The sequence below is a fragment of the Stegostoma tigrinum genome, chromosome 14, assembly GCF_030684315.1.
Source record: "Stegostoma tigrinum isolate sSteTig4 chromosome 14, sSteTig4.hap1, whole genome shotgun sequence".
In the NCBI taxonomy this organism is placed as follows: domain Eukaryota; kingdom Metazoa; phylum Chordata; class Chondrichthyes; order Orectolobiformes; family Stegostomatidae; genus Stegostoma; species Stegostoma tigrinum.
In genome coordinates, this window is record NC_081367.1 from 25,884,825 (window position 1) to 25,956,913 (window position 72,089).

General features: G+C 39.3%; 1 protein-coding gene across 2 annotated transcripts; it reads left to right on the forward strand.

The window, feature by feature from the left end:
• Nucleotides 1–355: 355 nt before the first annotated feature.
• mfsd1 (major facilitator superfamily domain containing 1) lies at nt 356–47,701 on the forward strand. 2 transcript variants are annotated; one of them, XM_048541791.2, is made up of 17 exons: nt 356–569; nt 3,815–3,867; nt 8,607–8,719; nt 8,846–8,888; nt 9,679–9,746; nt 12,107–12,215; nt 13,602–13,704; nt 15,945–16,043; nt 18,578–18,689; nt 23,901–23,957; nt 29,599–29,755; nt 30,390–30,487; nt 33,200–33,312; nt 34,405–34,452; nt 34,536–34,596; nt 46,403–46,514; nt 47,141–47,701. In XM_048541791.2, exons 1-17 carry the CDS (start codon nt 410–412, stop codon nt 47,198–47,200), a joined length of 1,566 nt encoding a protein of 521 aa, XP_048397748.1. In that variant the 5' UTR covers nt 356–409; the 3' UTR covers nt 47,201–47,701. The 2 variants fall into 2 exon arrangements, with proteins under 2 accessions (XP_048397748.1, XP_048397749.1); XM_048541792.2 differs by lacking the exons at nt 46,403–46,514; nt 47,141–47,701 and adding an exon at nt 45,045–45,952 and having other exon boundaries at nt 359–569.
• The last annotated feature ends 24,388 nt before the right edge of the window (nt 47,702–72,089 follow it).

Genomic DNA, 72,089 nt, shown 5'->3' on the forward strand with positions numbered 1-72,089 from the left:
CTTTCTAAACTTGGTGCATAAGTGATACCAGCTGGTGTATGCTGGTATATCCACTGAATGTCAAGTTGTTCTGGGAGTGGCATATGCTAAGGGAATGCAGGAGTAGATCACTTGGTCCCTCGACCTTGCTCCACCACTTAGTAAGATCATGGCTGGTCTGATTGCAACTCAAATCCACATTTCATCTTCCCCGAATAACCTTTCACCACTTTGCTTGTAAAATTGATCAAGCTTAAAAAATATTCAAAAATTTTGCTTTCATCATCTTTTCAAGATCTATTTCTGAGGAAGGGTCACTACCCCCACAGCCCATCACGCCTCCGTCCCCCATCCCACCCCCGTCTCTAACCTTTCCAGGCGCAGGGGTGGGGTGACCCGGTGGCTGTGATCACGTGAGCGACTGTTGCCGATGGCGGAGACGGACGAGCTGTTGCCCGGGAAGGTGGAGGGCGAGCGAAGCCGGCAGTCCGATGACGCGCCAAGTCCGGGCTGTGCCTCGGCCCTCTGTGATCCCCGGCATTGGCTGCACCGCTTTGTGGTGCTGGCCGTCATCTGTCTCTTGGGTTTCGGTGAGTCTCTGATCGAACCGGTGTTTCTCTGGGCCTGGGCCTGACTTGCTGCAGCTACTCCGGAGACACGGGAGCAGTTTGACCTGGGCCAGCATTGGGTGTAAACAAAAACAAAGTTGCTGGAAAAGCTCAGCGGTTCTGGCAGCATTTGTGATGCCTCCAGACGTGCTGAGTTTTTCCAGGACTTTGTTTTTGTTCCTGATTAAGAGCATCCGCAGTTCTTCTGGTTTTCATCCACCATTGGGTGTTCCGTCATGTTGGGGAAAGCTGCAAATTGCAGCTGGGGCTCTTGCTGTTTATCTCAGTAACATCCTCACTCGTATTTTCTTCACTATGAGTCTCAAGGTATTTCATATTCTCTCAGATCCCCAAAGTTAGTTGAGAATTTTATAACGTGTGTAAGTGATAGTCCTGTGAATAGCTGTAGATGTGGATGAGTCACTTTGTGTCTGCCTTGTGACTCGAATGTGACTTCCTGCGAATCTGACATTTGTGTTGTGCATGAGAACAAAGTGTGGAGCTGGATGAACACAGCAGGCCAAGCAGCATCTCAGGAGTACAAAAGCTGACATTTCGGGTCTAGACCCTTCATCAGAAAAGTTCCTAATGAGCTTGTAGGTCAGGCAAAGAATTGTTGCATGCATTTTAGAATGCAACACCTATTTATAAGGGCATAAGACATAGGAGTAGAAGTAAGGCCATTTGGCCCATCAAGTCCACTGTAAGAGCTGACAACTCATTAGAAGATTATTTACCTTTTAAGACTTCTAGGGATTAATGTGCAGAGTTTTGGCATTTTTGGTTATAATTATGGTAGACAGGAAAACTTCATTGAAGGGATATGAGAATCTGATGTGCCTTTCTCTCATTATGGCTTTGATTATTGCAAGAAAGTGAAGTTATCTTTTGGGTTCAGTCACCTATGTGAGAGAGTTTCTGTTATTCAAGAATGCTGGTAACATCCAATCATTTTAATTAATAATGGACTTATTGGAGTGGGGAGAAAAGGAGCATGCATTTTGATTTTCCAAAGTAATGTGCAGAGGGAAAATGAAAGTTCCAGGGATATGTGGGATAAACTGTAAGATTGAGTGTGATAGTGAAAAAAAGACAATCAGTGTGGTTCAATTGGGAAACTGTGATGTTGAGCAACTGTGATTGTTTAATGTGAGCAAATACAACATTGGGGGATGGAATGTGTTAACAACCTTATTTGTGGAATAATATTTATGTTAATAGTTGTGAGGCAGTTGTAGCAGAGCCTAAGAATATATTTTAATCTCCTGAAGTGAAAATCTCAACCAGTTTTCTTTTACTGGCCCTGTACTGGATATCTTTGAGTAGAATTGTAAAGTAGCAGTGTAAGTACACTATGTTACAAGAATGGTGCAAAGTCATTCTTGGCCCAAAATAATCTTGTTAACTATGCCTTAGACCAGAGGACGATAAGAAGTAGGAGCCTTGAGCCTGCTCCACCATTCGGTAGCATTGTGGCTGATCTGATATTGCTCAAGACCATTTCCTGCCCTTTCCCTGGAACTCTTAATTCCTTTACTGATCAAGAATCTATCTCAGCCTTCAATACAATATACAGAAGAACTCTGCCCCAAGTTCTATGCTAAGAGGTTTCAAGGTACTTGACCCTCAGGAAAAACTTCCTACTCATCTCAGTCTTGCATTGACCCCCCCTCCCATCTTCTTAGAATTTATCCTTCCAAGCCCTTTAACCCTGTGTATCTCAATGAGATCACATTTCATGCTGCTAATTTCCAATAAGTGGAATAGCTATCTGTTTGAACCTTTCCTTGCTCAACAGTTCTTTACCAGATATCATCCTAGTGAACCTCTGTAGTTGCCTCCAATGAAATAATCTTTTCTTAAGCAAGATGATTAAAGCTGCTATTAGTAGTCCAGATGTGGTTTTGCTGACAGGAGGGTTGCATCACCATCACCATCCTACCTACCTACCCCAGCCCCAACCCTCCTCTCTCTATTTATTTCTGAGCTCCCTTCCCCCTCTCCCATTTCTGAAGAAGGGTCCCAGCCCAGAACGTCAGCTTACCCGCTCCTCTGGTGCTGCCTGGCCTGCTGTGTTCGTTCAGCTCCACACCTGTTACCTGTGGTTTCACTGGTTGCAGTAAGACTTCCACACTCTTGTACTGCATCCTCCTTGAAATAAGGGCCAAAATTCCATGAGCCTTCCTGAATTTCTGCCGCACCAGCGTTGTGGCTTTGTGTTTCGTGCACGAGTACACCCAAGTCCCTTTGTCTTGCAACTTTGTGCAGTTTTTCTCCATTTATGTAATACTCTTGCAAAGATTTGTAGCTCAGATTGTGGATGAAGTTGTTGGCTTGCTCGCTGAGCCAAGAGGACACAGTATGCCCTGAGACACTGGCCACACTACCCCGTATCAAGAACATATCAGAACTGACAATGAGACTCCTACAACCACTAGGAATCATAATCAAAGCTGATAATGTAAGCTCATTTTCAAATATGAATTAGTATAGCCTGCTAGCCATGTCGGAATTGAATTTACAAAATTGAGCTCAAAAACAAAGAATCTCACTAAGCTGCACTTCCCTCTCTGGCAATATGATGTATGTACTTATTCACAGAAATGCAAATTAATTATCGTGGAATTCCACAGTTTGCCTTAATTGGGGGGAGCCTTGTGAATAGTTTTCCTCTTAACTGGTATAATAGTAGACATTAAATCTTCAGTCCTTTGCCTAAATAAGACTACCAAATGTTTTATGGCTCATATCCTTTTACTCTGAATTTGTTGAGTGATTAGATTTTTTTATAGATTAGATTGGATTCCCTACAGTGTGGAAACAGGCCCTTTGGCCCAACAAGTCCACACCGTCCCTTGAAGCATCCCACCCAGACCCATCCCCCTATAATCCACACACCCCTAAACACTACGGGCAATTTATCATGGCCAATCCACCTAGTCTGCACCACTTTGGACTGTGGGAGGAAACTGGAGCACCAGGAGAAAACCCACACAGACACGTGGAGAATGTGCAAACTCCACACAGACAGTCGCCTGAGGCTGGAATCGAAGTGCTAACCACTGAGCCACCGTGCCGCCCCGTGCGTACACAGTAATACTTTGCTTAGTGTCTTTCCCGTTGGATGTACATTTAAAACTCGGTTTTGTAAACTACACATCTGACCAAGTTAAAAATAAGAGCTATAACATTGGGCGTTCGTAACAAGCATTTTCTCTTTGTTTTAGGTAGTTACTTCTGCTATGATAATCCAGCTGCTTTGCAGACCCAAGTTCTCAGTGTAAGTTGAAAATCTTAAATGTACAGCACCTGATTAACTTTTAAACAAAACTGGTAGAGTGCACTTGGTACAGTGAATGTTGCATGGTTGCTGTGTTAGCTTTATCTTGAAATTTGTGATGCTTCTGAACATTTAAGTACTTAGATGTTTTGTCACCGTTTAAGTCTTATGTTAACTTTAGTTCAACTTGTCACAATAGAACAGGTCCATATATCTGTTGTCTTGAGTACAGCGGTGATGGCTGAACCTGTATAAGACACTTCTGACAGAATGCAGTCACTTCATACGTTAGTTGTATTAGGGGATTTCAACTATTTCAATTAAGATAATCATATAAAAGGTTTAGCGGCGGCAGCTTTCTTGAGAGCTTTTTATGTCATCATACACGTGATGGAGTGTTAAATGAATACTTCACATTTATCTTTATTTGGAAGAAGGAAGATGCAAGTACAGAATTTGGGGAGATGGACTGAAGAGTTCTTGAACAAATCGATACACAATATGAGGAAACATTGGAAGTTTTAACGGATTTAAGTGTACAGTTCCTAGCTGCGGATGAGTTGTAGCCCAGGCTGTTGTGGGAGACGAGACGAGATGAGATGAGAGGAAATTAAAGGGGTGGTCATATGACAGACACCTGGTGAACAGTGATGCACAATAGTGATCAGTGCTGGGTCCTTAATTGTTTGTGATTATTCATAAATGATGTGGATAAAATATGGAGGAGATGATCAGTAAGCTTGTGAATTAGCAGAGATTGGATGAGTGGTTGGCAGTGAGGAGAGAGGTGTTAGGTTCTTGGAAGATATGAATGGATTGGTCAGAAGGGCAAATCAGAGTTTGCTGGACTTTAATCCTGATAAAATGAGGTGGTGCACTTTGGCAGAGGGAACAACATAAGGGGTACTCAATGAATGGCAAGACTCTAGGAAGCTCAGATGAACAGATTGATCTTGGGGTGCTTATCCACAAATCCCTGAAAGTGGCAGGGCAAGTAAATAGGGTAGTTAAGAGGGTATAGAGGATACCTGCCTTGATCAGTTGTGGCATATATTACTGGAGCAGGGGAGGTCCTTTTGGAGCTATACAGAACTGTGATTAGGTAACAGCTGGAGTACTGTGTGCAACTCTGGTCACTACATTATAGGAAGGAAGAGATACATTGGAAGTGTAAATGAAATTCACCCGGATGTTGCTTGGGGTTGGAACAATTCAGTTATAAGGCTGGAAAAGCTTGGGTTGTTTTCTTTGGTGCAGAGAAAGTTGAGGGGGGAGCCTGAGAGATGTAGAAGTTTGAGGGACATGCACAGGATGAAGAGAAAGCAGCTGTTCTTCTTAGGTGAAGTCTGACTAACATTTTTAAAGTGAAAGGCAGCAGGTTTAAAGGGGTTATGAGAGAAACCTTTTTCACTTGGAGTTCTAGAGCTCTGAAATGCACAGCCTGGAAGGGTAGTTGGGATGAGAAATTTCAAACCTTTCAAAAGTACTTGGATGAGCAGTTGAAGTCATAACTTTCAAGACTATGAGCTTAGTTCAGGAAGATGGGACTAATGTTGGAGTAGTATATTTTTGGTGGTGCAAGCTTGATGGTCGAAAAGCGCCTGTTCTGTGTGATTCTATAATTCAGTACACACAATAGATGTGGACAGGCACCAGAGGCTGAAGGACCATGAAAACTTCTGGATTGTAATAAAAATCTAACTAGTTTGAGTAAAGGAGCATGCGACAACTTGCCATTCTGATAAGTAGTTGAATTCAGTCCCACATATGTGATTCAGTATTAATGGCATCTGAAATGCCTAGTAAGCAAGTCAATTGTTCACTAGAGTAAACATAATATAAGATAGTGGCATTTTCAATTTGACCATTGAATAAAGTAAGCAATGACAATGTCAAATTAAGACTTCGACTGTTTCATTTTCCCAGTCAGTGAGTTTGTTCTTTGCTCTAACCTCTTTTAAAGAAAAGATAGCCTATATCTATCTTTTTCTGTTTACAGGATTAGTTAATAAGTGTTTGAGTTTCTCTGTAACCTAGCCATAAAATACCAGAATGCAGTCCTTAAATGTAGTCTTCTCGATTGGGTTGTGCTTTTTACTTAATGTTCCAGTTAAAATAATTGGCATGCTCTTTAAGAATGTATGAATTGAAATGGGAATTTTATGAAAATTTGCAATATACATTTTAGGTATTTTTTTGACCACTTTTGGGGGTGAGTACCCAATCAATATTCGAAACTTAACACCCAGACTTTCAGTGAGGTGGGTAAATACATGGGTTAAGCTTAGCATGGATGCAAGTTACATTATGGCAGAAAACACAAGCCCCAAGACTTTGCATGTTTCAAAGTAACAAAATTACTTGGAAGCCCATTGAAGTGTTACTCTGATATCAGGGGTGCATGTTTAGGTTAAGAAATGTAAGTTGATGTGAGAATTTAGTTCTTAGATAATTGAAATTCTGCTGCGCTACAGAGGGTGGCATTGTATTGTTGGAGTGCTGTAAGAAATGTTTGTCTATAAATCTGTTTTTTCTTTGGTGATAGTTTAATTTCTTCACGAAATTTGCTGCATTTCTTAAAATTGAAGTATGAATAGAAATTTCCAAGCTATAAATTGGTTAAAAATAATTATTTTGCTGGTATAACTCTGTTGGGAGGAATGTGCTGGAAATCAAACCCCACTACACCATGAGTCATGCCAGCAGTGTAAATATCTTTCTTAATCAGCAAAGCAGTCAATTCATTTCTGAGGAAGAGTCACTGGACCTGACATGTTAACTCGGATTTCTCTCCACAGGTGCTGCCAGACCTGTTGAGCTTTTCCAGCAATTTCTGTTTTTGTTTCTAACTTCCAGCATCTGCAGTTTTTTTTTCCAAGATTAGTTATTTCCTTTACTATTACCGAGCACAAAAGAGACTTTTGTTAGCTTTCTTCAGTAAAGTCAAAAACAATTCATTTATTAGAAACAAAATAGAGCTTCAAACAAAAATGGAAAATGCTGAAGAAACTCGAGCTGGTCTGATAACATCTGGGGAGAGAAATCAGATTTAATGTTTTGAGTCCAGTGACCTATTGTCAGAGAGCTGTTAGGCAAAAAACAAAGATCCTGAACATCAAGGGTTCGTTGGCAGAGCAGTGAAGGAGCCCGAGTTTGGATGGCAGGTCAGTTTGACGGGTTTTACGATTGAGCTAGCAGTTCATCTTTCAGAGATTGAGATCATCAGAGAAATTAATCCCTGGAGTTCTCTCTGATTCTCAGGAAACACTTCACAGATACTTCTTTAGGAGTTTTTCTATAAATGTTACCATTCTATGTGAGAGAGAGATAGCATTGCTTTTGCTTGTAGTCCTGTTCACAACTGAACAATTCAATTATCAATTCTCTAGCAAAACAAAATCTAGAGGCTGTTTCTAGGCAACCTTCAGTACTAGGCCCCTTCCTAAATTCATACTGTTTAATGCTGTTGCTAAATATAATCACTTTTAAAAGTTTTTCTCCCATGTCACTTTTTTTTGTAAACAACAGACAATCCTCGGTTCTTTTGACATTTGATGCGAAAAGTCACATAAATCTTTTGCAATCAGAAATGACCAATTCTTTAATTTTCTTATTCCTAAAATCCATAAACGTGTTCCCAACACATTACAAATATGCAATTAGTCAGGAATTGTAATAAGAACATAAGAACTAGCAGCAGGAGTAGGCCATCTGGCCCCTTGAGCCTACCCCACCACTTAATAAGATTATGGCTGATCTTTTTTGAGACTCAGCTCCACCCTGCCCACTTGCCCTAACCCTTAATTCCTTTTCGGTTCAAAAATTTATCTAGCCTTGCCTTAAAAACATTCAGTGAGGTAGCTTCAACCACTTCACTGGGCGAGGAATTTCACAGATTCACGACCCTTTGGGTGAGGAAGTTCTCCTGACCTCAGTCCTACATCTGCTTTCCTTTATTTTGAAGCGATGCCCTCTAGTCCTAGTTTCAAACAACCTCGCTGCCTCCATTCTATCTATTTCCTTCATAATCTTATATGTTTCTATAAGCTCTCCCCTCATTCTTCTGAATTCCAATACAAGTTGTGGATTTATATGTAAGACGGCATGCAAAAATATAGTCTTATCTTCAGTTAATTTTGTCACTTTATCTAAAATTTGAACTAGTGAGTATGACGTATCTAACTGAATTTTACTTTGATTTGCTATTCAAATTGAGTTGTTATATAGTTCCTTCGTGCAGATGGCAAGATTGATAATGAATTGTACAACATAATTTGAAAAAAAAATTGGAAATATTATTTTTAATACTGTATAATTATAATACAATATATTAATTCCCGCCCAAGCCTCACGTCCCCTTGTGACGAATGACTTGTCTTGTGACTTGCCAGTTTAAAATTAAATGATCATTAAAATATACGTCATGTTACATCAGAGATAATGGGAACTGCAGATGCTGGAGATTCCAAGATAATAAAATGTGAGGCTGGATGAACACAGCAGGCCAAGCAGCATCTCAGGAGCACAAAAGCTGACGTTTCGGGCCTAGACCCTTCATCCTCTCTGATGAAGGGTCTAGGCCCGAAACGTCAGCTTTTGTGCTCCTGAGATGCTGCTTGGCCCGTCATGTTACATCATTTCATTTTTACATAATTGTAATTGGCTGTGTTCTGTAAAGTTTCACAATTGGCTAGAGTATTTGAAAATTTGACTTTGTCTACTCTTTTCTTTCTCATTAGGATATGAAAGTTGATACTGTCAGATTCATGCAACTGTATGCGCTATATTCTTGGCCTAATGTTATCCTCTGCTTTTTTGGAGGGTTTTTACTAGACAAAGTATTTGGAATGCGGTAAGCTCATCAACAAGAAAAGATTGCACCTTTCTTTTTCATAAATTATTCACGGAATTTTTCTTTAAAGTAAACGCAATTGTGATTTGAAAGCTACATCTGTATATTGTTAAATATTTCTTACAGCTTGGGAACAATAATCTTCAGCTTGTTCGTTTGTGTTGGACAAGTGAGTAAAAATACTATTTTCCTGAAACTGTCCATAAAGTGCTTGATGGCACTAGAAATATTGCATTCATGGGTTCTTGAGAATGGCCTGTAGTGTGAGATATTCGGATTGTTTTGGTACTGGAGTTTGAGTGCGCACAAAATACAACATCTGGTTTTGGATTTCAGCCAGCGCCCTGTTTTACGGTTCCCAACTAATCCTTCGACTCTGCTATGCAGAAAAGAACTTTGAGCCTAGATATATGAGAGTTTTCTCCCAGCATTTTATATGATCCAATAATATGGGCTTCAGAGCCTACAGATTTATTTGCAATTATCTACATCTTCAAGCCAAAGTGGCATAAAACCATCCCTCGAGTCACAGTTTTCATTGTCATTTTCTTTAATTGTAGAAAGTTATGTTGGAATGTAAGTATTTTTTAATGCAGGAGGAAGCTGTTTGCCAAAGTGGCAAATTGGTGTGTCTGCATGTACGAGAAAATTTATCAGTCCTTTGGATACTGTAAGTGCACAGTTTGTCCTGAAGATTGTAATGTCTCTGATTTACATTAACCTGCACATACTTATGTTCTGATAATTTCCTGGGTGCCAGAATTTAATACAAAATGAGAAACAACTAAGCGCAGAGATCACTACCTGACTTTGTTACGAGATGTTTAGATTGATATTGAGAAGGTTGCATGTGTCAATATTACGCTGTAGATTTTTGTCATCTTTCTAAGGTATGGAAACATGAAGGAGAAGAAAAGCATATGATTGTCAGCAATTTAAATTTGTGCATTACTTTTAAGATTATCGTCGCTGCTGGAGCACTGTTGAATGCGTTTTGGCTAATGGAGCTAGGGAGATTTGTCTTTGGGTGAGTTGATTATTTTCTACTAATAAGTGTGACACAACCAACTAAATATACTCTAGATTACGTTGTCCATATTGGTTAGCAAATTTAAAAACTTTCCAATCTGATATTTTGATGTCAGCATCAATCTCTTTATTCAAAACCCGTTATTTAATACTCAAGTAGTAAGATCAGGTTATCTAAAGTTGTGAATTGAGAGATCGTAAAGTAGTGAAGTGGAATTGTTGATATTTTGTTTTGTGAATGTGTTAAAGATCACAGACGTATAGTTCCAAGTTGTCATATTAGGTTATTAGCCTGGATTTCCTCTGGCTGGTTGTTATTCCAGTGTGGATAGGAGTTGTGCATGAGAATGCATCTTAGCACAACCAGAAGGAATTCCCTGGGAATTAAATTTTCTGCTCGTCAATTCCTCTCTGCCTGGGACCCTCTGAATGTCTTCAGTTAAATTGGAAACTTTGGAAGGTTCCAATGAAAATTAAATATCAGGAAAAGTGGAACAGTTTAATACAAGATTGACACCATACTACCTCTCTCACACTGAACTGTATCTTCCTCAGGTCACTAACACACTCTAGACCCTGACATCCCTCTGGAACTGCATCATTTACATTGGCACCTTGCACTCTACTCTTCACCTCGCTGGCACCTTAGTCACACTTATGTAGTTAAAGTTTGACAGCAGCTGTCAAGACCTTTCAATGTCAGAATTTGGCAGCTGACTGTTGTGAAATGGAACGTGGTTTTTCTTCCTGTGATTGTTCTTCTGTAGTAGAGAACTGTCAGAATGGAAGTATGGCTCTGCATTTCGTAATGAGCCTTGGTTGCAATCTCCTCTTAGAAATGCAGAACTATTTTTGTCAAAACAAAGAGGAGACCTGGTGTGGCAGTCTGTGAGAGATTACCAATCCCTGGAAAATCAGCTCCATTAGCTCTGATTTGCATCTCCGATATAACTGGAACTGTAGGATTTCTGGATAAGGATGCACCATATTCTATTGAGGATATGTAAAATGGAAGTGAGAATAGGCCGTACAGCACCCTAAGCCTGCATTTCAGTTTGCTTCTCACCCGTATCTCTTGATATCCATATTGCTCAAAAGTTATTGATCTTTGTCTTAAATAAACTCAGTATCTGTGCACCCACAGCTCTTTGGTAGAGAATTCTACAAATTGGACCAGATAAGGAGGCAAAACAAAATTGTTCCCCCCATAACTTGAGATTTGATCCCTTTTTACGAGACGTCTCTCTCAAATTGCATACAATCATTGCATCTCCAAGCTATTTCTCCACTCAAACTCTCGAACTTTTAGCTTTCTCCTAAATGTGTGCCCATCGCTCCTGCAACTTTATTGAACTTCTCCAATTATATTTCTGCCATGTCACAACTGCAGAGAGGCTTTAAATAAAGTTGCAAATGTCATACCTTGATTGTGACTACAGTGCATTGTCCCTTCTTATACTTTCAACATTTCTGCCTTCCTTGACAAGTTAGTTCTCGCCACCCTCCACCATTATATTTCCTCAAGCCAGATGAGTGAGTTAGCAGTTTCTCAGTTCCGTCATTGTCTGTTAAGAGTAATCAGATAATTTTCAATAGTCGTCTCTTTCTGCTATATCTCACCATTGCCAAGGTATTTTCCTTCGCTTCAGCTGATTTCTCATCCACACGCTTTGGCACATCATTCGTCATGTTGTCAGGTTTCGTATGTGTGCAGATGGCATACAACTGTTGCTCTGGAATTTCTTTCTACCCTTTCTGTCTGACAGCTGAATGAAGTGCGATTTTTTTTTTTCTTTTTTTTTGGGAAGAATAATCATTTCGAGGACCAAAATCCTTATCTTTGTCTCCAAACAGAACTCTGTTCTCTCATTATGGGTTCCAGTCTCCGTGCCAGAGTTTCGATCCGAGCTAGATTGTACCTTGCCCCTTCTTCTTATTTGACCCTGAACTGATCTTTCAATCACATACGATTTTCGGCTTGTATACAAGTGTCCACGAGAATGTGTGTATCTTACAGTTATCCTTGTTACTGTCCTTGACCATTGATTTCAATCAAGGCTAATCTTAAAGTCTAAATTTAGATCGGGGTCAAGTTTTGGAGTGGGATTGAGCGTGCAACAACTACCAATTGAGTCAAACTGACATTTACAATTGGACGCTGGTTAATTGAGAATGTAGTATTTCGTTATGGTTTTCTTTGACTTTTCCAAACTTTTCTGATCTGAGATGGCTGTCTTCCACAATGCCATTACTGGCATGCCATCAGAAAGGCTGTCTGTTGAAAATTATCTGATAATTGAGAGTAAAATGGACCTGTAATCTAATTGCAACTTAATCTCACTTTATTGTGTTTTGCAGGATTGGCGGGGAATCACTTGCTGTTGCACAAAACACGTATGCAGTTAGCTGGTTTAAAGGCAAAGAGCTAAACCTTGTGTTTGGGTTGCAACTAAGCATGGCTAGACTGGTATGAGTAGTGCATTTGAGATCCTGAGATAAAACAAAAATTGAAAGTTTATCGTAGTTGTATTAATCTTGTTAAAACCTTCCGAAATAAGCAGCATTTCTGTAGATGATCCAGCACCATAAAGTAAAGCAGAAAGCTGACTTTTAAAACGAGACCACTCCTAGAACTGGACTGCAGCAACTTTTTTTTTACATTATTGGTAATACTAAAGTGAATTATTGTGTAAAATGTTGAACCAAACTGCTGTAATGAAGGGTGCAAATTTCACATAGGGAGAATTAGGTCAGGACTAGCAGGAGGAATGGGGAAATGGCAATACAGTAATGAAAACAGAAGTTGCTGGAAAAGCTCAGCAGGTCTGGCAGCATCTGTGAGGAAACAAATCAGTTAACGTTTCGGTTCTGGTGCCCCTTCGTCAGAATGGACAGTACATGTATCCTGAATGGCCTGCTTCCATACTGTAAGGATTCTGTGATTCTATGAAAAGAATAAGGAATGACTCATAGCCTAACACAATCCACTTCTTTGCAGGAAATGAGTGGACATGCTGAAAGAGAACAGGCCAATGTCTTGAGTCCATTTTTAACTCTTCTTTGCAAGCTGTTTTTAGTTCAGATTTTTAGCATCTGCAATACTTCACCCTTATTCGTTATTCTGTTCAGTGTGTTTGGCTGGAGAGGTGTTCATTACTCTTCTAGATCAGCCTTAGTTTGAGATCCTAATTTTCCCCAGGCTGCACTTGCATTCTGCTTCCTAATGGCTGTTGACTTCAGTGAAGATTTCTTCTGCATCACAGACATTTAATAAAGCAGCTCTTTAAAAGAGGAAATGTGAACAAGTTTCTCTGGATCATATTAAAAATCCTACAAATTACCCACACAAAATTTCAAATTTGATCATCGTTCTAAATGTGTAGAGTCTGTGTAACCAAATGTGGTTTCCCATTCACATGAAATTTGGGTGAAGGGATTAAAGAAAGAAAAATGCTAAAGTGCGATTATTTTTAAAGGTTTTTGATTAGATTCAGTGGTATTTGCTTGGATTTCATTCTCTTTAATTAACAAGCTCAAATAACTACTCAGTGCAATACTTTGTAGGACCTAATTTTATACTCTTCATTAATTCATGATTGAAGTGCAATTTTAAGAGCACCATGATTGGATATGTCATGTAAATTGTTTTGCTTTCCAGCTGAAGAATGGAATTGAGGTTGTTGAATCTATCTTTGGGGGTTACAAATTATTGCAAATCTTTTGAGTTTAAGTTTTAGACTAGCTTTTTTGACAGTTGTAAATTTTAAAAATACAGATCAATATGGCAAGCAGTGAGCATAAAGTATCTTCCATTGAAGTAAATCTGCAAAGTTTAAACTACTTTTTTCTACAGGGTAGCACTGTGAACATGAACATTATGGGGTGGATCTATGGAAAAGCAGTGAAGATGGTGGGCTCTGTGGGTCACATCACGCTTGGTATAAGTCTCATGATAGGTTTGTGTTTTTTTTAAGTGCTCCTTGAGGACTTGAATTTTGACGGATTGTGAGAAAACATGGTTTTAAGTTCTGTGGAAATACTTGTATTCTGTTTTTAAATGGAACAATGAAAGGACATTGGGATGTTCTTGTTAAAAAAAACTGGACAATCACTTAACTTCAGCTAATTGCTTGGATCCACTTCTAAGAAACCGTCTGCCTTGGTTTTATGAGATAACAAGATGCAGAGCTGGATGAACACAGCAGGCCAAGCAGCATCAGAGAAGCAGGAAAGCTGACATTTCAGGGCTCGATCCTTCTTCAGAAACCATTTCCGAAGAAGGGTCTAGGCCCAAAACATCGGCTTTCTTGCTACTCTAATGCTGCTTGGCCTGCTGTGTTCATCCCGCTCTGCACCTTATCTCAGATTCTCCGGCATTTGCAGTTCACCCTATCTCTGCCTTGGTCTTCTGATGGTTTTGATGGAAGAGTGCTTTGCTTGATTGGCTTTCAGCTGGAAAGAAAGCTGTCCATCTCATCACTCAGTTCTGAAACATTTTTGGTGTGTATCTGGTGCGAAATCTTTGCATTTGTCTTAAACATGACTGGAAGATTTCTGGATAGGTTTCTTAGTTAGAAATGATATGCATGAATATGAAGAGAAGGTGCAGAACTCATGCAGGTGCAATGAGCTGAATGGCCTCCTGTGCCATGATTCTGAGGTTTTGAGCAAGCAATATTTGACATCACCCTAGAAGTCACTGCCCATACTAAATTTTCTCTTTCGCTTAGGTATTTTGTCGAGTGAGATTCATGGTGCCTTGTCTGCTATGGTTCTGAGGAACTTTTCTCATGAGGGATTTCATTTTTCACCCCATTGAGTTTCATACAAACTGTTGTCCAGTTTTGCATTATATTTAAATAGGTTTGGTTTGTAATAAATCAATAATATTGTTAAAGAAACTTGTTTGTATCTATTTATTCCAACTCTGATATAGAGAAGGCCTATAATTAACCATAACAGAAAACTGGGAAAACCATTATTTTTGTGGCCAGTGAAATAACGGCACTAGGAAGAGTGCAGTTCTCCCATTTTGGTCATGACATTGCCAGCATGGCTACAATTGAAATTTCTCTTGACCATGGTTGGTTTGTCTCTTGTTAATATTGGCTTGGTTATATTTTCATTCTCAAACAGTCCCATTTCTGGAAGATCCACTTTGCCAACGATCTTGATTAACAGGCACAGAAGTTTAAATATATTTGGATATGGAAGGTTCAGTAAAGCTCACTGAGTAAGTTTGACTGCGGCTAAGCGCAGCAGTTTAGAAACTGTATGTGGTCTTTAGCTGAAATTTTGAGTTGAAGAATTGCAGATTGATTCCATTGATTTGCAAGATCTTCATTTTGTCTTGTATTAGTATGACTTAGCTTTGTAAGATCAGGAAGTGGCAAGAAAGTTGTTTTTCATCCTATTTGCTTACATTTGCAATCTTGTAGGACAAGTTAATACCATTAATCGGATCATTACATAAATTTTTAACATCAGGATTGACAAGGCAAAAAATTGAAAGTTAGTGGCGTTTTGATCTATGCTCAATGGACCATAAGTAGAAAATCTATTAGATACATTTTGCACCTTTTTGCCTTGCCTAATCCCATTCTTTAGAGCATCCTTCACAAAACAGGAAAATACGGCAAGGGTTTAATCATCTCCTCAGGTGTAGAAAATGCTGCAGATATAGTGAATTGTTTCAAAATGGTGGCATGTTACCTATCATTTACTTAATTCACTTGTCCCTCAGCACTTAGTTCCAACTCAAAAGGTGCGAGTACAAGCTCCATTCAGGATCTAAGTTAACCGTTCCGGTGAATGGTCAGGTGATGTATCACTGCACCTTTAGGAGAACTGATGTTCAAATTAGATATTAAATAGACTGTCTTCAATTTTGACAGCTGAAGTGAATATTAAATATCTCTCACCATTAGTTGAGGGAAGGACATTCTCTCCACTATTGGTCAATATTTTCCACGTGCAGCAAACTACCTTGAAGGTTTGAAATAAATCAGCCATTTTGTGCATGGTAAAGTTCCAGAAATGAGAGAAATGACAAAAGTTATTTGATTAGTTAGAAATGAATCATCATCAACTAGTTTCTCAGACTCTTCAGTATATTTATGTTTTATATTTGTTCCTGCTGTCTATTCATGTATGGCTTAATATTCCTTATCAGTGTTTTCAAATTTTCTCCATACAGCTGCTTCAACCTGTGTGTTTTCGTTGTTGTGTGCATTTGCCATTGCTTATTTAGACAAAAGAGCTAAGAGGATTTTAAATAAAGATCAAGGAAAAACAGGTTGGTTCAAAGGTGTTATTTTGTTCCCTTTTGGAAAGGGGAACTGAAATTAACATCAGAGCATCTTTTAAATTCAACAAAAGCAATAATAGTGAACTATAATTTAGTTAGTATACTTTACAGCAATCAATGATATTCTAATTTTGTTAAAGTAATAGTTTTACTTTTGTTGTGTTAACTGTTTAATGTCTGAATTTTAAACATGCAGAAAATCAGTGGTTGTACTTGATAGTGCCCCTGCTATTGTCAACCAGAGCAAGTTATCTGAACACGTACAGTTGTAGACAACCCGTCTATGCTGTTTAAGAATATTCAATATGTTTCTTTGATAAGGTGTAGTAAAGTAGTATTCATATAATGCTTTGCACTTTCTCCCAACACTTAGTGCTACATGAATAAAATTGCATTCTTCAATACTGCTTATTTCAGTGAGATAGGCACTTCAGAAGACCAAAATCTGAACTTCACTAAACGTCTCAACTTTTGATGCTGGATTTACCCAAATGCTTATTACAGTGAGATAAGCAATTCAGAAGACCAAATTAACGACTTCACCAAACGAAGCAACTTTTGATGCAGGTTTGACTGAAATTCCTATTTCAGTGAGATAAACATGTCAGAAGACCAACATCTCAATGTCTCTGAACGACTCAAATTTTGATACTGGTTTCACTAAAATGCTTACTTCAGTGAGATAAGCATGTCAAAAGAACAAAATCTCAACTTCACCAAACGACTCAACTTTCGATGCTGGGTTCACTGAAGTGCTTATTTCAGTGAGATGCAGCACTTTTTCTAGTGCTGGCACTCAGATTAGATGACATCATAGTCAAGAAAATTTGACCTGTAATGCAACTTATCCTGTTGTGGTCACGGGAGCTGCTTATCAGTAGGTTTTTCTTTTTTTTTGTTGGAATTTTTACAGGAAGGAGAAACGCCATTGTTAGGTTGGAAGTTTCTTTTGAAACTAAAGTCTTAATTTCAGGCTGTATCTTCTAGTTCCAGTCAGCAGGCATGTACAGTGGAATTTGCAATAATGAAATAGTTGGCCATGGCTTTTTTGCATATTCTTCAATGAAACATTGCCTTATCCCATCGCCTATTATTTATTTAAGTTTTGAGTGAATAAAGCTGTTCAGTTGTTTTTGCATATTGTAATTTGGATTTCTATCAGTACCCTTTCTGTAAATACGAACTATTTTTATTCACTCATGGGATGCGGGCATTGCTGGCTGGCCAGCACTTATTGCCTGTCCTAAAACATTAACTCAGTTTCTGGATTAATAGTTGGGCGATAATATCACTAATCCATCGCCTTACCATTATGGATTTTCCATCATGGATGTTACCACCCTTACATGGCATACATTTCTCTTCCCCGTTCAAAATTTGCTGAACATAAACAGTTCTTTTGTGTTACGGTAAAGGTACAGATTAATGCCAGTACTGAATTGACAGGATCGTGGAAAAATGGAGAAGTTGCATGACAGAAAATACCTATCTAACCTGTCCATTAATATCATGGCAAGAATAAAGACAGACTGACTATTTAATTTTCCTTTCTTCAATTCTTTATTCCTTAATAGTTGAAAATGTTTTTGCTTTATTCAAAGAGTTATTTGCTCGTATTCTGCTTGTATTTTTAAGTGATCTATAATTATTATTGCTTTTTACACTAAGTGTTGGGACAAATTTCTGGTCACAATCCAGTAAGGGGCCAGCAATTGTTGTTTTAAAGGCAAAATATGAGATCCCAGTTACTTGCTGAAAGAACAAATCTGGCAGATTTGATGGGTTTTAAACAAACAAGAATTTTTACTAAACAGGAGTCAACAAAGCAAATGCTAAATGCAATTTATCCAAACCACAATCACCCAGTTTTAACCTGAGCTAAATGTGAATTAACTTGAAACCTAGTTGAATTAGAAACTCAATTGCACCATTCATGATGAGTTCGTCTTGTGTCAGTTTTACTAATTTACTCAGCAGTCTACTTCAATTTCACTGATCCTGTTACAAAGTCCCTTAAACTCTGTCTACCACATGTGACATTTAACTGCTATCCTTCAAGGCGTTTGCCCTTCAGCAGCGGCTACATCTCTGCTGTGAAGTCGTCTTCCTTCTGCCTGTCTGCAAAGAGATGTCAAGCAATAAGAGTCCAACTATTCATCATCCAGCCATTAAGTTACACCTTCTGAGACTGAATTCTGCTGGGTTGCCCAGGCTACATCCCAGTGTCTATTCAAATGTGCCATCCCAGCTGCCGAACTGCGCTGAGCAGGCATCTGCTGACTACTGAAATATATGGAGCAAATTGGTACCCAGTTAAGAGAATGCAGCACCAAATGGTTAATTTTCTAATGGTCTACAGATAGGCTTAAAAAATAGGCCTTTCATCAATCTTGACACTTCATTCAAGTACAGTCTGTAGTATGACAGCTTTCAGTTGATGTGCAGTCAGTTAACAGGATTGTTCTAAAATTGACTGGAAAAATACTTTTTTAACACTGGATTTTAAAAAAAAATCTTTTCAGGTGAAGTTGTGAAACTGAAAGACGTGAAGGATTTCCCTTTATCTCTCTGGCTGATATTCCTCATCTGTGTTTTTTATTATGTGGCTGTCTTCCCATTTATTGGACTTGGAAAGTGAGTGCATGTTTCTTCTTCACCCTAAACTGTAATCCATGTCACTTTGTATTTAAGAGATAATGGGAACTGCAGATGCTGGAAATTCCAAGATAATAAAATGTGAGGCTGGATGAACACAGCAGGCCAAGCAGCATCTCAGGAGCACAAAAGCTGACGTTTCGGGCCTAGACCCTTCATCAGAGAGGGGGATGGGGGGAGGGAACTGGAATAAATAGGGAGAGAGGGGGAGGCGGACCGAAGATGGAGAGTAAAGAAGATAGGTGGAGAGAGTGTAGGTGGGGAGGTAGGGAGGGGATAGGTCAGTCCAGGGAAGACGGACAGGTCAAGGAGGTGGGATGAGGTTAGTAGGTAGCTGGGGGTGCGGCTTGGGGTGGGAGGAAGGGATGGGTGAGAGGAAGAACCGGTTAGGGAGGCAGAGACAGGTTGGACTGGTTTTGGGATGCAGTGGGTGGGGGGGAAGAGCTGGGCTGGTTGTGTGGTGCAGTGGGGGGAGGGGATGAACTGGGCTGGTTTAGGGATGCAGTAGGGGAAGGGGAGATTTTGAAACTGGTGAAGTCCACATTGATACCATATGGCTGCAGGGTTCCCAGGCGGAATATGAGTTGCTGTTCCTGCAACCTTCGGGTGGCATCATTGTGGCAGTGCAGGAGGCCCATGATGGACATGTCATCAAAAGAATGGGAGGGGGAGTGGAAATGGTTTGAGACTGGGAGGTGCAGTTGTTTGTTGCGAACTGAGCGGAGGTGTTCTGCAAAGCGGTCCCCAAGCCTCCGCTTGGTTTCCCCAATGTAGAGGAAGCCGCACCGGGTACAGTGGATGCAGTATACCACACTTTGTATTTATGGGCTTTGCAGCAATTGAATTAATTCAATACTGTTAATTGATGGTGACGTGGAGACAGTGCACATAACCCAGCCTGTTGTGCATAAAATTGATATACTGGTATTTCTCCTATAATACAATAGATGTGTTCTTGTGTAAGCTTGCACGATAGAAAATCACATCACAGGGAAATTGCTATTTCTGTACAGCAGAAAATTTGTGTTTTCCAAACAGCGTCCACTGTTCATCAATTGCGTTACAGCCAATTTGCATTAACGTTATAGCAGAAATACCTGTATATGGTAAACTCATCACAAACCTTAAACTAAGCTTGAGAACATAAACTTGAAAGATATCGGGAGGCAACGGCCTAGTGGTATTATCGCTAAGACCCAGATAACCCAGTACCTGGGTTCAAATTCCGCCACGCCATGGCTGACGGTGTAATTTGAATTCAGTAAATATCTAGAATTAAGAGTCTAACAATGATTGTGAATCCATTGCCAACTGGCTGGAGGAGATGGAGGGCATGGGTGGTGTCCTGGACATGCTGAACTGTCTCTAATGCATTTATGTTTGGCCTCTTTATTTAAGGGACAGAATCCATATAGTGGGATCATAATGTCTTATTATACAATGTAGTATCTGACTTACAGATTTGATAGAAGTCATATAGGAGGGATAGAAATCATAATATGGATTTGTGGTTATTGAAATGGAGCTGAAAGATCTGAGGTAAATGCAATGCTAAGAAACTGGAATGAAACTTGGGATGAACAAGTTATGCACCTTTGACTCTAAAAGTAACCAATGCACTAAAAAAGCAAGTAGAACTGACTTATGAATGAAAGAATGCTGGTCTTGCAAAAACATAGTGATCGTTTAAACAATTTAAGCAAAAGCTATCTCAAGAATAGTTTCCTGTTGTACAAGATTAAAGACAAACAAGTGCAAAGATCCCTCCAAATGGCTATCATTGTCATGGCCCGGAAAGGGGAGAGGTCAAGATATCAACTCCAAAAGCCAATCCCAATACATAAGTTAGATTATTTTAGATAGGGGCATGTCATTGCTGGAGTGGAGTACCTTTGTGTTATTTACATCCAACCACTTTCTTAAATCCTTCATCTCAGATATTTTGTATAATAGCTTTGAGAGTAATGGTGTCAAAGAGAGGGCAACAGGATACTTGAGACTTTGGTGAATTATGGAAGTACTGTACATCTCCTGATCCAAAAAGCTTTGAAGATTGAGAAGCCAAAAGGTAGTGAATAAAAAAAATGGAGAATTCGTGAAATCAGCAAAAGGCAAACAGAATGGGAAATAAATTAGATTGCAAGGTGAAAGAAAATAGATAAAGGGAAAATAAAAATTGACTTTAAGGTCTAAAAATTCACCTCTGAACTAATGAGTTGTCAAGTTAAAATGTCTCAATATCTGAGGCAGAGGTTGATTGCTGCTGCATTAACAATGATCACATTCCTTAAAATTGTGCTATTATTTATCTGAGTTTAATGCGCAATTAAAGTAAGTGCTTAAAGATAGGAGGGGCTAAGGTGACATGTCTGGGAGTTGACCTTGATGTGGAGCTCATCATTGTGTTTGCAATCACAATTCAATTTACAAAACGTGGAATTAAAATTAGATTATTTTTTCAGTGATTTGTACCACCTAGTCTTTTTCCAGCATAAAAGAGAGATGCCATACGCAGCTTTTGTAGTGCAGTTGATACAGCAGAACAGAATTGGATTGTTTGAAAGTCAGGCCAAAAGCATAAAGCTGCTGAAACATAGAAATCTAATTTTTGAAACTGTAAAAAATCTTTTAAATTGAAAGATAACCTGAAAAGCAGGAGCGTTGAATAATGTATATTTAAGTAGTTCATCATAAAGACTTGAGTGCATTACTCAAATGAACTTTGCAAATCTGGGAAAAAACATTGAAGATCAACCATCTATTGAAAGCACACTGATCCCAAATTGAATCAGAATGTAAAAAACTTCTGGTTGTTTTGCTAAAGATATAATTGTATCGATATGCTGGAATCAGTTCAGTGATAATTAGATCATTGCAGGAGAAGCAAAGATTAGTTCGCTTAATTGTAACATGTCAAAAAATTCAGGGTTTGAGTGAAAATTTGTAGCTCAAGTGTTGGTTGCAGATGTTGGTATGTTTGCCAAGCTGGGAAGTTTGATAACAAATGCTTCAGCTTGACTATAGATTTTCCTACAATAAAGTATGTTGTGATTTCAGTGGAAATCAACGACATGCTTAGCTTTTTTAGAGTTTGAAATGCCAAATATTGACTAAATAAATGAGGCTACAAGGTTCTTTTTACCAAAGTCAAGGGATGGAATCTGAATAACAAAACTATTACTTTAAATGGTCAGTTGTGGTAAGGAGATTAAAAGTAGGATGAGGTCTTAGTAATAATCCAAGCCAACCATTTCACTTTCTTTCCATGCCCGTTTGGTTTAACACCCAAAAACTTAATTCCGATGTTTATACAAAAAAAAATTGGAAAATGAACCAAGTACTGCTTCAAGGATTCATATAAAAGTTGGGATGTCTTCGGCCTTCCATTCAGCTCAGACAACATTTTACCTTCATGTCTTCTCTAAATGACCTACAGTTGTAAACTTCTCATTCAAGACTAGGTGTAGCTATCTCTCGTTAAAACCCTATTGGTTTTAATGTTTTCTTTTCTCTCCATCCTTCCCCCTCTCCCTGCCTGTCTGTCTCTTTCAGTTCAGCCTCTGTATGAACCCCCCCACTCCGTCTGTCCCCCACCTGACCCCCGCTGTTGGTGGCTCTCTTGCTGTCACTGCCTGTGTCTCCCTGCCCCTGCTTGCAGTTCATGAAAGTTTTGGCGAGTGCACAAAATTTCAACTGAACTCGAAGAGGAAGATTTCTCTGTTGCAGCCTACTTATTTTAAAACAGCATGTCTCCCTGAAAGCTAAACTAACTTGGCAGAGCTTTTATCGTCTATTGTTTGTTTCCCAAGCAGTCTGACCACATGATAATTTACTGGAGGTAAACTGCTTTTTTTAAAACCTGGAATCATCTCATAGTAGTCTTGACTGTTGAAGAAATTCTCAAATCATGAGCTCCTCAAGCTGTACCAAGTGGTGGTACATTACCAAAATTATTGAGGTTTTCTGTGTAAAGGCGAGACAGCCAGTTTAGCATCGCTACTCTTTGCCAAGCCATTGTGACTATCGTAACCAGTGGATATTTGTCCTGATTATCTTAACTATATTTCCAGTAGAGTGGAGTATATGAGTAGAAATAGCAATGTGAAGTAATTTTTAGACTTTGTCCTTAACACAATGTTCAATATACTTTTTGTTTGTTTCTGACGCTTGTTTATTACATGTTAATTGGTTTATTTAGGAAAAAAAATTAAACTAAGCTCAATGCAGTACTGTATTGTAGGCTCAAGCTGAAGTTTGCTCACAACTGAGGAAATTCATTCCAGGGCCATGAAATAGAAATTTGAAGTGCATGCATGGGCCAGTTGCTGGTTTTTGTGGTAAATGGTAATGGTTTAAAAAAACTTAATGTTAGACTACCCTGATGGTGTCTCAGTTCCTCGCTACTGATAACACTCATTAGAGTGGTATGTTACTTTTTCATTGTGTTCTTGCTGAACGTGGTTTGCCCAGTGCATTATTCTATATTTGAAGGGTGTTTGATCTATACAGTAACTGCTGACAATTGTATTGATTTTAAACTTGTAACTTTATTTTTATTCTGTTATAAAGCTTCACTGGACAGCACATTCACCCTGAATCCATAAATTGAACACAGATCTACTGGAATGGCACGGTGGCTCAGTGGTTAGCTCTGCTGCCACATAACCAGAGACCTGGGTTCGATTTCAGCCTCAGACAACTGTCCTTATGGAGTTGGCACATTCTTCCTATATCTGCACAGGTTTCCTCCAGGGTCTGATTTCCTCCCACACCCCAGACATGTGCAGGCTAGGTGGACTGACCATGCTAAATTTCACATAGTTTCCTGTGATGTGTCAGGTAGGTGGCTTAGCCATGGGAAATGCAGTGTTACAGGGATAGGGTAGGGGTGTTGGGTCTCAGTGGAATGTTCTTTGTAGGATTGGTGTGGATTCAAAGGGCTGATTGGCCTGCTTCCACAGTTGGGATTCCGTACTATCATATCTAAATTTATGGAATTTACTTGATTTATTTTCTCATTTTATTCCCTTCCTGTCGCCCATTGCAAAGAAAAATTTGAATCCTGTATGAAACTGTTTACCATTTGGTATCAAACTAAAATTTAAATATTAGAATTCACTTATGTGTCTACAACTTATCGATTGTTCTTGAACTATATGTTTGACCAAGATGTGGTTTTTATTCCAACAGAGTATTCTTCATTGAAAAATTCAACTTTTCTCTGAAACAAGCCAGTTTAATCAACAGGTATTTATAGCCAGCAGCTGGACCTGATCAATTTGATTTACTTGTCTTTAAAATAATCTGTTCGAAAGATATCAAAATGTCATGGTGTGCACAGCACTTCAGCAATAGTACTCTGTTACTTAAAGATCTGGAGTCAGTAATTGTAAAAGTATTTTGTGCACTTTATCAGAATGGAATAATCAGAATATTTTTCTCTTAGCAAGATGTGTTTGCTTTCCCAATTAAACATTGCACATGAATCAAGATTTTCCTTTAGAACCCTATTCACAAATGGTTATTTTCCCTACTGGAAGTTGGAGGATATTTATAGTGGAGCTCCCCAGTTGCCCTTGCTTTTTCTGATTTGTACTTAGGATCTAGATTTTTGGCATGCAGCGGGTAATTTCAAAATTTACAGATGATACAAAGTTTGGAAACTTTGTTAAATAAAAATAAGGAACTTCAAGAAATCTCATTCATAAAGTCAGGAGGTATGGGTTACAGGGTGATTTTGGCTGTCTGGATTCAGAATTGGTTGGCTGACAGGAGGCAGAGAGTGGTTGTAGATGGTAAGTATTCTGCCTGGAGGTCAGTGCTGAGTGGTGTCCTGCAGGGCTCTGTTCTTGGGCCTCTGCTCTTTGTAGTTTTTATAAATGACTTGGATGAGGAGGTTGAGGGGTGGGTTAGTATGTTTGCTGATGACACAAAGGTTGGAGGTGCCGTTGATAGTATCGAGGGCTATTGCAGGCTTCAGCGAGACATTGACAGAATGCAGAGCTGGGCTGAGAAATGGCAGATGGAGTTCAGCCTCGATAAATGCGAAGTGATGCATTTTGGAAGGTCGAACTTAAATGCTGAATATAGGATTAAATGCAGGATTCTTGGTAGTGTGGAGGAACAGCGGGATCTTGGTTTTCAAGTGCATAGCTCCCTCAAAGTTGCCGCCCAGGTGGATAAGGTTGTTAAGAAAGCATATGATGTTTTGGCTTTACTTAACAGGGGGTTCGAGTTTAAGAGCAGCGAGGTTATGCTGCAGCTCTACAAAACCCTGGTGAGACCACACTTGGAATATTGTGTCCAGTTCTGGTCGCCCTATTATAGGAAAGATGTGGAGGCTTTGGAGAGGGTGCAAAGAACGTTTACCAGGATGCTGCCTGGACTGGAGGGCTTGTCTTACGAGGAGAGGTTGACTGAGCTCGGACATTTCTCTCTGGAGAGATGGAGGAAGAGAGGTGACCTGATCGAGGTGTACAAGGTAATGAGAGGCATGGATAGAGTCGATAGCCAGAGACTTTTCCCCAGGGCAGGATTGACTGCCACAAGGGGTCATAGTTTTAAGGTGTTAGGAGGAAGGTATAGAGGAGACGTCAGAGGGAGGTTCTTCACCCAGAGAGTTGCGAGCGCATGGAATAGTTTACCAGTGGTAGTCATGGAAGTGGAGTCATTAGTGACATTTAAGCAACTGCTGGACATGCACTTGGACAGCAGTGAATTAAGGGGAATGTAGGTTAGGTTATTTTAATTTTGGATTAGTAATATTCCATAGCTCAACATCGTGGGCCGAAGAGCCTGTACTGTGCAGTACTTTTCGATGTTCTATTAAGAAAGATAGGTAAGTTGGTGGTGTAGGTAGATAGGTGAATGAAGAAATTTAATGTGGAAAAGCGTGAGGTGATCCATTTTGGTAGAAGTAACCTGGAAAAAAACAATAAAACAAAGAATACTGTTGTAGAGGACATTCAGGGGCAGAAAATCCTTGGGTGTATCTGTGTATAAATCATTAAAGGTGCCTGGATAGGTAGAGGATGTGCCTTATAAAGTATACAGTGTGCTTTATTTGGAGTTGCATACAAGAACAGGGAGGTTGTTGCTGAACCTGTTTGAGATAATAGTTAGACTTGAAAGAGAGACAGCGAGGGACTTCAGATGGAGTATCGTGTATCCAGTTACACATTTGAGGAAAGATGTGTGTGTGTTGGAGAGGACGCACGAAAGGTTGATGAAAAATATCAATTTTGGAAATTGATTTGAGAATTTGGGACTGTGTTCCTTGAAGAGGAGAAGGCCAAGTGAAATTTTATGTTTTCAAAGTTGTGAGCATGCTGAACAAAGTAAACAGTGAGAGGGCACGAATTTAAAGTGATTTTAAAAAAATTGATGTTGCATGCGAAAAATCATTTATTCACAGTGACTGGTTTGGGTCTGGAATGAACTGTGTAGCGGAGGCAGGTTTAATGAAGGCATTCAAGAGGGCATTAGATGATTACTTCAATAGAAAAATTGTGCAGGGTAATGGGGCAGAAGAATGGTAATAAATTCACAGTGTTATTCTGGAGAGCAGGTGACAACATGTGGAGTGGCCTTCATAACAGTTGAGATTGTGAATATATGGAATGACAACATGTAATAGGAGGTACAAATGATAAGGGTTAATTTTGAAAATATGATGACACTTTTAAGAAACCTAGAAACCAAGACCCTCTGCATCTGTTTTACTTTCCAATTTTTCTTAAATCCTACCCAAAACAACTGATCTAGCTCTCAGCTTCATGACATTTGAGACTTTCTTTCTCCTTCCTATTGCTAATTGCATACAAAATTGGCTTTACAGTTGGAGACAGAGGGTGGTAGTGGCGAGCTATTTTGTGGACTGGAGCACTATAACCAGCAGTATTCTACGGGGATTGATACTGGGTCCACTTCTGTTTGTTATTTATATAAATGATTTGGATGAGAATATAGAAGGCATGGTTAGCAAATTTGCACATAACACCAAAGTTGCTGGTGTAGTGGACAATGAAGAAGGATATCTAAAATTACAAAGAAATCCTGATGAATTTAGTGAGCTGAGGAGTGGCAGATGGACTTTAGATAAATATAAGTTAGTGTATTTTGGTACTACAAGTAAGGACCCAACTTACATATTTAATGGTAGGGCATCACAGGTAGACATGTTGGTTAAGAAGGCACTTAATATGCTTGTCGCTTTTGCCCAGACCTTTTGAGTACTGTATAGGAGTTGGGACATCATGCTGAGGTTGCATAGTAGTGGTGAGGCCTTTTCTAGAGTACTGTGTACAGTCTGGTCGCCCTGCTAAGAAGGATATTATTAATTGGAGTGGGTCCAGAAAAGATTTACCAGGAGATTACTAGGAATGGAGGGTTAGAGTTATAAAAATATGCTGGATAAGCTGGAAGTTTTCACTGGAGTTTAGGAGATCGAGGTCTGACCTCAGAAGTATATAAAATCATAAGGGGGATCGATAAGGTGAACTGCAAAGGTATTTTCCCTAAGCTGGGGAGTTCTTAACTATACTATTAAGGTGAAAGGAGAAAGATTTAAAAAGCACATGGGGGACCAACTTTTTTTTAATGTAGAGAGTGGTAGTGTGTGGAATGAACTACCAGAGAAAGTGGCTTATACAGGTACAGTTACAATGTTTAAAAGACATTTGGATAAGTACGTGAATAGGAAAGATTTGGAGGGATATGGGCCAAGCGCAGGCACATCACAGGGTGATGGGTCTGGGTGGGATGCTTCAGGGGGTGGTGTGGACTTGTTGGGCCGAAGTGCCAGTTTCCACACGGAATCTTAAATAACTTAATTCAGGAACATGGTCAGTGTGAACTATTTGGACTGAAGGTTCTGTTTCCATGCTGTATGGCTCTCTGTATTGCATACAGTTTCGTTGCTTGAGATTTACCAGTTCTAGGATTTCTGGTGGATGATGTGAAAAAATACATTTTGGATTCTGTTGTGTGTGTGTCTCAATAGTTGCTCAGATGCTTTTAGATCATGGTTAAAGTTATTCTGAAACTTCACCCTTGAAACCACATGAATACGTGATAAGAGCTTCTTTGCTTTGTTTGGCATCTTCAGTGTTCTGTTTCTGTTTGAGAACAGCAAAGGCAATTATGAGGGAAGCATATATCCTGTTACTCTGCAAGTGATGCAATAATATTGATCACTCTGCCACAAAACACAATTTTAAGTTGCTATCTTCTGAAACAATTTGTTTAAAAAGTTCTGTCTGCATATGAGTAGATTCATGAAGTGTGGGTCTGATAGGGTTATGTGCTGCACATCTGAACTGCTTTTCAAACTGCAGGAGTTTAGTCAGATGTGTTCAAAATGAAACTTGAGATTCTTGAAAATCAGAAATATAGTTTGATTAGAAATGTGAGATTTTGTAAGATTCTTACTTTAAATTTGCATAAAATAGAGAACTGAAGGCAGTGTTGTGACCTGTTCTGAATTCTGAACACCAACATGCCTGACTGGCTTGGTTGTTTAATATTCAAGGAATTCTAGGTTGTTTTACTGGGAAGAAGAGATGAGATATTTTCACTTGTAAGCAATGGCCTTAGCAGCTGTGTTTTTCATATTTAGATTTTAATCTCTGACAGGATTTGTAAATGGATATACTTTTAATCTGCCTTGTTAATTTCAGGATAAATCAAGTTGAGGTGTATTGGATAGATCATTTTTATTTCTACCTGGATACAAGGCCCATAACATTCGCAATACAATAGAGAGAGGCTTTGAGAGGGGAGAAATCTATAAAAAGCAATTGTAAGCGCTGGTTCAGAGATAGTAAGAATGCAGATGCTGGAGCTGGAGGAACACAGCAGGCCGGGCAGCATTAGAGGAGGAGGAAAGTTGATGTTTTGGGTCGGGACCCTTCTTCAGAAAATATTTCCCAAAAATATCAAGAGTCCATCTGCAAGAAATTGAGAGCACACAGAGAAGTAGAGACAACATGTTTCTGTGGTTCAACACAAAACTGGTGGAAGCTTACATTGATTTGAAGCACCCTTCTTCATGAGAACCTAAAACAACATTGGAAGATTTATGTAGCTTAGGCAAGAGGGCAGGATCATTAAAGTATTACTCAACATGAAAGACAATTTGGTACTTTAAAATTATCTGACTGGAAAAGGCAAATAAAGACAGTAGGCCCTTGGGCTAAGAATTACTTCGGACTGTTTTGAGGTGAACATCAGCAAAAGGCATAAATTGAAGCATAGACAAGGAGAGAGATTTTTGGGTGCATTAAAATATTATTTGTATTGCTATTTGTATTTACGGTATTAAAACTTGAAATCTTCTGCATTTTCCTAAATTTGCTCACTCCGAATTGAAACTTACTTGTAGGGGGGAGATACAGGGATCATCCTGGGAAGGTAAGGGAAGACTTCACCTTGGGTATTGGCAGCGATAAGGAAGGATATGTTCAATAAGTTTTCTTGGGAAAAAAAAATGGGCAGCATGGTGCTCAGTGATTAACACTGCAGCCTCACAGTGCCAGGGTTCGATTCGAGCCTGGGGACTGTCTACGGAGTTTGTACATACTCTCCGTGTCTGCGTGGGTTTCCTCTGGGTGCTCCGGTTTCGTCCCACAGTCCAAAGATTTGCAAGCTAGGTGGATCGGCCATGCTAAATTGCCAGTCTTGTTCAGGGGTGTGTGGGTTATAGGGTGATGGGTCTGGGTGGGATGCTTCAGGGGGTGGTGTGGACTTGTTGGGCCGAAGTGCCAGTTTCCACACGGAATCTTAAAAAAAGTTATCAGTCAACCCAGGGATCATAACAGTTTGGACTAACAAAACAGTTGAATGCTAATATGACGTTGAATGTTTGTCTCATAGTTGTTTTTCTTTCTAGCATTGTGTATATTATCTCTGCCCCAGCTTCACCAGCATTGGGACTTCTGGTGGATAAAATAGGAAAGAATATATTTTGGGTTATGTGTGCTGTGCTGATCACATTGGCTGCTCACATGATGTTGGCATTCACCTTCTGGAACCCTTGGATTGCTATGGTAATAAAATTTTAAATGTGTTGAGAAGTGGTGTAATAAACTATGATCAGTTATAACTTCAGCTATCATTTAGCAAGAGCTAGTTTGACCATTTAATTCATTTTGCATTAAATTCAGTTAGTAAGGAATGGTTTTATTTCATCACTCAGTTGAGATCCAGTCCAATTTTGAGAAATGTGTTGGTCCAGTTTCTATGCAATTCCCTTTTGCATCTAGCTCAATATAAATGTTTTTTTTAAAGATCTTAGTCCTTTATTCCTCTGTGCACTTATTCATGAAATTTTTGAAATTACTTTGATACTTGAATGCTCTAAAGCTGGGATTAGAAATACAAAATCATAGTGTGCTGTGGAAATTGGGAAACTACTGCCATTAGTGTAAAATTAAGACTTTAAACCTTCAAACTTTTGTTTATCTTTCAGCAGGGAGGGAAGTTTAATGTGTTTTTCTCCATTGATTTATGCTTCACTTATTTTATTACACAATTGTAGCATCTTTGTGTCAAAATTGTTGTTTTCCATAGTTGAGAAATTTTTTTAAAGAAATGATAATGGGACTTTTTCCAGTGGCCTCAAAATGAATAAAAATTTTTTTGTTCAAGAGGAGATTTTAATATAAACATGTTTAATTTTAGAGTCTGTTGGGAATATCTTACTCTTTGCTTGCCTGCGCCCTGTGGCCAATGGTAGCCTTTGTTGTTCCTGAGCACCAGCTGGGCACAGCTTACGGCTTGTAAGTAATAATGCTTCAAAATTACTTGAATATGGTTGCAGATTTTGTATGATTACAGTAAAATGGTATGATACAGTTTGGTTACTACTGAGGACAGAAAAATATTAAAGTGTACATGATGTTTGGAGAAATGTTATGTAATCTAATTGGTAATGCACCCTGGCTTCAAATGAAGAGTTGTGTCCTCACAGTTGATAAAATGAACTTACGCTTGTTTTCCATATGGCTGTGGTACAAGGGGAACTGTCAGGTTGGTACTGGGAGTCTAAAGGGGTCAACAAATAGCTGAGTGGTGACCACTCGGCAAGGAGAAACACCTGTCTGCCAACAGCTATGAGATTTACGAAATACCCTGTGTAAGAAAGAGTTTTGTCAAAAGTTATTTGATCTCCGAAAAGGAAGTTGCTGACTTAATATCTGCATTTTAAAAAAGCCTCAAGCCTAAAGAAAGTCCATTACTTCACCTCAATAGTTGCTGTAAACTGTATTTTTCAACGAGTAAGTCAAAGTCTTTGCAAGTGTGCTGTCTCCCTCCTACAAGTGAAAGTACCTGGAGAAAGAAGATCAAGGAACAAAGTCCTGACAAGCCAAAGAATCACCCCAGAAAATTATGTACACAGGAGCCATCAAACTGCCTTCCCAGTCTTTCACTATGCGCATTATATCCAGTTTTTGTCCGTCTCTTTGGGTGTAGATGAGGTTAGAGTTTTAACCAACAGAGTTAACTGACAGTGGTTTAGAATTGTTTACCTGTAGCTATAAACTATTTACTTGTAAAATATTCTCATTCTTGTTAGCTACAGAAACCAGGTCCATGCATTTGTTACCTGGGTTTAAAAACACAGGTAAAGTAGGGAATTCTGCACACTTTTACATAAAAAGGACTGTGAGATGAGCCTGGGAATATCAGTGCTTGATTTCCAGTGAGCTAGAAAACAGAAATCAGGCTTTCTTTAAATGCTAGATCAGGCAGGTTAACTTTGATCAGGGCTTTGCTTATTTTGTCAACCATCTGGTTGAGTGTGCAAGGATAGGTGCCCTATGAATTAATATACGTAGCTTCTTGCATGTGCGTACTACAAGCCTGACTGACAACATCTATGCATATTCAGGATTATCCAGCAATTATTGTCCGATGAAATATCACATTTTGTATTATATATTAAGTTTAACGAGCATGGGCATGGTCATGAATTACCTTACATGTCCTTTTTACACACAAAGAACACGCATGCACTGCTCCAGTTTCAACTGTACAAAATATTTGACAACATTGCCCTGAGAAATAAACCAATGTCCTGTCCAAGCAAAAACAACCTGCAAGTTTAAAAATTAAACAAGGCTTAGTTGTTAACTGTCAATCGAGATTAATAGGTCCATTCTCCATGGTGACCCCTTTACCAATCACAATCCATTTGCAAACCAACGTCCAACAAACCTCTCAGTTCACAATCTGGTACGGACACTCATGTCTTTAATGTGCCTGAGCTATTCACTCCATCTTTGTTTGTTTCAGTCCCTTTCAACTATCTTGCACATTGTTTCATTATTCAACACAGACCTTTTTTGTCAAAAGTCCTGCTTGCTGGAACACTGTCCTGAACTCTCAGTTCTTCAGTGGGCTGAAATCTAATACCTACGGTTACCTTCTATTTGCTTTTTCTGCTGTCCTGTATTCATTTCCAGAAGTAACGTCATGACTAAGAATCATTTTGAATGCTTCCAAAATGCAAACTTCTTGCAAACTGGCAAGTTCATTCCAACACTTTGCCTTTAGATTTAAAACCTTAGCATCAGATGTAACTTAAGTTCTAAATTCTATTTCAATGGTTACTCTTCCATGGGGATTTCTTTATTACAAATTTACTGATTTAACTTTCTTGTTGCACGACACTAGTTTCAAAATAGTTTTACCTCATTATTTTCCACTTTAAGGTGATTACATTAGGGAAGACTTATCTGATAAGATGGGAAGTGAATTGGGTATGCCAGAGAAAAGAATTCAGATTCCACATTCACTAATGAATTTATGCACTGGGTAAACATGAGTGACACGGTAACTGAGGTTCTTTCTTTGAGATTTTATTTAACATTCTCACTCTTGCTCTTGCAAAATGAAAAATATGCTCTCATTCTCCAGACCTACTTTCTTAGGATCTTTGCCTTAAGGCCAATTTGTGATGTCCAAGTTTTGCAAAATCCTCATTAAATATTGTAAAATAATATTTCAGGACTGTTTGAAAAAAGAAATATCCTTTGCAAAGGATCAGCATGAATGAGGTTTTCTTAAATCATTTGAGAATTTTATATTTGTATTGCCTGTTTACTGCACTGTAAAAAGAATTTCAATGTTGTGAGTTGAGTGCGAGCAGTAAAATCACATCATTAGATTTAACGTGGCATAAATTTCAAAAAAAAAACTTGAACAAATTATCTCATTGTCCATCAGTGTCAACAAATTTCCTCTGCATTTCCTACGTTACTGTGACCACATTTTAAAATGGCTTTAAAATGTCCATATTTTATTAAGAGCATTTTATACATTTTGTTTTATACATTTCTTGAGTGTTCTATTCTCAACACCCTCCTGTTCCATGTTTTGAGAAATTAAATAATTCATTATAGACTCCTATTTTTGTTTTATGCTATAGATCTATGCTGTCAATATTTCCCCCCCCCCCCCCGGCTTAATGTCTACAAATGTCATTTCAGCATGCAGTCCATACAGAATTTGGGTCTTGCAGTAATTGCAATTGCTGCAGGTTGCATATTGGATTCCAAAGGATATCTATTTCTTGAAGTGTTTTTCTGTGCTTGTCTTTATGGTAAGTATTGTCTTTTCAGCATTTTTAAAATCATTTTCATATGCCAGTTGACTTTTAATGAAAGGTATCTAAAGTTTGCATGGGCCAGTCTAACCAGTCAATATGCTGAAAGGTAAAGTTTTGCTAACTTCAAAGGATGGCATATGGCTTCCCTATTAATTCTTTTTAAAATATTCAGTATGTTTGATTGCATGGAATTTAATGCTTTTAAAAAAAAATGCTTTTATAAAAATGAGTAATTTTACAAGGGACCTCTGTTACAGCCCTCTGGACACCAGTGGCTTTTGTTTAAACAAAATGGAATTCAAGCTTCTAGTAGTTGATTGAAAGGATCGTGCAAAGCGATTTCATGTTTTAAGACTTTTACTGCAATAAAGAAGGTAGAAGCCACTTTAACGCTATTTCAGTCAGTAACTGGTAATTTAACTTACAGAAATGTTCCTTGTTTACTTTTTCATATGACTGAAAATCCCCTTCCACCATTATATTTTAGTTTGTCCCTTTATTGGTCACTTCATTGTCCAGGAGCTATACCGAGGTGATTTTCTGAGCTGAGGGTTTGCTTCCATTTTCTTTCCCCTCCCAGACAGCATATCCTTATCCCTGAATTAATTTTCAAGCAGATATTCCAGTTTCATTTAAACCTGCTCAAAGTTGACCTCTTCAGTTCAAGCTTCCACCTTGAATTTGTTTGCTTCTATTTTGAAGATTCCAAGACGTGACTGGACATCATTCTTCTTGAGACATTGGTGCATCTTTTCCATACTTGCAAGTTTTAAATTCCCTCCAAATGGTGACGTGAATAGTTGTCTTGACCTCACCCCCACCATCCTGAATAATGGTAGTTAAATGGTAGCATATTTATATTTTTCTTTACAAAACAAAGCAGAATATATTTTGAGAAGGCATTTCATGGGTTGCATTAATTTCCACCTTTACCAAGATCAAAGTAATATTTTCTAATTATTTTTATTTACTCTTACTGCAGTTAAAACTGAATTCCTGAACTAAATTTGCTTTTAGTTTTGATTCATTTCAGTTCACTGTTACTGTTGTCAGTCTGTAATTATAGGTTGTGTTTTTATCTTGTAGGGGCACTGATAGCTGTTGTAATGCTCTATTTCGTGGATTTGTTGACTGGTATGAACGTAAAATCAAATTTTCTTTGCATCATATTTCAAAATGCTGCCACAATTGCTCATTATACTCTTCCAATGTTTTAGAAGGTGATCTCAATGTGACTGCATGGAAGCGTTCAAAACTCCAAGCTGTTGCTGCAGCAGAGTAAGTGCTCATAAATTTGGTGAATATTGTTATTAATAGAAGTGTGTGATTCAATTTTTTTAAGTGATTGTACCGATTACTGCTAAATACTTGAATGTATGAATTCTAAGATAAATAACTTCTTGTCATGTGGAGAAAGACAAGAAATATAAATCGTTGAAGACTGATACAATCTCTTTTCGTAATTCCCAAATCTTTCTATTATTTTAAGAAATGGTGTTCAACACTGGGGAAACATGTGACACAGTGATAATGTCATTGTTTTTGTAATCCAGAAGCCAAGGCTATTGCTCTAGCGTCCTGGGTTCAAATTCCATAATGACAGGTGGTAGAACTTAAATTGAATTAAAAATTCTGGAATAGAAATCTAGCCTCCTAGGAGAAAACCATAATTGGTAACATCTCAGCTAATTAAGCCTTGTTCTTACAGAAATCTGTTGTCTTTACTTTTTGACGGGATGAGAGCTTTGCTGGCTAGGCCGGCATTTATTGCCCATCCCTAATGGCTCAGGGCAGTTATGAGTCAACCACATTGCTGTAGATCTGGAGTCACATGTAGGCCAGACCAGATAAGGATGGCAGTTTACTTCCCTAAAGGACATTAGTGAACCAAGTGGGTTTTTCCAACAGTCGGCAATGGATTCATGGTCATTTATTAGATCTTAATATTCAGATATCACCATCTGCCATGGCAGAATTTAAACCCAGGTCCCCAGAACATTACCAGGGTCTCTGGATTAACAGTCTAACGATAATACCAATAAGACATTACCTAAGACTTGGTCTTGCCTACATAACAAACCAGATCCACAGCAATGTGGTTGAGTCTTAATTGTTTTGTAAAGTGATCTAGCAGTAGCTCATTTCAACAGCAACCTAGAGGTGGACAAGCAACACTGACCTTGCTGGCGACAGCTGCATTTCATGAAGGAATAATTTTTAAAATGTACAATTCAGCAAGGAATACATTTTCTGAATTTGCTTATCCATGTGCTGAATTAGTTTTGTTTTGCCCTGCATGATGGATCTTAGACTTTTTTGTACCAAGAAACCCTTAATAAGAATGACAGTGTGTTAAAATCAATATTCCACTGAAACTCGGAACATGTAAATAATTTGAATGCTCCTAAAGTACCAGTTTGTGTAGGATTTACAAGAAAGCAATAAGTGCTTTGAACGGTGTTGATCTAATTTTGAAAAGACTCTGGGATGGAAATTTCTAGTTTTCAATGCATTTTGTGTAGCTGTAGGACGCCCTGTGACTCCTAGGGACAAAAGCATTATTTCCAAATCAAATCTTGGCTGTTACCAAATTTTGTGGTCACTCCTTAGTCACCCTTCTGGCATATGTTTAATGACTTTTAATGTGATTAAGATTGGATGTAGAACTTGTTATTTACATACACTTTGATTTTATTTTAAAGAAGAGCCTTAAAGTTTGGTATATGATTAGAGACCAAGTGTATATTTGGATGTATAAAAATGTTAGTATGGTTGTTTTTTCACTTTATTGGTTGTCACTATTCATGTGAAAATGGACAATCGTGGGTGAAGTCGCCAAGAAACAGTAACCTCTTGAGAACTTAGTACTTAGTCACACAATCCTTCTTGGTTCTAAATATGCAGTTCAGTTTTGCAGTTTGCACCATCTTAATGTCAATGGTAGCAATTTCAGCTACAGGCCAGTGAGTTAGGAAATCTGAGTGCTATTGTATATGAGAAAGTCCTCCCATATCCATCACTTTTGGCAACCAAAAGTATGTGTACAGAGGGTTCTGCAATAATGCAATTGTTGTGTTCCAGTGCAGCAGCATGTTATAGAAAACGGTGCTATATAAATGGGCCCGTGAAAAGTGGGGTTGGGACAGACCACCAAAAAAGTGTAACACGAAAGAAAGCTCTATTGTCAGCAGCTGTTCTGACAGGTTGGTCTGACTGTGACAGGGGCATCGCAGCTCCTTCTCAGATTGACATCCTCGCTATTTCCAAAAAGTGCAGGACAGTTACCCAGGTGTCCTAGAAAAAACTTATCCCTTGGTCAGTAACACCATGACAAATTGTCTGATCATTATCATATTGTTGCTTGTGGTAGATTGTTGTATGAAGATTAGCTGCTGCATTTTCTACAAAGACTGCACTTCAAAAATACTCTAATGGCTGTCAAGCTCTTTGTAACATCCTGAAGTTGTGAAGCGTGTAACCCTCTTGTAAGCAAAAAGATCCATGTTCAAGTCCTGCCTCAGAACTCAGTGGCCAAGGAAGGTGTATTCACAAAGATTGAGCATCAATTGGTAAATTCTCCCAACACTGCCAGTAGCAGACTGTAAGATTGGGAGAGATTCCTGGTCAGCCATGTGACTAAAGAACGTTGGAGACTCTAACACCACTAGCCATAGTTCCACACTGCAACATACATGTTTGTGTATGTTGCCATTAGCAACTCCAACTTCTTCAGTGATCTTATCACCACACCGCAAGGGTATCGAGGGATAGGGAGCAAATGTGGGAAAATCAAATTGAAACACAAGTCAACCGTGATCTGACTAATTATTTAAATAGGTTGCTGGAGTCTCTTGTTGTACCCAAGTCGTATACCTAACAGTGTTTCCTGTCATGGTAAGTTAGATATATTGTTTTTCACAGTCCCCAATACCCTACTTTTCCTGACAACAGACTGCTGTTTCTTACTTATCAGTTTTAGTGAAGGTTGACAGGGAGAATTTCTCTGGGACACTCTGAATCACAGCATTGTATAAGTACACTGTAGGTTTCATTAGCAAAGGGTTCCTGAGAGCAAGATGACTACTCAATAGAATCACGTTACATTCAACACAAGTTTGCACTTCAGACATGGCGTTCCCTATTCGTCAGTTGTGTTGTAGCCAATTCATGTTGCCAGAACATGCATTATTGCAGAACCCCCTGTAAAGGGATATCTGACATGGGAAGAGACAACTAATGACTTCTTTCAATTTTATTTAGAGCAATGCATGGATTTTTGGAAAAACTATTATTGAAATCCTCAAAACAGTAAGATGATGGGCACTATCCTAGCAGAAGGTGCCTTCTGGTTGTGCTGCATTAACAACAACTGTGGATAAGCCATTTGTTCAGAGTACGCCACTCAAGATTTACATGTGTGTGCAATAGGAACACGAGTAGGCCACTTGTCTGCTCGAGTCTGCTTTGTCATTAGATGAGATCAAATTATGGCTGATCTAATTATAGCTTCTATTTCATTTTGCTATCTAATTTGTAAACCCTTTGCCTCCCTTCTTAATTAGGGATCTTCTCTACCTAAGCCCTAAAAATATACAGTGACCCTACCTACAGTGCACACTGTGGAAAAGAACTCTACAGACCTCTGAGGAGGGGAAATAAATCCTTATCTTCATCTTAGATGGGCCCTAATTTTTAAAGTGTATCCCTATTTCCAGCGTTTCCCAAAAGGGAATACAAAAGAGAAACATTTCAGCATCCTGTCCAGTTCTTTCACGATCTTGTATGTTTTAATAAGATTACCTCTTGCTATTCTAAAGTAGAATGTATGGAGGGTCAAACAGTCTCACGGTTCCTCCTTATGTTCCCTCTTCTCCCAGGAGTCAGTTGAGTGACCCTTTTCTGCACCACTATTTACGCTGTTATAAACCTTCTCGAGTAAGGGAAATGTTCATTGAGATTATATGGTTGCCATAATTTTTTGTTGGGGTGTTGTGTAATTAATATTTGAATATTTTTGTCGTGAAAAATAGAATGTTGACCAAAATTTGGGAAAATGTCTTTGCTTTAATTCTTCTTATTTTTGGTTATTTTAGTGACCTCCTTGATGGGATTCAATCCAGTAATTATATCATTAAACTTACTATGGAAGTAGCATAGAAAGATTTTGCAGGAACGCAGAACAATTACATGGAAATGATTTATTTTTCATTCACAGTCCACTAAAATTGGCTCATGATTTGTTTTTGATATTATTGAATGTCAACATTGGCCTCATTACTGTGCAACAAAATCAATAAATTTCACTGGTATTAATCCACAAGATAAGAACTTTCCTCTTTTTAGAGCGAAATGTTCAGAACTTTAACTATACAGAAGAATTAAAAAAAAACTACAAATAATATGAAATCTCAATTTCTGCAGAAATTAATGTTCATTGTGAAAGCAGTGTGGACTTTGCTTTTTGTCTTTTCTTATGTGTGACTTGAGCTATTCTGTCTTGTTAAGCTTTTTGCTTGATGAACTGTCCTGATCAACAGATTAAGTAGTGAACTACTGTGCTCTTGACATATGGGATAAACTTAATTTACGTCAACATGGCTTCCAATGTTTTTCTGATATTGAGCCTGTTAAATGTATTGGATTTTGTTTTCCTATCCTGGATGTTGCCTTTAAATGGGCCCTGCTCAAAGACAGGTCCCTGGTTCGTTATCAGCTAATGACCTGTTGCTTCTGTTGTTAATTTGGCCTTTTTGCCATTGCTTTCAATTTTGAAGCAGGGTAAAGAAGTAGATCAGCCTCGCTAACAGTTCGAGAATTAAACTCGTGCTGTATTGGAGTTATTGTGAACCATACACTGACCAACTGGGCTAACTAACCCCATCCTCAAAAGTAGTGTAACCTGTAGTTACTGGAATTGGGGAAAGACTATTAAGAATGTAATTCCTTTAAGTGAATTAGCTGTTTGTAATATTTATTTCATATTTCTGTATTACTGCAATGAAATAATGGCTCTAGTACAGGAATGCTGTAGCTCCCAGTTCTTCAATCAGTGATATAGATTTGGTTAGAAATTTTCATTACAGAAAAAGTAATGAACTATGTATGCGCTGCCAAGAAATGGAAGATTGGTTCAAAATCTGATCAGAATTTTGAGAGCGTCCATATATTCTCCCTCATACTTCTAAGTATCCCAATGTGATACATCAACTGTTGAATGATAACCTGGTCCTTTCCTCTTCAAATGCCAGTGGCAGAGATGTTTTTTCAGATTCTTTCTGTTCAGATTCTTTCTCCCACCACTCCATCCCCATTCAAGCTTACACGGAGAAATTGACATGTGCAGTAAGTGATAATCTGCAAGTAAGCCCAACCTCAGATGGCCTGTAAGAGCTTCTGATATGCTTTGCTCTGTGCTACCATGTATCATTCATCCAAGTTTAGTCTTTAATAATGGCCATTTCTCGGTATTAGCCACCGAGAAATAGCTGCAAATTGTTTTATTTATGCGCTGTTTCAAATACTTTTCACACTCCGTGCTTTTCTTAAATAGCTTTTGCTCCTTGGTATTTTCCTCAGGTTCTTCCGCTTCTGCATCTGAATGCAAGGACTACTGCACAAAAGCTAATTGTTAACTTTTAACAACAATTTTAGTTGAAAGGAATCATATTATGCATCATAACCTGGTTCAGGAATGATTTTCTTTGCTTTGAGATCTGAAACAGTTGCTTGATTCTGACTGGTCAAGTTTTCCTTGAAGTTATTTAGTTTTAGATTGTGTGGTTCAACCAAACCATTTAATGGAGTGCTTTGATCTTAGAGGGAAAAAAAAGCCCTGGCTGCTGTTTGCTGTCCAGACGTGCCTGCAACTGCTTATCTTTAAGACGATTTAGAAATTTAATCTGTTGAAATATTGAAATTGGCCCATGATTGAACAGACTTTGTAAATAGTTATAGAACTGTATTTGTGATGGTGATGACTGCAGTTAAGCTGCTGCAGTCTTGATGTTGCTGATCTGCATGAGTCTAGAGTCACCCCTTTCTTTGTAAATGATTCTCGTGAAATAGTATGTCAACTCGTGCAAAATACTAAACACATGAAATGTCAACATGGTAACTTTATGGAATTGTTTCAACTATATTTAAACAGTCCTTGGATAAGCATATGGATGATGATGGGATAGTGTAGGGGGACGGGCTTAGATTAGTTCACAGGTCAGCGCAACATCGAGGGCAGAAGGGCCTGTTCTGCGCTGTAACATTCTATGTTCTATAATATCTAATGTTGGTTATGATTCCTTTCTCCAAGTTTTAATTCCATTTTCTTATAATATTAGATGATTGTTTTGTTTTCCCACACGAAGCTAGTCAAGTGTTTGCTGAAGCTCCTGGGAAATATGTTGATTTCACTTCAAGGCATTTCAGACAGCATGGGAATCTTTGTCCTGCACCACCACCGTGCTCCAATCTAAACTTAAGGAGTGCTTGCTGCGAGCAGATTATGTTTCTTATATATTTTATTATTGATCATATTTCATGTATTTGGGAAGATAATTGCATAGTGGTATTGTCACTGGATTACTAATCCAGAGAACCAGGTAACATTCTGAGGACCTGGGTTTGAATCATATCGCACCGGATGGTGGAATTCAAAGTCAGTAAAATCTGAAGATAAAAGTCTAATGATGGTCATTGTTGATTGTAATAAAACCCTTCTATTTCAGTAATGCCTTCACCTGGTCTGGCCCGCTTATGACTCCAGACTCATGGCAATGTAGACTCTTAACTGTCATCTGAATGGTTTAGCAAATTTGGGAGAACAGTCCCTCAAACTAGTTATGCAACAGCCTGAAATGGGCCATAGTCATGGAATTATATGCCTCACGCAGAAAATATCATCATTATCCTTGGATGTGTCCTGTCTGTAACTTTCACTAGGTATGCTGACGATCCCATGAATCAGTGCTGCTCTGTTTTGAATATGGCTTGAAGGAAGCATTGAGGATGATAAGGCTGCAAAATGTACTCTTGAGTCATAAAGAATATTGGGCTGTTGGACTCAGTCTGTAGCAGGTGGTGAAGGGGCCAACATGGGAAAAACATATTTGACTCCACTTTTACCAATCTACCTGCCACAGATGCATTTATCTATGACAGTACCAGTCAGAGTGACCACTGCCCAGACCTTAAAAACCTGTACAATGTGGAAGCAGGCTATTTGGCCCATTGAGTTTGCACTGACCCACTGAAGAGCAACGCACCCAACCACCATCCCCAGCCTATCCCCATAACCCTGCATTTCCAATGGCTAATCCACCTAACCTACACTTCTCTAGACTGCGGGAGAAAACCGGAGGACCTGGGCAGGCGTGGGGAGAACATGCAAACTTCATACAGTTGCCCAAGGGTGAAATTGAACCCAAATCGCTGGCGCTGTGAGGCAGCAGTGCTAATCACTAATCCACCGTGCAACCCCTTGTTGAGATAATCCCATTTTTACGATGAAGACATTTTCCATCCTGTTGGGTGTTACTTTTTTTTTAATCCATTCACAAGATGAGTGCGTAACTGGCTAGGTCAGCATACCTGGTGCATTGCCAATTGCCCAGAGGGCAGTTCAGTCAACGACATTGCCGTGAGTGAGGAGTGATATGTAGGCCAGACCAGGTAAGGATGGCAGTTCTCTTCCCTAAAAGGCATTAGTGAACCAGCTGGGTTTTTCCACTAATCATCAATGCATTCATGGTCACCATTCCAGATTTTTACTGAATTCAAATTCAACCATCTCCTGTAGTGGAATTCAAACCTGGGTCCCTGAAACATTATCCATGCATCTGGCTTGGCAGTTTAGCAATGATGCCATGGGGCCATTGCCTCCCCTCCGCTGCAATCACTTTGTTAAATTGGATAGGCCTTGAACAGATCTTCAGCTCAAACTTGATCATTCAGGAGGTGCTGTGGGCTATCAGCACCAGTAGAATTGTATTCCAGCTGGCATATCCCACACTCCTCCATCGCCATCAAGTCAGAGGATCAGTCCTGATTCAATGATTATTGAATGATAGCATGCGAGGAGCAGAACCAGGCATACCTAAAAATAAGTTTCAATCAATAAACAGAACTAGCAAGTGATGAACAAGACTAAGCCATTGCACAATCAGTAGATCAGATCTGAACTCTGCAACACTACCACATCCAGTTGTGAGAGGTGGTGGACAATTAAATAACTCACTGGCAGAGAAACTCCTCAAATATCCCCAGCCTCAATGATGAGGTAGCCCAGCACATCAGTGCAAAAGTTAAAGCTGAAGCATTTATGTTGATCTTCAGCTAGATGTGTCAAGTGGAAGATCTAACTTAGGTCCCTTCAGAGATCATTAGCATTACAAATACAAGTTTTCAGCCAATTACTAAATGACTAAAAAGATTAACTTCACATTTATCACATTATATTCCACCTGCCGTGTTCTTCCCCATTCACTTAATCTGTCGAGATCAGCTTGAAGACTCTTTGCATCCCCTACGTATTCTCACCTAGTTTTGTCATTAACAAGTTTGGAAATACTGCACTTGGTTCTCACATTCAAATCTTAAATCTAGGTTGAATAACTGGGGCCCAAGCACTATCCAACTAACAACAATCTCCCAACCTGAGAATGACCTGTTTATTCCTCTTCTGTCTTCTATCCTTCAACCAGTTCTCCATTCATGCTAGTGTATTACCCATCCGTCTATGTGCTATAGTGTTAACTTCTTGTGTGGCACTTACTTGAAAGCTACCTTGAACAGTTGTAGTATTCTAAGGCTCAGGGATATTGAAGTTTGTGCTCTTCAATAATTATTGGTAATTCTACTGTTTGAATGTTCCCGTTTGGTATTTTATTCATTTTGTGTGTTGAAAGGAAATATCAGAGTAGAGTTTTCATTTTTTCTCCTCGAAAGAGAAAGGTTAGTGTCAATGTTTTTCTTCCTTTGCACTCATTGTCTTGAACTGATGTGGTGTCATTTGGATGCAGGGAAAGCTTTCTCCCCAGTGTTCTCAGATTTTTGCCTGCAAGCAAGAAGATCAAGCACAGGTTCTTTTTTATTTTAACCTGCCAGTTCTAATGATATAAAACGAAAATACAAAATTCTGTTTCATTTGCAACTTGGCAACAGCTGTCCTATTTGTTGGGGTGATTAATACTTGTTTCCTAATAAACTAATTCAGTACTGAGTTGAGCTTTTAATTGAAATCTTATTTATAACCTAATCTTGAGCATCATAAATCATTTAATGTGTGGCTTTTTTAACGAATCTCTTCCTGAAATGTGAGCCACTACTCATTGTTGGAAAGTTTAATCGGAGGTTTTAAATTCCTTTGTGGCATGTTCCGTGGGGGTTGGGTCCCATTTCTAGACTAGCTTCCTCCAACTTTCTTAGCCTTCTCTTTTGGGCTTCAAGGGAACTCTTATTTTTCCATTACTAATCTTGTTGCTAAAAAAGAAATTGTCTATTTCTGTCAGCCTCGTTCTGCACCTCTGGTTTGGATGCAAGAAAAGGATAGTCTTCCTCCTTCTTAGATTTGCACTAATCAAAAAATATGAGCTACAACCAAATTTAGCTTGAAACACTTAAATACAGCAAACAAGCTCTGCCCTGCATACAATACAAGCATGTACATGTGTCGTTGAAGCTTGTTGGGATATCAGTTGACTCCTGGATGGAGCTAGCCAGCAGATTGGATCCAGATGGATGCTCAGTGGCAAGGAATTGCAGTTGTCATGCTGACCTTTAGAATATTTTTGCTTCATTTGGACACGTTCATTGGAGATTGTCCAATCCACGATGTAAGTGCTTCTCTGATCTTGATTGGCTGCAAGAATTCCAATATGAAATTTTTAGACTTAACATCCATTTAATGGGCACAAAACAAGGTGACCAAAGTTGAAATTCTCTCTCCTTGTCATGTGTGGTTTTTTTCTCCCTACAATTCAAGTATTTTGTAATCAAAGCTTTGCACACACTTACCTATTCTAACTTGTTCTGTCTGAGATTCTTAATTAGATTGCCTTAGCTGTCTTAAGTCAGTCTTTTAAATTTTATTTCAGTTGTTTTATTTTCTGTGTTGGTATTCTCCTATACTATTCCTTCTTCTTTCCAAACACTTCCAAACTTTGCATCTTCATGGATGCCATTAACTACTGTTGTAGATGTACATCTATTGGCAACTAGGCTTGGTGCTTAAGTGGAAAGACTGCATAATCACCAATTAAATCATCCAGAACTACCTATTTTTAATATCTACAACCACTTTAAGTCGATCTGACTTAGAATCATGATCACCATGTAGAAGCTTGCCAGTCCTTTTAAAACTGAATAATTTTTCACCTTTGTTTGTCTTTCACTAAGAAAAATGTTGCTGCATATTTAATTCAGATCCAGTCAGAATCAACCACTGTGCTCAAGAGACTGCCATGTAGTACCACTTGCAGTGATTTCCTCAGCCTCTTTTGTATTGCTTTTTAAATGTTCTCAGTCAAACTTTTGACAACTCAAATCTGTAAATTATCTCAAATTATACTGCTTTAGCAAAGTTTAACACTGTGATTAGCTGTATTAACTGGTAGCAGAGGATTAGTGACCTTGCAGCACAGAAAAGCAGTTTAACTGGAATGGAAACCCTTAAGTGGTCATTTTAGTGTTTTAGTTCTATTCATAACAGTAACTCTCACCGCAATTTTTTACAGATGAGAATTAGGACTAGCAGCTCTCGGCCAGAAGTACACAACCTATCATCATCAAAACGTCAACTTGAAGAATATATTTAATATACTTTAAGATTTTGGAAGAGGGGGAGGGAAGCACTTAATTGAAGACTGCTGATATGATTGTAATCAGTTGTAACTTTGGCAAATATATAGCAAGATAACATTGAAATATGTAATTGTAATGCTAAGTGGTTGTCAAATGTTTACAGTGTATTTTCTCTCATTTAAATGGGAGCTATGAGCTCCAAAGTGCTTAGAATAATTTTTAAAAGTTGTAAAATGTTACATATGGAGCTCATCCTATGATATCTAATTATGTTGTCAACATTTGAGCTAGTTATTCATGAGTGGGTAAGTTTTCCAATTTCAATCTCATACTTGTAACCTTTTGTGCAGCAATAATTTTTGTCTTGTGTGCTAATACTGATGAAGATTGGATTATACTGGAAACTATGAAGTATCAAAGAACGATTTTAAACTTTATAATAGAATTTGCTGCTTACGAAGCAGTTTGCTGCTTACAACTAAAACCATGCATTATGTTTTCTAAAAACAAATGAATAACACATTCTTTTTAAAAAGGTAGATGCTGTCAATGAAATAATTGGAATGGCTGTGAGAGTAATACATTGTTTCAAACTTGCGTTCCAGTGAGCTAATGCAAGACTGCTGGCCAGTACATTTTTATATTTATTGTTTAACTGCAAATTAACTTTCTTTGATATGCAAGTAGAACCGATCTTCGTATCATTAAAGAATCATTTTTAAAATTTCAACTAAATACAAGTTAAATCAGTTGACAAAATCAGATGTATCCAGATGATCCATGTGAAACTTTTTGTATGTTTAATTGAACGAGTTCAGTCACAAATAAACAGCAATGTGTATTTGTTTACTTATTTTTGTTTACAAAGGAAAAGAGATCCATGACACTCAAAATCCTTCTTGTCTTTTGCTTGAATTTTATTCCCAGTACAGGAGTGCCCAGACTTTTGTGGATTGCATCAGTTTCAGTCCATGGTCTCGTTAAAGTATATATTTCGAGGCTGAGCATCTCTTGGATTTATTAGCCAATGAATCAAGAGAGCATCTTTCAAACCTTTATGACAATTTAAAGATCAAATCATTGAAAAAGGAATAAGTTCAAATAGACCAGAGATGTCTGAATTCTATGGTCTAGTGTCTGCATAACATGTTACATAGAAAACACATGAAACTAGTGATCTCATTTGGTCACTTAATACGTTTGGTGACAAGTACTTGACATTTTTGGTTCAAAGCCTAATACAATAATAACCTAAATGTTTTGTTTTCCTTAATTTGCTTTTGTTCCGTAGGGCTGAGAGAGCAGAACGCATTCGTCAACAGCAAGTGGAGGACTTGGCTAGAATTCAACCAATGAGTTCTTTTGCAGTAAGAAACAGATACCTCTCCAGACTTGGTGCACAAGTAAGGGCATCATATGGTGTTATAAAATAAATTGAGCAAAATAGATTCTCTCTCACATAACAGCATTGACATCAAACCAAATGTAAAGGAATGGTAAAAGCTGCTCAGTGTTCACTTTAATATTTTAGTAGTGGTATCTTCAATATTTACCTGAAACTCAGAAATGAACAAATGTTATAAACAAGCAGTTAGGGACATAGTATGCCGAGTTTAAAAAAAACATAGTCCAGAATTTCAAACATTGCTAAAAGGAGACAAGACATTGAACCTTTTATTCTTGCAATCACTAGGACTAGGACATGTCAGTTTTTTTTAAATTACCTAGCCCTGATGAGTGCCAAAAGTTATTTGACCCTGGAATAAATTGGTGCTTCTGAACAAGCATTTGACATCTGGGATTGGTTTAAAGAGATTTATTCTGTTTTTAATTCTGTCTACAGTTTGGTCATTTGATTTTCAAATCATGTACTGTCTTGCTATCTAAAAGCTATTTTGCTTTATGATATTGCTGGTTTGATGTCAAGGCTAGTGCTGAAAGCTAGATTTTTTTGTGAATCAGCTAATAGTTATTCTGCTTGAATGATCTGGTGGGATCATTCCATTTATTACTTCTGCTCCTCTTGCAGCTACCAGAGAACTACAATGTCCATGTGTCTGCACTTGCATTTAGAAGTGTACTCAAATGACTTGGAAGATGCACACAGAAAATTATTACTTCAAAATTATTTTAAATTTTCAGAATTCTGAAGCTGGTTAAAAGAAACTGGAAGAAACCTGATAGTGTACTTTTATAATGGAAGAATCATTGACACTCTCAGATAAAATTGTTTATTTTGTACATGCAGTTTTTCACTTGGATAAAGATCAAGATTTCAATATATTTAAAATTTGTATTTTATCTGCATAATAGCTAATGTTTTATTTGAATTAGAACATGAAATTTAGAAATTTGAACAACTAAAATTGTTTGTTTCAACAACCTTGAAGGTGTGGAAAATTCCAAAATTTTGGAACATTTACACTTGCGTAAATTTTCACTTTGCAATTTGGACTGCGGTTATCATTACAGCTGTAGTTCAACTCTGAGTTCTTCGGCTGAAAATGCAAATTTTGTTCAGTCTTCCAGCGTGTTTTATCAACACGCCCAGAAATTGCACATTCACTGTAAATGACCTTTTTTTAATTGAATAAAGTGTTTTGTATATTAAATCTTTTAAACATGGCTTCTTTAATGCAAGATAAGGGATGATTGTAATTAATTGTGGAGCTATTGGAACACCTTAGTCATTTATCCTTCAAACACAAGCTAGAGAATGCCGGAGTAATGTTGGTGAGGGACTCAATTTAATGCAGTGTTTGTAAATCAGCAGGCATGTAATAATGACCAACTATGGGACAGTATACAGACGACTGTTTTGGATGAGGTTGTAGTTTTTGGAGGGATTAGTCTGCTTAGTTGACTGGATGGCTGGTTTAAATTAGGAGAATGACACCAACAGTGTGACTCAATTCTCACACTAGTTGAGGTCACCATGAAGATGCCGCCTTCTGAGCCTTGGCCCTCACCTAAGATGTGGTGACCCTCAGGTTAAACACACCACTGTTTGTCCATTTCTCTAATGAATGAGCATTCATTGACTCCTCTGAAAATAAGGTGACTTTACCTAGTTTCTGAAGGATGGAGCAAATATGACATTTAAGTACAGTGCAGAGCTTAAGCTGTTTATAGGCACCCTGTAATAGGATTCACAACAGCCTCTGTTGTAAAGATGGCAGTACATGATAAATAGGCATGTTTTAAGAGAGGCTTTATGTTTAACTTTAAGTTTCAGCTAGATTAAGTGTCAGAGTTCTTTGGGAGGATGTAACTTTTTGTTGGAATCACAACATTATGGGTTTACATTTCTGAAATTCACTTTGAAGAGGCTGTAACTCCTCAATGACTACATCAAACAAGCAGTTTATCAGCACAAAAATTAACAGATTTAGAGGAGTTGTGGGGACCTCGACCTGATATTGTTAGCCTACACATAGGTCAGGAAAACTTTCTTCATTACTCTGACTTCACTGGTTAGGTTACTATTGTCTACGTTAATACTATCTGTCTTGGTCGTACCAATTTTGGGAGGACAGTTGCTAAAGGTAGTCATGTGTAAAGACGGGCAGATGACCTCAAAGAATTCTAGTCAATTTGTCATTCATGACATCCCCTTCATGAAGCCACAGTGACACTGCTTGATGATCTGTGTTTCTAAATGCTCTGCTATTATATCCTTAGTAACAGACTCTGACATATTCCAGTAATAGCCATTAAGCTAACATGCCTGTCGTTACTTGACTCTTGGAAGATTACTACCAGTGCATCTGTTATCTCTGTGACTGCTTCCTTTAATATCCTAAAATGTATCCCATTAAGTCTAGAGTATTTATTGGTCTTGAGCCCCAGTGGTTTTCCTAGCATTTTTTGTCTAATAACAGTATTGTATTTATTTTTTTTGCCCCTGGATGTTTGGTCATTTTAGGGTACTATTAGTGATTTAAAATATTTGTTTAAACTCCCTGTCATTTCCTGATTTCTTCTTTGTATTTCCCTAGCCTTATTCACCAAGGGGCATAAATTCACTTTGGCTTATCAGAGAGTCCCTGCAGTGTGGAAACAGGCCCTTTCCACCCAACAAGTCCACACTGACCCTTCAAGCATCCGACTCAGACACATCCCCCTAAAACCCACCTAATCGACATGACCCTGAGCACTACGGGCTATTTAGCATGGCCAGTCCACCTCGCCTACACATCTTTGGACTGTGGGGGGAAACCAGAGTGCCTGGAGAAAACCCACACAGACACTGGGAGAATGTGCAAACTCCACTCAGACAATCGCCCTTCTCTTTTCCTTTTTTATATGTATAAAGGAGCTCTTGCTATTTATTTTGATGTTGTTCACAAATTTGTCATCAAAGTCTACTTTGTTTTGTTGTGTTTATGATTGGTTTTTAAAACTTTCCCAATTATCTGGCTTACCACTAATCTTTGCCACATTGTACGTCTTTCCTTTCAGTCTGATACTATTCTTAACTTTCCTGGTTAACCATGGTTGGTTTATCTCCTTTCTAGAATCCTGCTTCACTGGCATTTGGCTTGGGTGTGAGCCATGACTTTTCTGAAACGTCTGCCATTTTCTTCAACTATTTTTGCTACTGAACTCCTTCCCCAATCCACTTGAGCCAGCACTCCTCATTCATTTGTATTTATCCATATTTAAGATTAGCACAGTTGTTTTCAACCCAATTTCCTCCCTTTCAAACTGAATACTAAATTCCACCATGTCATGGTCACTGTTTCTGAGGGGATCTTTTATTTATTAAATCTACTTCATTGCACATCAGATCCAAAATAACCTTATACTGAGTTGGATCCACAACATATTCATCAAGGAAGCTGTCCCAAATGTGTACGTGAATTCTTCATGGCTTCCGCCGTCAATCTGACTATCCTAATCTACATGAGGATCAAAGTCACTTCTGATAAATATGCCCTCTTTGTTCTCTGTCCCACCGTATGGCGACAGAATACAGCCACTGTTGTCTTCCCTTTGTTATTTCTGACACCTGCTCAAATAGATTTTGCATCTTCTATCTAAGATTGTTTCTGGCAATTGTACTTATTCATAACTGATTTATTTCCCTTAAGGGCACATGTATTCTTTTCTGCCTGCATGAAACATTTTTTTCGTGTGTGTGGACTTAATAGTTGTGTCTTTGCATTATGACTTGTGCTTTAGATTTAATGTGTGTGTTTTTTTATTTTACATGTTTGGAATAATTATAATTAAATCTGTTGGATTAGATGGATAGGCTAAAAGCATGCTGCAAAGTTTGAGGATTTGAAGATTCTGGCTCCACAGTTCTCTACTGCAAAGACAATTTATTTTAACTTCAAATATTGCTAATTGGAAAGTAGGAACTAACATTCAAGTTATTAAAGGGCAAAAAAAAAACCTGAAGTTATAAGAGACTGAAGATTACCCTAAAATCCTGCAATGAAGCTGCAGGAAATTACTAACATTTAAAAGATTCAAGTTACTGTTTAAGAGTGACAGTGAAACTTTAAGGTTGAGGCACATTTACCACAACTGTGGATGAAGCTCCAGTCATTTTTAGATTGTAATCTTTGTACACCAAATTTAGAGAAGCAATTTGAAATAGTCAGCTTCCAGAGAACACAAACGCTTGGCTCCCTGAGACCCACAATCTCCTGTTGTGTAACAGTTATTGTTTCTACAATAAGTTTCTACAGTCTTGCATGAAAGTGTCAAAGATTACCAGAACCTCATGAGGCAAACAATGTGCTCTTTGACCAAACTGATAACCCTGAATATTTTGGTTTCCAATTGTGATTTTAAAAACAGGCTTAGGCCAGGTCTCAAAATTGGTACCACTAACCAAACCCTTAAAAGTGAAATAACGTACACACAGATAATAGGTATATACAGTCTACAAATACATGATCTGAAGCTTACAAGGATATATGCCACCTCATGGAAGAGGTCATGTACAGCATTAAATGATCATTTGGAATGTCATGAGCCAACAAGACATTGCAGAAGGCAAAGCTAGTGCTCTCTGATCATTCTCCCAGTTGCCTCAGTGTAAAGGAAAAGGATCAAGGGATGGTTAGGTCTTACTTGTAAAGCTAGGCTTAGGGCTTCGCTGGAAAGGACCTCATGAGGTTCTGGTAATCTTTGACACTTTCATGCACGACTGTAGAAACACGACACTGGTCAAAGAGCATAGAAAACACAAAGAATAAGTAAATTTTATAACTTTATCAACATGATAGCTGAAGGCTTGAATATATTGAGCATGGAAAATAGCAATTAACGAAAAGACTTCTAACCAAAAACATGACCCAGAGAGATTGCCTCCAAATATGCACGCTGTGGTTGGGTGCAGAGAATAATATGCGTACACATTCAGTTGAGTTAAGGATACAAGCTACGTACGAGTTTACTAACATCCTCAACTGCATCCCTGAAATTTCCAGTGCCTGCCACAAATCAGTTGGCATTCTGTGGAGAAGGGGAACACTAAGACATCAGCAAACCTCCCTATTAATGCAGTAATATTCTCTGTCAGCGAGCAACTTAAGTTTTTGCTTTCATCCTGAGGCCCAAACAATAATTGGGCAGCCGATGATGACTGACATCTGGTCTCCCTATTGGGTATGGATGAATGTAACCAATGATCTAATGGATGACTTATTATAATGGAGGACTTGTTATGGTACCAGTATCTGAAGGTGAAGAGAACCCTTTTGCATTTGCAGGGGAATGTGCAGTGGGGATGTTGGGGGTGAAGGAAAAGTGGACAAGGGTGTACTGGAGGGCATGGTCCCTGTGGAAGGTGTACAAGGTGGAGTGAGGGGAATATGTGTCTGGTGGTGGCATCTTGCTGGAGCTGGCAGAAATGGCGTCTCATGTTCTTCTGGATGTGGATGCTGGTCGGATGGTAGGTAAGGACAAGGGGTACTCTATTGCTTTGTGGGAGGGAAGAGAAGATGTGAGGGCAGAAGTGTGGGACATGGGTCGGACCTGGTTGAGGGGGTCCCCATTGACAACAGTGCAGGGGAATCTTCGGTTGAGGAGGAAAGTGAACATTTTGGATTCTCACTTGTTGAAGTTGGCCTTATTGGAACATATGCGATGGAGAAGGAAGAACTGAGAGAATGGGATGGAGTCGCTACAGGAAGCAGTGTGCAAGAATGATTAGTAGCTGTGCGAGTCAATGGGGCTATGGTGGATATTAGTAACCAGTCTTTCCCCAGAAATGTCGAGGAAGAGAAGGGTGGAGTCAGAGATATACCAGGTGAAAGTGAGGGCAGGGTGGAAATTGGAAGTGAAATTGATTAACTTTTCCAATTTCAGACAAGAGAAGGAAGTAGCACTGATGATATCATCGATATATTGGAGAGAGACTTTTGCATGGGGGCAGGAATAGGACTGGAACAAGGAATGTTCTTATAACCCCATGAAGAGACAGGCATAACTGGGGCCCATATGGGTGCTTCTGGTCACCCCTCAGATCTGAAGAAAATGAGAGGAGTTAAAACTGCAGTTGAGGGTGAGGATGAGCTCAGCCATGCAGAGGAGGGTGGTGGTATGTGGGGTCAGTTCAGGCCTTTGCTCCAGGAAGAAGTGGAGAGCCCTAAAACTTTCCAGGAGGGGAATGGATATGTAAAGGGATTGCACGTCCGTGGTAAAGAGGAGGCGGCTGGTACCAGTAAACTGGAAATGATGAAACTGGCATCAGAGAATTTGGGAACTGCAGATGCTGGAGAATTCCAAGATAATAAAATGTGAGGCTGGATGAACACAGCAGGTCAAGCAGCATCTCAGGAGCTGCTTGACCTGCTGTGTTCATCCAGCCTCACATCTCGAAACGTCAGCTTTTGTGCTCCTGAGATGCTGCTTGACCTGCTGTGTTCATCCAGCCTCACATTTTATTATGATGAAACTGGCGTAAGGTGTCGAAGGAATCATGGATGTACGTGGGCAGGGACTGGACCAGGTGAGAGAAGACTGAGTCAGGTAGGAAGAGATGAGTTCTGTGGGGCAGGGGCGGGCTGAGATAGTGGGTCTGCTGGACAATCCTGTTTGTGGATTTTTGGAAGCAGGTAGAAGTGAGCTGTGCGGGGCTGGAGTCCTACCAGGTCAGTTGTCATAGCAAATACAATGGCCTGATGTGTCATGGTGGGCTCACGGTCCAGGGAAAGGTAGGAGGAGGTTTCTGAGAGCTGGCGCTCGGCCTCTGCAATGTAGAGATCAGTACATCAGACTACCATAACACCACCCTTATCGACAGGCTTAATAACAAAGTCAAGGTTAGTTGGCTCGGAAGTAGGTAGGTTGGATTGGGTGAGCGGGACAGAGAAATTGAGACAAACAATGTCACATCGACCGTTCTCAATGAACAGATCCAATGCAGGTAAAAGGCCAGAGGGAGGGGTCCAGGGGGAGGGAGAATGCTAGAACTGGGTGAAGGGATCTGTGGGATGGGAAGCAGACTACTGTCCAAAGAAATGGGCACAGAGGCAAAGAAGGTGGAAGAAGAGATGGACGTCATGTGCCCAAAATTTGTTAACGTGGGGACACAGATGAATGAGGCTGTTATTTGTTGAGTACAGAACGTTCAGCATCACAGAGCAGAAGGCTAGGGGGGAATGTAAATACGTGACAGGAGGTGGAGTTGTGGGAGGGGAAAGAGTCAGAGAGAAGGGGAGGGGAGGAATGTTCCAGAGGGTCGTGGGTGCACCTGAGTTGTTGCAATTTGTGGGCCTTGATGCCTGAAAGAAAATGTTTCTAGTTAGCACAATGAATGAGCTGGAGGGTGAAGGAGGGCGGGCTTTTCTGATTTGGCATAAGGCTTGAGAACCACATATGGTGTTGGATTCCTTGAGTTCAGCCAAGGACCAAAAGGGGGATTGAAAGGAAACATACAGATGATAACCAGCTTTATAAAATGATTTACATATGGCTGCAGGCACTGAAAGGTGTCGAGACACATGACTCAAAACCAAGAACTGTTTAAAATTACAATGTATACCTGATCACTTTATTGTGCTTAGGATAGAAGCCTGCACACTGTTGTAAAGAAATAATCACTGTCAACAAAATGGGGAACTGTTTTGAAATCTAGACACATGATCATTGTGGAATGTGCAACTTTGAAGAACTGATTAACTTTATAATGAAGAGCGTGATTACTTTAGAATGCATCGACAGAAGACTTGTTCAGTTTCACGTAGAATTCACATAGTATTGCAATGGTTTCAGGTAATTTGTAATTGTAGAATAATTAAATGCCTGAGAATCCAGCATAGAAATACAGAAGTTTGGAAGTAGGAGTAGTCCATACATAAACACAATCAGGGACGGACTTCTTACAAGGCTGGGTCTTGTGTGCATACTTGTATTTTAACCTGTTCTCTTGTCTGAACCTTCACCTTCTCCATCTTTTTTGCTTGAGCGTACACCCATGTCTCTCCAATTGCAATTAGCTTCAATCCCTAGCTGGCCTGCCAGAAAATCTGGGGTGTGGGAATATGGTGTAGATAGATGGGGGATGACAAATTTTGGCCAGTGGTAGCATTGAAATTTGAAGCTAGCATACGTATGTTGATAAACAGCATTCATTGCAGCTATACTGAACACTTACTGTGCAGAGATAATAAAATGTGAGGCTGGACGAACATAGCAGGCCAAGCAGCATCTCAGGAGCACAAAAGCTTTTGTGCTCCTGAGATGCTGCTTGGCCAGCTTTTGTGCTCCTGAGATGCTGCTTGGCCAGCTTTTGTGCTCCTGAGATGCTGCTTGGCCTGCTGTGTTCGTCCAGCCTCACATTTTATTATCTTGGAATCTCCAGCATCTGCAGTTCCCATCATCTCTGATACTATTTTAACCCCACTTACTGTGCAGACACTTTTAATGAACAAGGCATAGATCAATTTCCTAATTCCCATCAGAAGTTTAGCATAGAGAACGAAAGTTGTATTTTTTTAGCTTTTGTAAAAGTTAGATTGAGCAGGTGGAAATCTTGTGTGATATTTTGCAGAAGAGAAAAGAACATTATATTCATTTTCATCAATAGTAATTCCATTTCTTGAACTGAATCTTTGGTAAGCCAGAAAATTATTGATGGTATCTGTCTTTGAATTATATCATAAAAGGACACTCAGAAATCATTTGTAGGATAAAGTTAACAAAGTGTGGACCTGGAGGAACACAGCAGGCCTGGCAGAATTCAGAAGTGTCCTGACGCGAAACATCTGCTTTCCTGCTCCTCTGATGCTGCCTGGCATGCTATGTTCCTTCAGCTCCACACTGTGTTTCCTCTGATTCCAGCATCTCCGATTCTTGCTAGAATAAAGTTGCTGCTTTTTAAGTATTTCAATGAAGAGCTTCCACAAGTGTCCTCTGTGTATTGAAATATCTTTAAAAATTGTGTTGCAGCGCTCCTTCACTCCTATTTGTATCCCTTAAATAATGCCTTATGGCTCTTGAAACCACTCCTCTCACCATTATTTCTTCATCTTCACTCGTGTCATCCTCCAGGCATTGATGCCTTGCCAGAGTCCTTAACAGTTTGTCAAAATAGTCAGCCTTTGAATGTGGCCCTAGGTATTTGAGTCTGCAAAATGTCAGAATTCAGCTCAGGCATGACATCACCACGCAATTAGTGTTCACCAGGAATTAGAGAATGATCAGGTGTAGAAGCGTTGCTACATTTTCTCTTTCTTGCCCTGCTGATGATTGTAGTATGGCAACTATCAGCCAAAGCAGTGTGAGCCAGCAAAATGGACAGTAAAATTCCCAACAAATTCCAGTTAATAATTTCGTTTGGCTGGACTATATACTTCTTGTTCTCTCTTCGCCATGCCATTGCAAGTAATAGTGGCTCTGGTGAGACTTTTGACCTGCTCACTTGCTTCTTTCTAATCCAGACATTTACAAAATGTGGTCTGCAGAACAACCCAGAGTCTTGCAGTAGACAATGGGATAGTCCAAAATGTAAATTCCTGACACAATAGCACGGAGAGAGCAGGCCACAAGCTCTAGTCTCTATACTGGTGTCAATTCACGAACCCAGACTAGCTCCTGTGTGAGACAAAAATAAAAATAGTTGGAAAAGCTCAGGTTTGGCAGCATCTGAAATCAGAGTTAATGTTTTGGGCCGAGTGACCATTCCTCAAAACTGAGCAAGAGTGACTTGACCCAAAACATTAATTCTGATTTCTCTCCACAAATGCTGCTGGACCTGCTGAGCTTTTCCAGCTGTTTCTATTTTTGTCTCTGATTTATAGCATCTACAGTTCTTTCAGTTTTTATTTAGCTCCTGTGTGAGTTATGCATAAGTTGTCAGATGTACCAGCAACAGGAATGCAGTTTTAAAAATGAGAATTATGCTTCTGTTATTTTCCTTCCATTGCAACAGAGGTAAGATAAGTACTGGTCTCAGAAAATGTCTTGCTCTGTGTTCTGTTGTGTTAATATTTATAAAATGAGAATGTCTATACTTCTTCCTTGCACCAATTAGGAATTAACCAGTATTTAATAGAAAACATGCAAGTTTATTACATTTAACAGAGAAAAAGGTACCAACTGATCATGATTTCCATTAGTTCATATTCACTCGGATGAGTATTTTGGCAGTGCTATGTAAAAGCTAGTGGGGTGGTATTCTCATTAAGTTTCCCCATGTGAGTGCATCTTGTGTAATCAGTTTCCCCTGCTCACTGCTTTCATCGTCTTTTGCTTCATGGAAGCAGTGAGCTCTCACTGCTTTCCTTTCCACGTGGAGTTAAAAGTGATCCAGCTTTAACCAGGGACTCTATTCAATTGCACGGAATCACTGGAGATTGACCTGGGAAGCTGCAGTGACCTGGGTGTTGCCAAGCAGCCAGTTATAGGGCTTCTTCGTGGCAAGGAAGTACAGAACTGGGCTGATGCAGCAGATGAAGCTGAGGATGGCTCGGCACGCTTTGTAAAATATACTGACCGATTGCAACGTGACACACTTTTGAACCATGTAGGCCTGAACAAAGTGGTAAAGAAAGAGGCTGATGTTAAATGGTATAAAGCACAACCACCCCACACCAGCATGATATAGATCAATCTAATTTTTGTTGGCTGTCCCAATAGGGCATTGCCCCCACATTTATGTAGTGTCTTCAGATTAGAGCAGTAGCACATGGTTATTATGGTGAAAGATATGAGAAAGCCTGTCACGGTTATTGTCACCCCGTACATGAAATAGATGAAGAACTGCTCTGGACCTGTCAGGCCAAAACAGACTGTGTTGTTGGGCAGGGTCCCAGCATGTATGTCGACATGTGGGCACCACGCCCAGCACAACGATAAACCAGATGGTGTTGCTGGGCATGATGGCTCATCTCTGAGTTTTCAACCTCAGTAATTTAAAGAGAAACAAAGCCCCAGGTAATGGTGAAAGCTGTTACAAGTCAAGATCATGATGCTAAGATAATAAAATGTGAGGCTGGATGAACACAGCAGGCTCAGCAGCATCTCAGGAGCACAAAAGCTGGCGTTTCGGGCCTAGACCCTTCATCAGAGAGGGGGATAGGGAGAGGGAACTGGAATAAATAGGGAGAGAGGGGGAGGCGGACCAAAGATGGAGAGAAAAGAAGATAGGTGGAGAGGAGAGTATAGGTGGGGAGGTAGGGAGGGGATAGGTCAATCCAGGGAAGACGGGCAGGTCAAAGACAGGTCCCCTGCAACTGCAGGAAATGCTACACTTGCCCCCACACCTCCTCCCTCACCCCTATCCCAGGCCCCAACATGACTTTCCACATTAAGCAGAGGTTCACCTGCACATCTGCCAATGTAGTATACTGCATCCACTGTACCCGGTGTGGCTTCCTCTACATTGGGGAAACCAAGCGGAGGCTTGGGGACCACTTTGCAGAACACCTCCACTCGGTTCACAACAAACAACTGCACCTCTCAGTCGCAAACCATTTCCACTCCCCCTCCCATTCTCTTGATGACTTGTCCATCAAGGGCCTCCTGCAGTACCACAATGATGCCACCCGAAGGTTGCAGGAGCAGCAACTCATATTCCGCCTGGGAACCCTGCAGCCCAATGGTATCAATGTGGACTTCACCAGCTTCAAAATCTCCCCTTCCCCCACCGCATCCCAAAACCAACCCAGTTCGTCCCCTCCCCCCACTGCACCACACAACCAGCCCAGCTCTTCCCCTACCCCCAGAGCATCCCAAAACCAGTCCAACCTGTCTCTGCCTCCCTAACCTGTTCTTCCTCTCACCCATCCCTTCCTCCCACCCCAAGCCGCACCTCCATCTCCTACCTACTAACTTCATCCCACCACCTTGACCTGTCAGTCTTCCCTGGACTGACCTATCCCCTCCCTTCCTCCCCACCTATACTCTCCTCTCCACCTATCTTCTTTTCTCTCCAACTTCGGTCCGCCTCCCCCTCTCTCCCTATTTATTCCAGAACCCTCACCCCATCCCCCTCTCTGATGAAGGGTCTAGGCCCGAAACATCAGCTTTTGTGCTCCTGAGATGCTGCTGGGCCTGCTGTGTTCATCCAGCCTCACATTTTTTTATCTTGGATTTTCCAGCATCTGCAGTTCCCATTATCACAGAGGGCAGGAACGTTTAGTAGCATGGGAGGATGAAGTGGGTGAGATCCAGTGATACATCCATGAACCCTGGTGAGAGGCGTTGTCAGGACTTTGTGACAATTTTGCTGCTGTGTCATTTTTAAATCCTAAGTGCGCAACACTTCAGGAACTGCCCCACGCATTATGGTGTTCCACTGTTATTATTGAGGACATGGCCCAGATAGACTGCTCTTTGCCAAAAGGACCTCAAGGTGGTGCTGGTAGAGAACAGGGTCATCCTTTCTCATGCTGATTAACAGAGGAGGCCACCACGCTCAGCCAGCCTGGCCTGACATAGTGGCCAGGGTCAGAGCAGTGTCCCACCCAAAAGCTTCACAAGAGCAAGTGCCAGCATTTTCTCTCTTGCTCTGTCACACTCTCGTGGCCATTGCTCACTCTAACGCTGCCTCTGCTAACAGCTCTGGCCAGGCCTCATCGTCTACAACTTTCGTCACTGAATGTATCAAGTGAGATGGTGACAGGAGAGTAAGAAACTTCAGGAATACTGAAGGGTTGTGGTCAGGTTTTGAGAGGGTAGGATAATAGAGAGAAATAAAAACAAATGGAAGCATGATGACAATAGAGAATAGTCTAAAAAGTGAAGAGAAAAATTAAAATAAAAAGATGCAGCAGGGATAAGGTTCATTTGTTTATATCTTCCTTCTTTAAGAAATGTAATCTGTTATCTCAAGTGTTTTGCTAATGGAAATTTAGTTTATGTTTGATATCTTAACAGAAGATATATCAGTTTCCGTGGAAACATTGATTTAAAGGTTGAATACATTTCAAGTGCTTGATTCTGGGCAAAAGTCCAAATAAGAAATGAATATCGTTTTTATCTGCTGGGTTAGTTCCATTTGCAAAATGTCCTTTAGATTGTGGAGCAAGGCTTTTAGATTGATATAAATCTCTCAAAATGACCCAGGGAGACCCGGTTGGTTGAAAGCAGAACTCAGACTCTGTAAATCCTGGATTTCCATCACAGTTTGCAAATAGAACATGGCCAGCTTGTGCCTGACTTGTGACTTATAGAAAACTTTGAAGATTCAGGTGAAGCATTCACAACAGAATACATAACATCTGATCTATTCTTGTGTCACAATAGCTGAGTGGCTGATTCAGTTACATTACTGATCAATAGTGACCTCCAGAATATTGATTTAAGATAATTCAATGATGATAATATCACTGAATATCATGGGGTGATCATTGCATAGTCTCTCATTGAAGATAGCGATTGCAGGCACTTGTAACCTAGGTCTAGTTCAGGTACTGTATGCAGGAACAGTCTGCTTCATTAAGGTGTTGGAAATCGTCTTCAAAACTGCATCCATCACTAAATCTTTGCCATTCTGACTCTAATATGAAAAGAAGGTTACTGATAAAGCAGCTCAGGATGACTGGATCTAAAGCACTGACTATTGTTCTTCCTGTCATAATGATTGATGGCTGAAATGGCAGAGCTGAAGCAATCACAATCATTTGCTTTTGTGTGAGGTATGACTACAGCTAATGGAGAACTTTCTTTTGATCCCTTTTGACTTCAGTGTTCTTGTGGATTCGCATTTCCTCACTTGGTCAAATGTTCTCTTCCTGATCAGAACAGTCAAGTCAAGACTGCAATAGAATTTGGAGGCAAGTCATCCTGGTAGAATTCAAATTAAGCATCATTGAACAGAGTATTGATGAATGGGTACTGTTTTGTAACATTGTTGAGGACATTTGTCTTCACTTTAATTAATAAGGGACTTGGATTTACTGACAGGAAGTAACTAGGCAAATATCCATATTATTCAGTATTGTCAGGGTTGAACTGTACTGGATTAGTTTAGCTGGGGGCACCACTAATCCTCAAGCACAGGTCTTGGCATGTGGTCACTCCCAATGGATGAAAACCCTACAACTTGGGAAGAAGTGCTGTCTGTTTGGGTGGAGATAGTTGAGGAACCTTTTGATGATTTTCCCTGTAACAGGCAGCAGAGAGACTCCTTGGGAATTACTGTATTTCATCTTGTCTCACTTCTTGAATATAGTCAAAATCAACAGGCATGACCTACCCCTCATCTAGAAAGTCTCCTCTTGATGAAAGCAGATATATCTATTTGTCATCAGCCCCAGTGTAACCATTCAACCTTTGGGTCAACAGAGGTAAGGAATATTTATGAACTAGGATCTCAGACCAAAGGCTAAGATCATGGTTTACCGAGCCAAAGTGATGCCTCCACTTGGAGATTTAGGTGATCTATAGTAGATACCTCAAAACACTGGAGAAGTACAATTCGTGGTGTCTCTACAAAATCCTTCACATTCATTCATAAGAAAGACATACTGACATTGAGCTGTTAATCATTCACTAAGGTTGGACATGTCATCTGTACGTTGACATCAGGTACCTGAAGCTATGGTTCTATTCAGAACAGGCGGCTCCAAGGAAGCCAGTAGAAATGCAGTATGATTCCCTACCAAACCATTCTAGAAGAAATGAAAGATCCCTACCAAATCATGGCAAACCCTGACTTGTGACCAACTGAAATGGAGAAGCTTTCCTGTCTGTATCAATGGCACTGAGGTGGACATGGCCAAGAGCTTCAAGCTCCTTGGAATAGCTCTCAACAAGAGTCTATTCTGGCTTATCTACATTGGCGCTACAATCAAGGAAGCACACCATGACGCCACTTCCTCAGAAGGCTAAGGAACTTTGGCATGTCTACTATGACTCTTAACAATTTTTATAGATGTACCACAGAAAGCATCCTATCCAGATGCATCACAGCTTGGTATAGCAACTGCTCTGCCCAAGATGGTAGGAAATTAGAGCGTTGTGAATGTAGCCCAGTCCCACAAAAACCAACCTTCTTTCCAGTGTCTTTGTCTACACCTTCTACTGGCTTGGGAAAGCAGCCAATGTAATCAAATAACCCTCCCACTCCAGTTAAACTCTCTTCCACCCTCCTCCATTGGGCACAAGATACAGAAGTTTAAAAACGCGTATCAACAGCTTCTTACTTGCTGTTATCTGACTTATGGATGGACCACTCTTAAATTAAAGGTGATCTTTCGTTGCACCTTCTCTGTAGCTGTAACACTATGTTCTGCATTCTGTTCTATGACCCTGATGTAGTTATGTAAGATATGATTTGTCAGGTTAGCAGGCAAAACAATACTTTTCACTGTATTTCAGTGCATGACAAAAATAAATCATATCAAATCAATCAAATCTTTTTCAGGAAGATACCAAATATATTGAGAGACTTTGGGAATATGCAGCAGTGCCGTTGAGGCATGGGAAAAATACATGAACCTCTAAACATCTACCTGACCTTGTATTCATCACCTGCCCCATATGGAACAGTCTGCAGATCATTTGTTGGATTTATCAGCCATCTCAGAACCCTCTGAGCCAGATTGCAATTAAATCATCTTTGATGTTTATGGACTAATTCAGACAGATTTTTACAGTACAGAAGGACGCCATTCGAATCATCGTGTCTGTACTGGCCCCCAAAAGACCTACCCAGCTAATCCCATTCTCAAGCCCTATTTCCTTGGCTCTCTAAATTCATCACTTTCAAATATATATCTGGCTCCCTTCTGAAACCTCCTATGGAATCCACCTCCACCAGTCTCCCAGGCAGGCATTCCAAATCCTAATAATTCTCTGGCCAAAAAGGTTTCTCTTCGTCTTAGTCCTCACTCTCATGGCTGACAGTCTTGAAATTGTGACCTCTAATTATTGATGTACCAATTAGTGGAAACAAAACTTTACCCTGTCAAAATTGTTCATCATTTTGAACATTACAGTGTGGTCTGCTCTTACTTTTTCTGCTCCAAGGAGAATAAGACCAATTTCCCTAGTCTTTCCTTGTATCTAAAATCCCTCATTCCTGGTATCAATCAAGTAAATCTCCTTCAAAATCTCTCCAGGGCTTTAACATCCTTCCTTAAATAAAGTGCAGAGAATTGATCCCTCTACTTCAAATCTGGCCTGATTGATGATTTGTAGAGATGTAGCATCACTTGCTTGCTTTTATATTCAATGCCTCTGTTTTTAAATCCAAGAATCTAAAAGTCTCTTAACAAATTTTCAACTTGCCTTACCACCTTCAGAAAACTCCTCCACATGAATCTCAAGGTCCCTCTGCTCATGTATTCCTCGCAAAGTTGTACCATTGAGCCTATATTGTCTCTTTGTATTTCTGATACCAAAGCGATTCTCTATATTAAAATTCATCCATCAGATGTCTGCCCATTTGGCCAACTTGTCCCTCTGAAGTCACTCAGCAACATCCCCACAATTCACTATTCTCTCCAGTTCAGTTGCATTTGCAAATTTAGAGATTTTGGCCTAAACACCCATCTCCAAATCATTTATATCAATCAGAAAAAACAAGGATCCCAATACTAATCCATGGGGAACACTACTTTCAACTCATCTTCAGTCTGAGAAATGCCCATTTATGCCTACTCTCTACCTGATATCTGTTAGCGACTTCTAAACCATGCTGCCAAACAGTCATCAATCCTAAAAATCTGTAATTTGCAAACTAACATACTATGTGGTACCATACTAAATACCTTCTGAAAGTCTAAATAGACAACATTCACAGCAGTGCCTGTAAGTTGCAATTTTCTGTTGAAATACTTCAATTACTTTTGAAGGTGTAGAGTAAATGTTCCCATTTATTAGAATGATTTAACTAGTAGAATTTTCCTCATGTACAGAATGATGGGCAGGCTACTTCAAATTATGAAACCATCAAGTTACCAACTAATGGTTATTCCCTGCATATATTCTGCAACATGCTTGTCGTCTATTTGAATATTAGACAACAAAATGGGAAGATGTTCTTTCTCACACTGTCTCCTGACTGTTTCAATTACTCAAGGTCACCAGATTTTGAAATATGCTGCAGTAAATCACAGTTTTTTTACTATATTTTCAGCTGATTAATCTAGCTAACAATGCAGCATGAATGCCTTTTCTCTAGACACAACATTAGAAGTTAATTCTCAGATAGAACTACAAACTTGCTGCGGAAAAAAATGATTTAATATTTCAACTCTTCGTTAATATCCAGAACCACGAAGCAATACAAAGACTAATGTTAAAAATCTAAGGAAAGGACAATGGCAAGACAGTAAACATGTGATTATGTGGAAGTGTTCTATTAGTGAATAATCTGTCCAAAATTCCAATGTTTAGCTATTTGCTCCCACTTTCAGTAAATTTACCATTTTAAAACCTTCTTGGGAAATAAAATATTGATCCTGAAAACATGTAATTCCATGTATGTGAAGTTTGTCTCCAGTTTTATAACTACTGATGAAAAATTAATTGACATTTTATAGATATATTTCATAATTTAACAAATACACATGCCATTGAAATTTTTCTTAAAATCCATAGGGATAGTGTAGGGGGAGGGGCTTAGATTAGTTCACAGGTCGGCGCAACATCAAGGGCTGAAGGGCCTGTTCTGCGCTGTATTGTTCTATGTTCTATATTCTATAAAAGGATTAAGATTACAAGAAGAAACATTTAATATTACTATGAAGATTAGTAAATTGGAGGATTGGGAGAGCTTTAGTTGCCTGCAAAAGATGACCTAAAATTGCTTATGAAGAGAAAAACCAAAACCGTAGAGTAAACCAACAAGAGATGTAAATATTAGAGCTTCTGCAAGTTTGTAACATGTAAGAGTGTCCAGAAATTAAATTAAGGGTTTCTTGGTGGCTGTGAGACTAAACATACATTCAAAGTAGAAAACAGAAAGAGAAACCATACTGAGCCAAGGTAATAAGTAGAGTGTAGAACTTGAAATAAGTAGTATTACCAAAGAGTAATTAATGGGATTAAAGTTAACCGATCCCCTGGATCAGATGAAATTTGCCCAATGCTATATGAAAAAGGTGGCTGCCATAGAAGTGGATATTTTTGTTCTGAGCTTCCAAAACTCCCTGTTTTTTGTCATGGTGCTTATGCAATACTTTTCAAGGAGGAAGGAGAAGGCAAACATTAAAACTCAGACCAGATAGCTTGACGTCAGTCATTGGAGAAATACTGAATCCATTGTCGGAAACTGTAACAGGGCGCGTATAAAATCACAGTATCATTAGGCAGAGCCAACATGGTTTTTAAAAAAGGAAATTCTTTTCTAAATGTACTGCAGTTTATTTTTGAACTACCCGATTAGATACAGGGGAGTCAATGGATGCCTTAGGTTTGAATTTTAAAAAAGGCTTCAATAAGTTGCTATTTGAAAGGTTAAGTCACAATGTAAAAGTTTGAGGGATTGGCATAGAGATGATTGCACTGAAATCAGAATGCTGGAGTAAGTGAGCCATTTTCAGATTGGCAGGCTGTGACTAGTGGGGTTTTGTTTAGATCGTTACTTAGGTTTTCGTTGTTTGGATTAGATGAAGGAACTGAGTGCACCATGTTTTCTGATGATACTAGAAAGGTGGGAGTGCAAGCTGTGAGAAGGATGCAAAGTACCTGCAGAATATATCAATAGGTTAAGTAATAGGACAGACAGGTTGCAGGTAAGAATATAATGTGGAGTATAACATTTCCAACATGCTGGGAATTACCATTGTCTAGAGAAAAACTGAACTAGCCGTGTAAATATGGTGACTACAGAGCAGGTCAGACAGATGGAATTCTGTGGTGAGTCACTCACTTCTGGACTCACAATGTCTGTCAATCATCTGCAAGGCATAAATCATGAATGTGATGGAATACTCTCTTGATGAGTGCAACTGCTACAACACGCAGAAAGCTCAAAAAGATCCAGGACAAAAGATTTTGAGAAGATTTGTAGCTGTGGCTGTGGATGAGGTTGTAGACATGCTTGCTGAGCTGGTGTGTTTGTTTGCAGACGTTTTGTCACTCTGCTAGGTAACATTATCCGTATGCCTCTGTTGGAGTGTCAGTGTTCTGTCTCACTTGTTATTTACATGCCTCGGCTTGCTGGGGTGGTTGGAATCATTTCCGGTTCTGTTCTTCAGTAGTTTGTACATTGGGTCCGTTATACAACCTACTGAGAAACAGAACCAGAATTGATGCTAACCACCCCAGCAAACTGAGGCATATAAATAGCAAGCTGGATGGAACACCAACGCTTCACCAGAGGTGGACGAACCATGTTACCTATGAGGGAGATGAAACATCTGCTATCAAACACACCGGCTTGGCGAGCAAGTCTATACCATAATTTTCATTCTATTTCGAATAAGTTGATGGAACAAGTACACATGACAAACAGTCAATCAATCCAATCAATTATAAAGCTCTTTTGATGGCATTTTCCAAACCCAAAAACTCTATCACCTAGAAAGGCAAAGGCAGAAAACTCATGTTAATGGCTTCACGTTAATGTCTCCTCCTACAATCTCATCCAAGCCTGATACCATCCTGACTAGAAACTATCTTGCTTTCATTGACTGTTGCAAGGTCAAAATCCTAGATCACCTTTCCGAACAGGACTGTGAATGTGGTCTGTGACAGCCCAAGAAGGTAGCTCACCATCACTCTCTCAACAGTAATTAGGATGGGCAATAACAGAGGTGTAACCAGAAATACCCACATCCTGGGAAAGAATTTTAGAAAGAATGTTATGTAGGAAAATGTGAGGTTGTTTACTTTGAGTCAGAAAAGAAAAACTGCATTTCTTTAGGATGACAATACTTTTTTAATGCTGGTGTTTAATGCTGGTGACTTGGACAAGAAATGCAGTGAGTCACCTTATAGATACAACAATCAGCATAACAGCCAAATGGAATAAAAATAAAACATGATGAAAATGCATTTCTCAAGGAATGTCATCTCTGCCAAAAAAAATTCTGATTTTGTTTCTCTGCACAGATACTGTCTGACCTGTTGAGTAATTCCAGTATTTAGTTTTATTTTCAGATTTGCAGCCTCTGCAGTATTTCACTTTTATAGCAAGGTAAAGGATACATTGACCTTATTATGAGGCTGTTGGACTAAAAGAGTTAGACTTGCAGCAACTGTTCACATGCTTTATGAGACCACTTCTGCAGTACTATGTGCAGTCTTGATCACCAAATCTAAACAAGAATATATTTGCATTGGAAATAGTTTTTTGATTGATTCTGAGGTGAGACACCTGCCCTTTCTGGGAGAGTTGAGTAGAATGGGCCTGTATTCTTCAGTTTTTAAAAAGATCAAGAGCTAATTGGGTGGCACAGTGGTTACTGCCTCACAGTGACAGTGACCCAGGTCCAATTCTGGCCTTGGATGATTGTGGAGTTTGCCTGTTCTCCCTGTGTCTGTGTGGCTTTTCACTGGGTGCTCCCGGTGTGTGGCCAGGCCTGTAGAGGCTAGGTGGATTACCATGGCCAATGTGGAACTATGGGAGAGGTAGGGTGCCCTTCAGAAGGTCAATGCTGGCTGAAAGGCCTCTAACTGCATTGTAGGATTCTATGAATTTAGTCTAATTGTAGCATGTAATCTTCTCAGGGATAAATGTTGAGAAGCTGGATATAGGGGACATTATTTCAGTTTAATAGGTCAGTCTTTCAGGTCTGAGCTGGAGAGAAATTGATGTGCTCGGGGACTATATATCTTTCAAATTCTCTGCTCCAAAGGCTTGTGATTTTGCAGTTGTTGAGTGTGTTCAAGGCTCAAATCAATGGGATTTGAGTTGGAAAAAGGAATTGAAGTGGAAATGAACAATGACCTCAGTGAGCAGAGCAACAGATTTGAGTGGTTAGATGATCTCTGCTCCTAAATATTTCATTTGGTTGGTTAATTAAATTTGCAATATTTTTCAAAAGCTATGAAACAGATGTCACATGTATACGCACATGAGAGGGCATTTTTTTTATTCTTTCATGAGATATGGACTTTGCTGGCTGGCCAGTATTAATTACCCATCCCTAATTTCCCTTGAGAAAGTGGTGAGGAGCTGCCTTCTTCAACTGCTGCAGTCTACGTGCTATAGGTTTACCCACAATACCCTTAAGGAGGGAATTCCAGGATTTTGATCCAGTAACAGTGAAGGAGCGACAATGTATTCCCAAGTCAGGATGGTGACTGGCTTGGAGGCGAACTTGAAGGTTGTGGTATTCCCATATATCTGCTGCCCTTGTCCTTCTAATTGGGAGTGGTTGTGGCTTTGGAAGGATCTTTGGTGAATTTCTACTAAGCATCGGTGTTGGAGCAAATGTAATGGAGGTTTACCGATGTGATGCCAATCCATGTGGTTCTTTGTCTTGGCTGGTGTCAAGCTTCGTGAGTGTTGTTGGAGCTGTACCTGTCTGGGAAACTGGGGCTTTTACCATCAGATTCCTGACCTGTGCCTTGTAGTTGGTGGACAGGCTTTGGGGAGTCAGGGGGAAGAGTTACTCACCACAATATTCCCAGCTTCTGACCTACTCTTGTAGCCATTGTGTTTATGTGGTAAGTCCAGTGAGCTTCTGGTCAACAGTAAGCCTGGAATGGTGATAGTGGAGGATTTGGTGATGGTAACACCATTGAATGTCAAAGGGCAGCAGTTAGGTTGTCTCTTCTTGGGATGGTTATTGACAGGTCCCTTATTGCATTTATACAAGGACTGCTACAGTATCTGAGGAGCTGTGAATGGTGCTGAACACTGTGTGGTCATTGGCAAATATCCCCGCTTCTTCCCTGAAAGATACAACAAGATTTTAGAGCTTACATTGACTAATAATCCTGAAAATTATCTTTATTCCTCTGACAATATGTCTGTTATTAAGGTCATTATAACACCAGTGTTATCTTCAATGCTTCTTTTGATATCTCCAGGATTTAATATTATCCTTGATGCTGCCATTAAGAGCAATGCAACGCTTTTTAAAAAGGTGTACATCTCTTTAGCATGTTGGTGATTGGAGAGATATCAAGACCCTTGTTGATTAAGTTAATGCTACTTAAGTTTGTATTTTTGAGCACCCTCAGAGTATGACAGACCTTTCACATGTTGAAAGTTACACACCCTGTGCGCACCCAATGGTGCCAGTTTGTCTGCAACTTAACTTCCCCCATAGGTTGAACAAACAGCAAGGTCAACAGCACTTGCAAACTGTACCGCTAGCTTCCTTTTAAAACATACAGTGAACATTTTTTTAGTAAAGAAAATTGGTCTTTTCCCATTTCAGTTCACTGTCAAAATACAGAAAAATAAAACAAAAATACAGTCTTTACAATTGCATCTTGACCTGGGCCTATTGTTTTGGACAGAACTTATAACAATGCTGTTTTATAGAAGACAATTGTCCTAAATGCACATCATATATGGCTATATTTATTTGCCCTCATGTGTCCCTCTGGATTCCTTTTTAATTCTTTAAGTCGCCTTATTAAGTCTTTTTGTTTGCCTGCTGCTAAATATGAAAGTATGATGATTAACAATCCTATCAATGAAGGCATACAGTGTTTTAGCTTTTATTAATAGAGGGATCGACTTCCGGAACCAAGAGATTATGCTGCAGCTGTACAAAACTCTGGTGCGGCTGCACTTGGAGTATTGTGCACAGTTCTGGTCACCGCATTATAAGAAGGATGTGGAAGCTTTGGAAAGGGTGCAGAGGAGATTTACTAGGATGTTGCCTGATCTGGAGGGAAGGTCTTACGAGGAAAGGCTGAGGGACTTGAGGCTGTTTTCATTAGAGAGAAGAAGGTTGAAAGGTGACTTAATTGAAACATATAAAATAATCAGAGGGTTAGATAGGGTGGATAGGGAGAGCCTTTTTCCGAGGATGGGGACGGCGAGCACGAGGGGGAATAGCTTTAAATTGAGGGGTGAAAGATATAGGACAGATGTCAGAGGTGGTTTCTTTACTCAGAGAGTAGTAAGGGAATGGAACGCTTTGCCTGCAACGGTAGTAGATTCGCCAACTTTAGGTACATTTAAGTCGTCATTGGACAAGCATATGGACGTACATGGAATAGTGTAGGTTAGATGGGCTTCAGATCGGTATGACAGGTTGGCACAACATCGAGTGCCGAAGGGCCTGTACTGTGCTGTAATGTTCTATGTTCTATCAGATCAGTGTTAGAAGATAGAACAGTAGAGCACAGCGCAGGCCCTTTGGCCCATGATGTTGCGCTGAACTTTTATCCTAAACCCAAGGTCTATCTAACTAGTTACGGGTTCAGTTTTGGTGCCTCCTTCAGCCTCATTCTCGTCATCTCTTTCATCTTCTACTGCCCTCACTCCTTGGCGTACCTGTGTTAGCTTATATCTCTTCAACATATTGACGTGATGCAGGCAATTCTTTTTTCGATGATCTGGATTGTCAATGAAATAATTGACTTTGCTCATCCTTTTGATTGCCCTAAATTTCCTTCTGAACCTTGTTTTCAGTGGTTCACTGTGTAAAAGCTGCAGTGCTAACACCTCATCTCCTGTTGAAATGTTCAGGCTTTGTTACGCTTGAGTGGGCACCCATACCCTCAGAACATTAGCCTGCAGTTCTGGATTACTAATTCAGTGACATTACCATTATATCACTGCCTCCATAATTCGCTGTTTCTTTTAAACCGTTCACAACATCCCCACATTACGGATATATCAGTTCAAAATGATGCTTGTCCTCCAAGAAAATCAGAACCATTTTGCTTCTGGTAAAGATGAAAGGCTTTCAGTTGAAAATGAGAGAAACTGCTAAACCAAATTATCAGTTTGAGACTCTTTGGTGGCCAAACAGGAAGATTAAAATGTGAACAGCCGCAAGAGAAGTGGGATCGCTACGCCACCAAGTGAAAGATTATCGACCAATAATTAATTCTGTTTCTGGCAGATGCTGCCTGACTTGCTGAATATTTCTCGTATTTTCCATTTTTATTTCTGATTTCCAGCATTTGTAGTAGATATGTTACTTTAGTAATATAATCTTCATGTTCCCACTTTGATTATCAATTGTTTATACATTTTTGAAATGTAAAATTTCAGTTGTCTTAAGTAAGATGTATGAAGAGCAATGATGCTCGCATGCTGTTAAAAATCCTCATTGAATCCACTTAAATCTCCCAGAACAACTTCTTCTTTCTGGACAGTTGTTTTTGGTTATTTTCTACAATGAGAAGATATTGTGCATTCTTGGTTTTAGATGGAATCAGGATCCTTTCATTGGTTGAATGGCTGTCAATATTAGGAATGTCACCAGGGGGTGTGATGAGCTAGCAAATAGTATTGATTGTGATCCTGATAGCACTTGGGCCCCACTCTTGCAGGAAAACCAAGTTGGTGCATTAACAGGGCCTTCATTTCTGTCAAATATATACTTTGGCCATTTTACTTCCAGTGTCACACTTGCTGTGCGAAGTACACATCACACTGGTTGTTGTGATTGAAATTTTAAAAAGAAAGTTGAGAATTATAAAATTTTGGCTGGGATGAGAGCCAAAGTAAGTTGGCAAGCATAAGGTTGTCAGTGAGTTAAGACTCAGGAAACAAAGTATTTTGAATGGGCGCAAATATATAGAGGCTACAAAATGGGAAGTGAAAATCATAACTGAACTGTGAAAAATGATACCCACGAAAAGGTTTGGTGGATTAAAATACAATTTAAGATATGATCACAGATATCAATGTGAAAAAAAGTTTTAAAGCATAATATTTATGTCTATTATAGAAAAACTGTGAAATGACCGTATGGCAGCACTTTATGTTCAAAGTGTGGCTAACGTGTTTTCTATTGATGTTTTACTTCATAAAATTGTAAAATAACAGCAGAAACTCCCAGTATGTGCACCAAATCAACCAATAGTATGTAACCAATAGCGAGATGGAGCATGTCAAAATTTGCTGTTTGTAAACCAAATCCACTTTTCCCTGATTTACATCTTTACAGAAGGATTGACAACAAATAACCCAAAGAAGCCATTGGTCAAAGTATTAATAGTAAGTAGCAGCCATGAAATGCTGAGAGTGAAACTAATTTTGGGTTGAGTAACAAGTTGTTTCAAATAGTACATGGTTGAATCTTGTGTTAATGTTTTGGGGCATCTGTAGCTATGTGAACAAGAGAAAGATTGAGAGTGGAGAGTCTTAACTCATTCAGAGCAACATCATTGAGATCTACCAGTATACATCTTTTATGAGGAAGGATGTTTTATTGTATGGAAACTTTCTTTCAGAAAGGTGAGAGAAAATAATTTTCTAATTTTAAGGTAATGCTTTCACATCAGCATCATGCCAAAGCCTAATATGTGGTGTTGTAGCACCATTTGGTTAATAATTATCTGGAAAGGAGCTTTGACTACTTTGTGCTTGGAAATGAGCTCAAAATTTCTACCATACCAGACTGAATTACAGTACCACAGGCTGGCTGCTTGCTAATGCCTCACTTCAATCTGCACTGTGTGATTTGTTAATTTACCCTTTG

Excerpts from the sequence above, each read along its gene's own strand:
- mfsd1 (XM_048541791.2), top strand. The coding sequence starts at position 410 with ATGGCGGAGACGGACGAGCTGTTGCCCGGGAAGGTGGAGGGCGAGCGA. Across the intron at positions 30,488-33,199 it reads CTGGGCACAGCTTACGGCTT|CATGCAGTCCATACAGAATT; the intron begins GTAAGTAATAAT and ends ATGTCATTTCAG. Across the intron at positions 34,453-34,535 it reads TTTCGTGGATTTGTTGACTG|AAGGTGATCTCAATGTGACT; the intron begins GTATGAACGTAA and ends CCAATGTTTTAG.